Genomic DNA, 71907 nt, shown 5'->3' with positions numbered 1-71907 from the left:
TAGCTCTCTGTCACTTTCCATCACTCACTATACAGCCACTGAAAGAGCCTTTACTACTATTAAAATTCAGTTTTAATGCCAGCTATTGCACCAAAAAAGCTAGAAAGCTCCTAAAAATTAAAATGGAAATGAAACACACCCCAAAAACTTAACTGGATACTGGGTATCAGGAGGAAAAAAAAATTAACTGTCAACAAATATGTCCACAAAGCACTTTCCTACCACTCATCACAAGTCAAACTAGATAAATCTGGAGAACAAGCTTTAGAAGTCAAGTTGCTCCTATCAATTGCTTTTTAGAAGCAATTACATAAAAACAAGAAAATTCAAGAAACAAATTTAAGAAAAGGGTGGTGAAACACTGGAACAGGTTGCCCAGTGAGGCTGTGGATGCCCCCTACCTGGAAGCATTCAAGGCCAGGCCAGATGAGGTTCTGAACAACATGGTCTAGAGGGAAGTGACCCTGCCTATAGCATGGGGGTTGGAACTAGATGAGCTTGAAAGTCCCTTCCAATCCAAACCATTCTGTGATTCTACAATATCATGAAATATTTACACAGAAGCTAGATATTATGCATTAAGTGACTAAAAGGAGCTGAGAAGACCACTGTCTGCTTTTCATGCCCACACAGGCACAGAAAAGATGAATGAACTCATAACGTATCACCAAATTCAATGTGGCAGTAAGAACCTAGAAAACTCTAAATGAACAGACAAGCCTACATATTTTGCACAGCAATCTCCTAAATGTTTTAACAGAATGTCAGCCATCGTATTTCATTACTCTCATTTTGCTTTCAGCATCCAACATACCATATTTCATGGTGATACGGAGGATTTTGTTAAGAGTAAGTTCGCTTGATCAGTTACCTTTGTCTTTTCCATGTCAGATTGTAGCTGAAGTCAATAAATCTTTCTCAGCTAAAGAGAATATATTATTCAAATGCAGCATACGCTGCTAACACTGCATTTCTAGAACTGAATTGCAATCCCTTTGGAGTTAAAAACAAACCAACCAACCACAAGACACAAGAGAGGATACCAGAAGCATTAGTCTATCGCAGTTACTTCTTCCTTAGCAAGGAAATAAAAAGCAAAAGAAACTGCTAAATGAGAGTTGTATACATACATGTTAGCCAGGAACTCTTACACATTTATTTCCTGGAAGCAGCTCTGCTCTCACAGAGCAGGAGAATAAATGCTAGTAACCAGGCAATTACAGCCACTATTACTCCCCAACTGTCCAAGAAACAAGTTGTTCCTGACACACAGAATGACATAAAGGAAGATTAATCAAAGGAGTTTCCCCTTTGCAAAATGTTTGATTTTCTCTCTTATGATGTTTTGCCTTTGTCTCTCAAACATTTCTGTAATTACTGACATCTTCTTAGTGACCAAAAAAGCCAGACTAAAAGCTTTATCTAGTCAGGTAACAAACCCATACAAAACAACTGCAATTAGTCTTCTAAAGAGGAATTTATTTTGTTCCGGAAGAAATTCACACCACTCTTGGATTTAAGGGCCACAGTAAACTGTGATTAATCATTAGCTCACTGTCCAACACAAAATGCAAGCCAAAACAACCTCTCAGTATCTTTATCCCTGCAGCCATTGTCACGTACCACTTTCACTTCATGTCCTATTTCCTGAAGTGCACAAAGTCAGCAACCTACTTCCAGAGCTAAGAAAACTACGCTAGAAGATAAAACTGGATTGCAACTGTAGGGCACGATATACTAAAATGCTCAGATTATTCACCTTTGATATGAAGTACGTGATGACGTTTGAGAACAGTAAATAACAACGGCAATTGGCCACAGCACACAAAGTTACTTTCAGATATTAAATTTGAAATGCAATATCCCAGCTACACTTTGTTATTCAATCTATCTTTACAATTGCACTTTCCACGGTAACATTTCTTATAAATTTATAATCAAGCCTAAAGAAACCAAAGATTTCTCAAATCTTTGAGAATCTTGTTAAAACACAGCTTACCTCTGGGTAAAGATTGAACCTTTGTAAGGTGTTAATCACTAAAGGATATTCAGTTAGTCTGTCATTCATAATTGTACACAGTCCATTCCAAAATGATGGTGCTTCAATAATGATCTTGAAATAGGAATAATAAAGACCCTACAGGGAGAGAAGAATGATTACAAGGGGAGAAGAATGATTGTTTCTGATCTGCTTCACAGATCACCATGTACACGGTTCATTTTTAAAAGCAACTTTGTATTTCTAAGAAGCAGGACAAATTGACCCAAGACTTCCCAATTTACCAAATCCTCTCTATTAGTGTTACTGAAACAACGTGGGTTTCTTTCCATTTTGTTTCATGACACATCATAAGCTCTCATTTGTCTAGTTAACTATGCACTAGCATAATACTGCATAGTTCTCAAAATAAATAAAAACTGACAGAAGAAATACACATATGCAAACATTAATTAAAAATGACTTTCATACTCTTGCTATGCCACATTTTTAATCAAAGCTACTCCACAAGATATTTGCAGATTTGTACTTTAGGTTCTCCACAATTTCTTTAATTCCTATTTTAAGCAAACTGTGATGAGAAAAATTCACAATGATCAGCAGAGAGAAATGTGAAAGTGTAAGGTATGTTAGTTACAAGACAGAAAAACATTTTTCTTATCCAAAAGGTATTAAGAAATTAAGTAAAACCCATGATGACGAGATCATGAATTTTTCCAATCATTTCATCTTTTATTAGGAGATAATCTGACCATTTCTGTGCGAAAAGCCATTTCTCTTTCTAGTGTTGACAGGTGAGAAAAGTGACGATCACTTTCAAACAGAGTTGTTATGTGCCACCTGTTTAAATAAAAACAAAAAACAATGAAGATTCAATGAAGTTTTAGAACCTGTATGAAGTCATATATACCAAATAAGAGCTGGCAAGACATTTACTGAGACCCAAAGCCTGCTTATAAACTGCTATTTTACTCAGGTGTCATATCAACATTCTCTTCTGTTCAGATAATTTTAACTGGAAAAAAAAAACATGAATCCACAGACAACTCATTAAATGCTATTATGGAATTAGTTACAATATTCAAATGCATTTTAACAGAAGTGTAGACATTTAAAGACAAAAGTGCAATGCTATTCAAATTAGCAAGAATACATATTGGTAAATAAAATTCAAGTATCTGACTAATAAAAAGAAGCACAGACTAAAAACTGGTGGCACTACTATGATGCACATGTAAGCAGTGTTCATTTTTTCTATTACTTTTTAATTCAGATATCTGTGATTATATATAGAAATTATCAATGTTATTTAAGTAGGGATGAAACTACAACATTAAATGTAAAAAAAACAGGAGAAATGCAAATAACTGGAGGCAAAATTTGTCCAAGTGAAGCTTCCTCATTGGAAAGGATGGATTAAAGAAAAAAAGGCAAAGCATTGCACGCAATTCTCCTAGAAATTATCAAGAAACAGGCTACCAAAAATCAATAGGCTCTTCTTGAGCTAAGAAACAAAAATACAGTGGCAGAAATTGTTACTTTTTATCTCTACAAAAGCAGCTGGGTGAAAATCACTATAGAAGCCATTCTGTTCAACGTCTAGAATACAAAAATTAAAGGTGAGGCTTAGGATGGAACCTGAAACACAGTAATTACACGGACAAAAATTAGTTCAAAATCCATTTCTCTACATACAAAGAAACCATTGGCTAGACAAAGGTCAAAGAAAATATAACAAGACTGAAAAATTAAAGCAAATGTAAATAAGCAGAATGAAGGAGGAGGTTGAAAGGATTTACCTGGACCTTCAGAACCCACTCAGGTTAAAAAAAATCTGCTACAGGAAATGCAGCTGCTGAATGTGCATAGCTAAGCTACGATTCCTGTCAATCTCTTCCAACTCTGGATATTCTATGAGTCTAATAATTTACCAGCTGAAAAGCAGGCTTCACTCTTAGCTGAACAAGCTTAAGCAAGCTTTCAAATCAGCTTCATAAAAACAGAATTACGCATCTTAGAGGTGACAACTTGGTTTCGAGAGGAAAGATCTAAATATAAATTATCCAAATAGCTTGTCTAAATATAAGTCAAAATGACACTTTGAAGCATCACATTACCCTCAAACAGTAAATAGAATCTTACCAATGTAGAACTCCTGCAAAAGCAGCTGTAAAGGAAACAAAAGGTGTCAAGTTACTCAAATATTTAAATCGTGTTCTTTTAAATAATTACAGCACTACTTCAGAGGTGCTCAGAAGGTACTCAGCCTCCAGAGCAGCAGCAGAATAGCACATCTGAGTTAAATTTCATGGGCAGCTCTTTGAAAATCTGAAATCTTGCCAATGACATTCAGCAATACGCAGTGTTCCCACCTGCATCGTGCATCATTCAGTGTGATCCATCAGAATCTAAAATAGCCATTTCAGCTATGAAGAAACACGAGTGATAAGCACAGGTAAGTTACACATAGCGTATTTTGAACATTTTTAAGATGTCAAACCACGTCTAATTGAGACTTTAATTGCTAAACATGGTAAACACTGCCTGTAATAATGTTCCATTTGACCATTTTGAGACTATCTGCACTGTCACTTAGTTGCAGAATAAGGAGGTAATATGGAGGAACACTGGACATGAAAAACACGTGATAAAGTGGTGGATGAACATCACACGAGTCTGACATTCTGAGCACTACAAGATAGATCCAAAGAGATCAGAAATCACTCTACTTTGCATGAGCAGCATTCCCACTGCATCCAAAGTTCACAGTGCAAGAAAATCCAGCACGAGCAAGGAATAAATAACAGACATTAAGACAGAGGTACCTCTGTCTGGCACTCCTAGACTGAAGTGTCCTGGTTTACCAGCACAGGTTGGGGGATGACCTGCTGGAGGGGAGCTCTGTGGAAAGGGACCTGGGTGTCCTGGTGGACAACAGGTTGGCCATGAGCCAGCAGTGTGCCCTTGTGGCCAAAAAGGCCAATGGCTTACTGGGGTGCATTAAAAAGAGTGTGGCCACCAGGTCGAAGGAGGTGATCCTCCCCCTCTACTCTGCCCTGGTAAGACCTCATCTGGAGTACTGCGTCCAGTTCTGGGCTCCCCAGTACAAAAAAGACAGGGATCTCTTGGAAAGAGTCCAGCAGAGGGCCACGAAGATGGTGAAGGGCCTGGAGCATCTCTCCTATGAGGAAAGGCTGAGTGAACTGGTCTGTTCAGCCTGGAGAAAAGAAGACTGAGAGGGGACCTGATCCAGGTCTATAAATATCTAAGGTGTGGGGGGCAGAATGGCGAGGCCAGACTGTTTTCAGTGGTGAGTGGAGACAGGACAAGGGGAAACGGCCGGAAACTGCAGCATAGGAAGTTCCGCACAAATGTGCACAAGAACTTCTGTACAGTGAGGTGACGGAGCACTGGAACAGGCTGCCCAGGGAGGTGGTGGAGTCTCCTTCTCTGCAGATGTCCAAGACCTGCCTGGATGCCTACCTGTGCGACCTACTGTAGGGAACTGCTTTGGCAGGGGGGTTGGACTCGATGATCTCTGGAGGTCTCTTCCAACCCCTACAATTCTGTGATTCTGTGGTTGCTCTCTGTGCACACAGTGCCTCTCCACCATAGAAAGGACAGGCTGACAGGTGGCCTTTGGCCCAAGGCAACCTCTGTGGCTGAGAGTCCTGTTATCTACACGGCTCACATGGAGCAGGGGGCCGAGAGGTGCTGAGCCCGCGCCTCTCTCCAGGGTGCTGATCCCCACACTACAGCAGCAGCAGGCAGGAGGGCTGGGCACGGCACAGCACAAAGGGGAGCCTTACAGCAAGTACCTCCACGCTCACACTGCAGTCAGAGAGCTACTGAAGGCACATCTCAGTTGTTCACACGGTTAAGACTGCATGCTACACGTGTATGATGGTTTGTTTCTGGCAAGAAGCAGGAACAACAGGAAAAAAAGTCATCTGCAAGCACCAAAACTGATACGGACTGAATATACCCTTGGCACCCCAAGGCACACATTCCTCTAACACAGAGCCTGGAATTGCTCCTGCCGTCAGTGGCAGTGCTTGTTATTCTTGTCACTACATGTGACAATGCAACAGGCTATGCTCACAAACTTCAATTTTAGTGCTAAAGCTTTGTATACTGAGATAAGTGAATTGAAAATGGGTAAGACAGAAAAAAATGCTAAGATAAAAAAAATCTAAAAGGAAAAAATATATTTAAATACCTGCCTCCACAATCATAAAGGAAAACATTTACTTCAAGCTACATATTTTTACATACTAAGGTTACACCATACCACTTTTAGACTTTCTTAAAGAGCGCTTCAACTCCACTTCAGTTGTTTTCTCAAATAGAGGCATGGATATCCATTAAAAAATGAACAGCATAAGCTTTCTTTTAGATTTGTATCTTTTTTACATATACTTTCTAGGAAAAAAAAAATAAAACAACGAAGGATTTCTCAGTAGTCCTCAATAAGTGGAATTCAATGTCTTAAGCTTTCAGCACCTGTCTTCTTTTTTATGCTAAGAATATCCACATTAGTTCTCATGGAGAAGTTGTTAATTATTTTCTTCAGAAAGGCAGATGATACATGGAATTTCAGGTAAGCACATTAGCTGTAAGAGCAACACAGCAAACCACACTTGATGAACAAGCGTGTTTTGCAACTACTATGCAGAAACAGACAGAAGAGTCCCTTTTACTTATTACCCAGAATCACATTTGCAGACAGAAGAATAAGGCATCATTTCATTTCTCAGCAACAGTTTTAAGATTCCCAATAAAATCAGATGCTGAAATAAGTTTATGTATATACTCACACATACTCCAACTATTGAAAAAAACATCCATTTTGAAACAGATTACATGTTAAGTAAGTATGTGCAGTAGGAGTGCAATAAATGCACGTTAGCTGCTGGTACTGTTCATGACCTCAGAATTCACACAGTTCCAAATATGCCAAATACACAGTGTTTTCAGCTTACACATCCATTTATAAAGCAAATGATGTTTCAAAACACAAATGTCCACTTATTTCACAGAGAAAACACCGTATTCAAACATTATTCCTGTGAATGTTGCATTTGAAAATCAATCCAGTAAGTGTAAATACATTCAATCAGAGTGATTTTCTAAGAATATCAAACATCTTTATGAAACTTCCCACTATTACCCTTTTGTATGAATAAAAAGAAGACCTTTTACAGTCACTCAGCAATTCAAGTCATTGCTTAGATTTAAAGTCAATGCACAAAATTCATAGACTTGCATTACCAGTCCAAATCTACCCCTGTCAACAGATGGCATCCAAATGTACAATAAGCTAGTTTCTGATGGAAAGCACAGATCAATTCTCTTAAAATTACCATCCTTTGATCCCATTAATGTCTGGGAAGTGAAGGGAAACTAGAGTCCTAACATTAGAAAGGCATCTCAAACTACAGTGTACCTGAAGTTGCTGATGCCATTTTCTCTCTACGTAAGAATCATAAAAAGCAAAGCATATGATCAGATTTTTGCAGACTGAGGTTATTATGTAAAATCTGATAGTTCAGTCTTCCTGTGTTTATCTGTATCCTGTGTTTTCTGTTCTAAGGGCCAACGTGAAAGACATAAGAGATGCAATCAGGTTCTGAAAGTTGAATACTGAAGAAAGAAGCCATTCTTCAAAAGCTGTGATATACACAATTCGTTTACCAAGAGAACAATAAACACTAAGACACAGCAATACAAGAGGATACAAAACACAAGTTAAACTGATTAATACTGTCCACATTTCCAAAGGGACTACGGTTGGAATAAAGGACAACAGGTAACAACAAGAACCGTGTCAGCTTGAGCTGTTTCTGCCCCTTACTCAGGATTCTGAGATTCCACGCAATCAGAATTAGGCCTCAATTCAACAGACATTTAAAAAGTATGGCAAAAGCATTGTAGAACAATGTTCTTGAAAATGTGACAACTTTAACATGGCACCTATGTTAGACTTAGTCTTTAGAGGAAAAAAATAACACTCTATAACAACACTAGCTCTTTACAAAACCTGGACCTTGAAGTGAAAAAAAAAAAACAACAAATATTCAAATAGCACTAAACTTAGTATATTTACAGCCTTTACTACTGCAAATACCACGCTGCTATTCATAACAGACTCACTACTACTGGTCCATTAAAAGGAGCTATTTACAAATAGCTCCCTGAGGCATTCAGCTGGCTACCTGAGTTTTGCAGCCAAGTTCAAACTCCACAAATTATACAGCTCTCTACCTGATCTGGTCTCAAATTTCAAACAACTGAAAGCATTCTTCCTCTTCTGACCATCTGTTAAATGTTTCTGTGTCATACAAGTAAGTGTTAGTCTAGGAAATGCTGAATAAACAGAAGTTAGCAAAGCAATTCAGGAGCAGTTTATTCATCAATTAGTTTGTAAGCTAAGTGCTGCCTTTCTGCCATTCCTTTGCAAGGTAATTCATCAAGCTGAAGAAACTCCCTCTGGCAACAAAGACCACTGGCAGTGTCATCAATACTGCCAGCACCATTGGAATTCCTTGACAGTCTTTCAGAGAACAGATAACTCTGCATCTGTTAAATATGCCATTAATAACATTTGCTGACATCAGGAACGCATTTTTTATATAATTTTGCAAGCACTTTGGATGCTTTTTTCAAGATTTTGGCCATTAGCCATTTTGTCATTTACTCCCAAATATTCCCAGAGATAACATTTAAATCTACATCCCCTGCCAGCTTTAGGTTCTTCCAGCCTTGCAAAACAAGCTGGTCTGACTAATTACTTACCAACAGTTTTTTTTCTTCGTAATTAACGACCGCATAGGGGAGATCTATAAATCTCTCGTGAACCACCATTTTCAAGCAAATGTCTTGACACCACATCAACTGCTGTACAAACTTAGAAAAAAATGATGAAGGAAGGTATTTCCCTTCCCTTTTGCAGTGTAAGCCAGGTTATTTTTTTTTCTTTTCAACTCACACTTCTGGATATTTTTTGATACAACTTACAGCTGCAGAAAAAAAGAGAGGGCATTTCTCCCCAGCATATTCCTTCTACTTACCCAGGATGAAAGTGAGCCATATCTTGCTGTCAGCTCTTATAGTGGCGCCCATTCCATCATTAACAAACGCTGTCAAAAGAAACCAAGTATTTTAAGCATCGCTTGAGAACCAGCCTCTGCAAATCGGTTCAAACTTCGCAGCGTTAGAGTACTGCAAAAAAAAAAAAATCTCGACCAGACTTCAGAAGCGCCGCAAGAATTTCATACAGTGAGTATGAAATCGCTGTGCAAACATCACGGACAGCCTTCCCATCACAGGGAGACTATTCGGGAGAACACACGAACCACCGGGTTTTTAAATCCTGAGATAACTTTTACAAATTAACTGCTGAAAAGGGGAGTCGGGCGCATCCGCGATTCGCTCTCCCAGGTCAGACTTTCACAGCGCGAGCCACCCTCCATCCTTCCAACCCAGAGGCAAGCAGGCAACGCGGAGGCGCTCGGCACAGCCCGTCAGCGGGACCGCCGTACGGAGTTACTCACACGGACGGCCGGAGGCGTCGCGGCAGCAAAGCGCTCCTTCCCTCCCCTCGCCCCCACTCCCGCCGACCCCCGCGTGGATCTGCCCGCGCGAACACGCACAGGGCAGCGGCGCGGACTGCCGGAGCCCCCAGCGCCACGGCTCAGCCCCGCCCGGGGGCGGCGGTAGGGTTCCGGGAGGGCCCGCCGCCCCGCCTCACCTCGCAGCCGCTCTCCGTCGACGCGCGGCCGCCGGAGGGGCCCTGGGCCCGGCGCGTCCCGCAGCCCGCCGCCCGCCGGCGCCGGCCCCGCCCTGCCGCCCCGCCGACCGCCGCCCGCCCGCCGCGCGGCGCGGGCCCCGCCGGGAGAGCGCGTCGGGCCCCCGCGGCCGCTCCCGGGACCGGAGCCCGGCGACCACTGCCCGGGCTTGAGCGGCGGCGACTCTTTGTTCCCGCCTCCGGTCGGGACGACCATCTCCGCATAGTCCCCGACGGGGCCGGGAGCCGCGCCGGAGGGGAGGCGAGGGGGGGGGGTGGGCGGCGCTCCGCCGGGAGCTTCCCCCACCCCCGGGCAGGGCCTGGAGGCCGCGGGGCGGGGCCGCAGCCAGCGGGCTCCGCGCTCGGGGCCGAGGGGGGTGGCCGGGCGCTCCTCCGCCGCGCCGCTCCGCTCCCGCTCCGCCCGGCTGGCCACGTGGGGGCGGGGGCGGCGCTCGGCAGCAGGCGGTAACAGCTCTCCCCGCCCCGCGCGCACGCACGCGCCGCCCCGCAGCTCTGAGACGCTCCGTCCCTCCGCCCCACACCGCGCCGCTCTGCCTGCGGCCGCTGGAGCCCCCGGGCGGATCGCTGCCGGAAAGGCGGGGGAGCGCGGAGCTTCCCGCTCGCCTCGCCATAAAGGACCGCCTGCTCCGCGCGACCTGCCGTTTCCTACTCCTCTTGGTGTCGTTCTCTTGTTGCCTTTTTGTTGCCCGCAGCTGAACCGTAGTGGTTTCGCGGCCATCGCCTCAGTGAAATTCACATATTCCTCCGAAAAGATGAGAGATCTCTCTGGAACGCTTCACACCCTTAAATACCTGTCTTTTTAACTGCTGGAGGGTGGCTTGGCTGTGTACACACAAACCCAGACACACAAACCACCTCCTCCTCCCCCCCATCCTGTACTTTGAAAGTGGTTTTGTGCTGCCACGTGCTAGATACCCGCCAACAACCGAGTTTCCTTCCCTACAAGCAGGGCAGCTCCACAGGGCTCCCTCCAGCAAAGAAAGGCCACAAGCAGCATTAGCTCCTTCCAGAACACGGCTCAGAGTTCAAAGGTTAAAAACGCATTGAGAGGCACTGATCTGAAGTAATGCGGTGGGAATCAAGCACTGCTCTGCACTTGAGATCTAATTGAAGGCAGGCAATCACGTCTTTATTCAGAAACAAAACACTGTTGCAAGCCTGCAACGGCCATAAACAGGGGCTGACAGGCTGAAGATTATAAAGCCTCTGCATTTATAGCACGAGGTCAGCACTTCTATCAGGCAGCGCTCACTCAGAGATGGCAAGGTCTCATGCTGCTGCACTTGCAGCTTGTGCACTGGGCTGCTTGCCCGGCTAGGTAGCAGCCCTGGCCTCCGCTTCTCCAAGGTTTCTTCACAACGTTCTGAAGCAGTTTTCCTCTGTAAATCGCAGTCGCAATTAGTGCAGCTCCCACACAGGCAACCGGAACTGCTGTTTTCTTAAGGGTAATGAATAGACAGCAAATCTGCCTTTCCTCCCACCGGTGCTTTTCTGCTCGGCACACAACAGTGGTCGGACAGTGACTCATCCAACAGTGATATCCCAATTTAATTACCACTTTTTGACACTGTTGATTAAACAGAGAAAAATACACCTCTCCATTACTGCAGCCTCTCCTGTTGGATCCCTTTCACTCTTTCCAATCCTGTAATTTTTTTACCCTGCTCCTTCTTCCTTCACTGTCTTTTTATTTCCATCCATCTTCATGCTGTTCTTTGTCCCTTTTCCTGTTCATTTCCCTAGGGTTTATATGTCTATGGATACTTATGACACATTTCTTAGGAAAAATAATTATTTTACTCCTAGATATTTGGGGGGGGGGGGGGGGGGGAATTACAAACAGCAAATGTTAACATTCACCTCACAAAATGAGCAAGGCAAGGCTTGTGGGAAGAAATATCTTTCATAAAACAGACAAAATGGACAAAACAGGCAGTCTGTCAGACACATAGGCCCTTTTTCAGAGCAAGAAGTTTGCAGAGCATTGCCAGCCAGGTGAAGGAAGTTGTCCCACTGTGTTCTGTGGCCTCACCTCCAGCACTGTGTGTGGCTTGGGGTGCCACAAAATAAGACGGACATAAAACTGTTAGAGAGTATTCAAAGGAGGGCTATGAAGATGGGGAAGGTCTGGAGGGCAAGGTGATCCGCATGGGTCCCTTCCATCTTGAGATAGTCTATGATTCTATCACTCAAACACGAACTACTGTAACAGATTAATACTACAATAAACATTTATCTGCGTTCATTGTATACTAAATATAAATAAAAGCATAAAAAGAGCACTATGTGAACATTTGAAAGCTGCATACCATATCCCCAACTTCTTTCTAAGTGGCTAAAAGAGAAAAAGTTCCACAATCTGCTCGCGTCTCACGCAGCTTTATCATGGACTTAGTAACCAGAGGAGCTGGCTGAGTGGTTGAAATGTCCTGTCTTCAGATAGTTAAGGAGTTCTGCATTTAACTGGCATAGAAAAAGACTAATATGATCTGTTCTGCTGCAACCTATTTTTAAATTTTGCCAAAATCAATATAGTCAAGGAGCTCTTAGTAACATGAAGGGTTGAGATTGTTAAGGTTCAAATGATTGCTGTGGGATGGCAGGACTATTAAGATTAACTGGGCCTGCTCCAGCCTGCAGCAAATCGATTACCTTCAGGCTGTTTTCTGCTATTAAAACTCTTCAGGCAATTTATAGCAAAAGATACCACCCACAGAACATGATTACAAAGGCACTTACTACTAAACTAAACAACTCAATTTATGAAGTTATAAGAGCGCAAGAAAAAACATTACTTTCTTGAATGTCGAGGTGTCTGTTTCTAGCAACTATGAATTGCAAAAGAAAAACTTCCACATTACGTCAAATGAGCTGCAGTACACCTCTAAACGTAAAATGACACTTTATTCAATCTTTAAAAGACAGCAGTAACATGAAACAAACGCTGGTTTATATCATTGCAAGAGTTGCATCATTTTCTAGGAGGACTGTTTATTTCCAGCACCATTTTTCATATGAAGGAGCTCATTCCTAATCCTGCAGATCACAAAAAGATGAGTGATCCCAGTAAGCCAGCACATGTTATTTAGAACAAGAAGAGGGGGGGAAAAAAAAGAAAGAAATTTGATAGCTCCAAGTGAATCTGATTCCTCTTAACTCTTGGTGGTGCTGAAGAATACACTTGGCCATGAGAAAGACATCATCTTAATCAGTTTATCCTCACTTCTTTTGCCTACGAACAGCAAAATCTGCAAGATGTCATTCCACGCTTTCTCCTGTCCCAAAACAAAACACGTAGTGGACAACATTTGTGTTTCCACTAAGCTTTTCTTATTTACCCAACCTTTCCATGAAGGATCGCTGTAATGACCTTTCTAATTTCAAAATCCCACTTTTCAGCAGCCTTTAGATGCTAAGTTGGATCGCGTTTTGGATGCACTCCAAATAAAGATAACTCACAGTCAGTCCTCAAATAAAACACGCTGCCTTGACAGTTCCTACATATTCTCTGGCAGTATAAATTCCTTAGAACACTGAATGTGCAAACTGAGTGTTGCACACCTTTGCCACCACAGCTTACCCCCTTTTCCTCCACTCACTCTCATCCTGTACTGTTTCTTACCACCACTTATCTCACTCTCCCTCAAGTGAGACCTTCACTCTGCAGCTTTTTGTCAGTGCTGTTTCTCTCTCCCAAGGTGATTTGAATGAGAGTGCCAGTTGACAATTCTCTTTTATATTCGTAGTAACGTTTCTCCTATCGCTCTGCTTTGTTCCAGTGAGAGCATACTGTGCAGATTTTGCAGCAAGAGGAAGGTTAATCTGTCATTGTCAGCTACCACAGGACTTTGCTTCTATGGAGTTTTCCTTAAGCACCCACACTTTCACACATCCAGGAGCATACTCAGTAATAGCAGGACTGCAATGTAGCAAGTTAGAGCACTTCTGCCTCCCTTTGCTTGTTTTATTTAATCCAAGGTTAGCATGCAGTGACAGCATAACGTGTAAAGTACATCTCTTCAGCCAACAAATGTATGGCTGCAGCCTGGTTAGGAATACTCAACCTGGCATTGAACAGGCTATTCTGAGAACCAAAGGTGACACAGCTACAGCAGTGTGGAGCTCAAAGCCTCGGGTAAATAAATATCCAGGCAGTTACAGCATTTTGAGCTCTATAACATATGACCATGTGTGACAGTTATCAAGCCTTAGGCTTCAGTCATAGAACGGACAAATTCCTACTTAAGGAAAGCACTGAGAACAGAAGTCATTGAGACCTCTTCTTGTAAAGGCGAGTTCAAAGGGTAGGAGTCCTAGGAGTTTCCCAAGGCTAAAGGAGCAGAATTGCCTTCAGAATTTGTACATGCAGGAATCAGCAAACAAGCCAAAAAAACCAACCACACAACAAAACTAGCATGCAGCAGCAAACAAATCATAGCATGTACCTTGGGCCCTTTAACAATTCTTTGGGACCAATTCTCTTTCTGCAGAATACAAATACCTCCTTTAAATTAACTGCCTTAAGCATACATTGCATGTATCCTGAAGAGAGAAAAATGGGCTCCTAGTGAGTTAGCAATCTGATCTCTGCTTACTCATCTCTCTTAACTGTCTTCTCTAACCTTTAAAGTTGCAGTTGTGATTTTAACTGGAACATCTGTGCCTTTATGGCTAACTTCTCATGCAAGTGAAAGCTCATTTCTACCATAAACAAGTGAGAACAATTAACTCAGCTTCCTTCCCTGAAACAAAATCACGTTTTTAGAATACCACACTTTTTACTGCTTTCACTTAGTGCCACTGAGAGGAGAAAAGAATTGAAAAGAATTCAAGAAAAGAACTTTACCTTCTCTGTAATGATGCGATTTACACATTGCTTCCCAGTAAGTGGTAAACTGCACTTTTCCAAGATTTTATGGACGTTGCCCTGCGTTTAACAGTATACAAACAAATGTTAATTTTAAAAAACAGTGCAACTCTCTGAATTCAAGTATGCACATTAAAAAGGAAAACCACAGCTGCAAGCATTCAGTGTTACTGAAACATTCACTGCACTCAGAACATTATCTGAACTCACTTTCATGGCAGATTACAATGCTGTCAACTTGGGACAGTTCTAACTGAAGCCCCAGCTACAATGAGATATCTAATAAGATTCTCAGTGTACCACTCAGCGGCTCCTGAGTTTAGAAGTTCAATAATTTCCTCTTCTACTGCAGTGTGAGGATAAGTCACACATGGGACCTTATTGATGACATGTAAAGGTTAGAGAATGACATTGTGAACATAACATTACTCTGCCTCATTTTACAGCTTTCCAAATGAAGAACCCTTGCTGTACACTCCACGTTCTCACTGCGTGGCATTTGGCCACAGTAGGCAGTCATGCTAACTTGGCATAGATCAAGTGATTCATAGCCACAGCAACTGCATCTCATTATGCTCTATTTGCAGGGGAAAATTATAGGGCAAGTTATCTGAGGACCACAGAACTCACTATTAAAAGCAGAAGTGATGGATCCAGGTGACTCTAACATGAATTTACCAGCCATTGCACTTTTTTCTTTTTTTTTTTTCTTTCTATTTTGTGTGTGTGTGTGTGTATGTGTGGAGTTGGTGTGTATTTGGCACACCTCTAAGCAGCTGCTGCCAAAAGATGTGTCAGAGAAGACAGGGGAAGCAGCTTGAAGTGACTAGCAGGAGCTAAGCAATACCAGAACGAGATCATATGGACATGGACTGAGCCATCACTATATTTCATTGCAGGTGTCCTCTATGCAAAACTAAGGATGCAAACACCATTTATGGTGGAAATATGGGAAGCCATGCAACGGACTTAGAATTTTCTGAGTAACATGACAACAGTGATCTGGAAGTGCTCACAGAATAGCTTTTCAGTTAACAACTGGCAGAGCAGCCAGATGTGAGGAACAGTAGGGCTCTGACATATGTTGCCGTATCTGTCAGTAAACCTACACTGCTGAGGATTTAGTGGCAAATCTACTTTGGCAAGAGAGCAAGAGAAGCTTGTGGCCCACTGTTGAAACACTTACAGACAGCTGTTATCAGAAACGCTAATGGAGTTGAACCTTGCCTGTACAGATGTTAGCAAGTTTATTTATGTTTCCCTTTTGCTTACCCTGATATTCATGTCTGCGTGGATCTCATTATGTCTTTTACCTGCCCTGATAAATGAAGGCAGAGAAGAGGTAGATTAATTGTCTACAGCGATCGAAAGTGCTTGTGACAAGCTAACCAAATAGCAGAGCAGCCTAGAGGCAGGATGTTCCTACACAAGCACCCCTTATATGATAAACGAGACCATAACTTGGGAGTGTTGCTTTCTTTCTGCTTACAACTAAACAAGGGCATTCGCTGTGATAAGCTGAAGTGACTGATGTGATCAAGAACTGCATGACATCTGCTCTCTTGGTAAATCAGGTCATTTTGCCAGAGATTATCAAGATTAAATATATATATATGTATGTATGATGCAGAGGCTCCAAGCTCCTTAATGTACACCCACACAAAACTAAAAACATAACACAAAATGTATATACAGAAACTTTGACAGTCCCACATGGACAGCAGCAGTTTATTAGGTCTTCCTCATCTCCTTCCTCAACCTTAATTTCTTGATAGCACCGCAGGTAACGGTCCTGACTATTTGTGTGCATTCATTGCACTTCCTGAGACCTTGGTAATAACAGCTTGCTTTTTGTTCTCCATGTAGAGAGTTCCCTTACAGGCATCATGGCACTACACACTCTGTCATTCTGTCCTTCCTTGCTTTTCCACATTATCGCTCTCGTCTCTTGAGCTGCCATGAAACAGGTAGTGCTCCCTTCCAGTTTGAATACTTCTGTTTGTCTCTCCCTCTGTCCCAACGATTAGCTAGAAGTATTTCCCAGCTTATTTCTGAGGTCACAGTGCCCTCTACTGTCAACGGCATCGCCTGCATCACCTTGAGAGGGAAATAAATACCTAAATAAATCACAAAACAAACACAAGCCCAGAAGTACACCAATTGTTCAGACATAGTCACTAAGAAGCTATTTTTTCCCCCAGAATTAACAGATTAATTTCTGTTTCAAGATACTTCCATCTAGCCTTGGAGGCCAAATCTCAGTTGTTTTGCTGGACCAAAGCAGGCTGGCTGGGGCATATTTATTTGTTGCTGACCACAGCAGCAACAAGCCACTTTGTCAGGGTCACAGTTAATTTAAATTACACCAATGATCTATGCAGAGCTTGTCTCACGTCTCACTTGTGAATGTTGAGTAATTCTGCATAAGGAAATGCTGTACATGCAAAGTAAGAAGAATCAGGCCCATGTTTCAAATACAAACTGTAACTACCTCAGTCACAGATCTGTATAGCTCCTGGTGATCATCCTGGCTCTGCAGATAGAAATTACCCATTACAGAGACGTCCCTTACATACTCCTCACCTGTTTGTGTCCGCCTCCTCTGTCTCCCTTTTAGAAGTGATGTAGGATGCTGCAGAAAGCTTCACTCTCTTGTGGGCACTTGCTAGAGCTCCACACACAATCCTGTAAGTGGGACCATCATTGCCTTCCCGCCACCCCACCTTTCCCAAGTGACAACAGACTCCTTCCGACACTCCCTCCCTTCCCCATGTTCACACTACCCCCATCTACCTTCACTCCAGACACCCGCCCATTCCCCAGGAAATCTTGCTTTCTTATGATTTTAGCAGAGAGAAATTAAACAGAAGGAAGAAGCAATAGCCAAGAAAAAAATCCCTAGCCAGGCTTCTGAAGAAGCGTGCTGTAGATAGAACTGAAGGACTGTGGTTTGGAGGTGCAAAACATTTGTTTTTAAAATATACTATTTGTTCTGTATTCTAAGCATTGTAAAGCTTTGAAGAACAATTAGTAGTGCTCAGCCAGCAGCAGCTGGCTTACTATTTCACCAAGCAGGTGCAACCACTCCAGCTCCTGGAGGCACCACAGCTTGTTTCCTGGTAGGGGATATTGGAGATGATTACCCATAGCTTGACACGTAGGAGTTCAGAGGATCTTCCTTGATGAGAGAGTGCACTGGTTGGTATATGTTGATGTATACAATGATGATGGACTAAATCCTGAGTATGGTACAGCACTCATTTTCTCACATTAGTGTGATAGGAAAATGTGCTCACTAAGCAATCCACTTTTGAGTGTACACATATTCATATATCTATATATGTACACAGATGGGTTTGTGCACACATTCTCATGTCTATAAAATACTAAAAGTCAAACAGCGCTATTGGGCAAGTAAAGCATATTTCAAATGATGCAGATATAGTTTATTTAGCCATTTTGCCATGCAACTTCCACGTGGTAAAATCCCAAATAATTTCACTGATACTGAGCAGAGCCAAGGCTCTACTGCAGAGAAGCCTTGGACCATCTTGCAATCTTGGGTTTCTCTGATTAAATCCTTCACTGGAAGGATGCTTGTGAAATTGCCACTCAGTGAATGGAAGAAAAAATGCGAAAGAGCAGAAGAGTGTGCTGGAATGAATACTTAGTGCAGTTTTCTGGGACAAGAACTCACTGAAGGGTCGTGCAGGGGAGAAGAGAAATGCAAAATGGCAATCAAGGAGAGGCGATGAAATTTTAAAAGATGCTTTTCCTTTAGAAAAGTTTCTTTTTCCCTATCTGCTGAAGCAATACCTGAAAAAATTCTACCCAATTTACAGCAGGAAGAGCCTCATTGCCCAGTAACTCATAGATTCCCTGTGCCAAGTGTAAAGTAACTTCACGTTTACATGCCACAAGCAGAAGTGCATTCTGCAAGCAGCGTGAAACCTCCACGATTGCAGCTGCTATTACAAAACTTATTGCTAGCAGTATTAGAAAAGTTGCAGAAGGAAGAATACAGAATAAACTGTTGCTTTACTGTAAAATGATTTAAAACAAAAAAAAAACTCCTACATTTTAGTGAAAGCAATCATCATCACTGCACAGCTGTGGGAAAAGCAAGCATCACACTGGGGTGTGTGAGAAGGAGTTTCATATCTCATTCATGAAGTCATCTATTGACTCCAGTTAGTACTTGTAAGATCTTAGTTAAAGGAATGTGTCTGATAGTGAGCGCTGCACTTCAGGAAAGATGTAAACCCACGAAGGATAGGGATTTTTCCTCATAATCTCCTTTATCCCTTACTGTCATTCTTGTTTTACATCAGTCACAGTAGTTGCAAAGCAGATTCCTCCCCTCCAAACATATACACAGAGCAGAAAAACCCTTGATGTCTATACAAGAAGGACGTGAAAAATAGCCCAGAGAAGAGCAATCAGTGGCAATGCAATATCAGTTTTCAGAAAAGGCAAAAGGTTGATGCAAGAAGAGACAGAAGCACTGGATATGGAGTGAAGGGCTAAAATTACGCTCATGGACACGTCAGACATTAGGGCTGATTTCTAGTGAAAGAATAGTTGAGCATCAGGCTCTTTAAAGGACCTGTGGAATCTCTATTATTAGAGGCTCTTAAGAACAAATAAGATAACCATCTTTTAGAGGTGGTTTAATTATGAACTGGTCCTGTCTTGAGCCTAAGAGATGATCCTCTGAAGATCCTTTCCTGCCCCACTTTTTATTATTATATACCAGCTAATCCTCCAGTGAGCCTTTATAAAAAAAAAAAAAATCATCCCACGTATCCCCTGACCCAGCTGTGAGCTACAGACCACCCAGATCCTCCATACCAAAGAAAACACTAATTTTACTCTGAGCTGCCATTTCATAGCTGTTTGTCAGGGGGGCTCTATGTAACTCAGGGAGAATCACTCATCTGCAGAAAATGCATGACAGTCCCTTCAAACTTTGCCAACACCTGAAAAGAAATTTAAAAAGGAAAATAATTCCAGATGGAACAGATCTGGACCAAACCTGCAACATTTGTTTGGGAAAGCAGGAGAAGAAAGAGGAAACACTGAGTTTGGAAAATGCTATTATTACACACCTGACTTTCTCTATGCCGTCTGTCACAGAGGTAGTTTGCAAGTGAAGAGCATGATCTCAAAGGAGAGATCGTGGTAGCAGGGAAGAGAAATGGGACAATAACTGGTTAAGTAGCACTGAGAATAGGAACCACCTATGTGAAACAAGAGTGGAAAATGTCAGGCAGTGAATGAGAAAGAAAGTGAAAACGTCAGAGAACAAAGAAGGGAAGAGAAGAAAAGTCATCTGGAAAGTAACCTTAAATGTGCAAATGCAACAGAGGCCTAATCCACAAAGATCTGACTGTTTTCGTGTGTTTTTAAAGGACTGCTGTGGGAGGAAAAGAAACCTGGTTCTAGAACCTGGATCCCCTGGTATGCTGCTGAGATCCTCACATTTCTGAAGCGGTGCATAAAATCTCAGTCAAAATTTTCATCTCATTCAGGGGATTGAGAAGGTATCCTTCATAAGTACGTTCTCTACCACAGGATACAACAAATGTTTCTTTCTCCCAGAGCTACACCCATTCTATTTCCCACATGCGAAGGAAATCTTTCACACAATAGATTTTTGCTGCCTTCTTCAAATAAGTCTGGAAATCTCTTCACCCTGAAGGCTTCCACTGATTGATCCTAAAGGACTCATGGAGACCATAGTGTTGGTCTTTCTTCCACACTGTCGTATGAAAAAGGAGAGCTGCTGTCCCCTGATGCGTGAAGAAGAGGAATGAGCCTAAAGAAAGCAAAGGAGTCCACACCAACAGACACCTTACAAGAAGAAAGACTGCAACTACATTTCAAGTTCTTACATTTCTCCCATTCAAAGCTCTATCTCACAAAACATGGACGGGTTTCTGCCCTTTCTCTTCTCTTCAAAGATGCCCTGTCCTAATCCCTATAATTTTATCACTTTTCCTGCAGTTTAGTCCTCCTGTTTCTGATCAATCCTAAATACAGCTTGGAAGAGCAAAGAAGAATTCAGACTCCATGATCCACCAAGCACCTTCTCAGATCCGGCAGGGCTTTGGCAGACATACACTTAGGACTTCAATATTTCCTTTAGAAGGAGCTGCATTTCCTCTTAAATAAGGAGGTTCAGCTGAATTAAAAATCATAAAGATCAAATATGAAGATGCACCTTTAAGCTCATGATTTTTACTCAGTTAACTATGGAAATATGTACATACAGAGACACAAACTATATTTGATACTGCACACAGAATCACAGAATGGTCCAGGTTGGAAGGGACCTCAAGGATCATGAATCTCCAACCCCCTGCCACATGCAGGGCCACCAATCTCCCCGTTTAATACCAGGCCAGGCTGCTTGGGACTTCATCCAGTCTGGCCTTGAACACCTCCAAGGGCATCCACAACCTCTCTGGGCAACTTGTTCCAGCACTGCCTGAATATAACAAATGATTCTTCACTATTTAGCTAATTTCAACCTAATTCAACAGTCACGCTGCATGGTAGCAAGGTGTGTTTTTGCATCCAGATGGCTCTTGTATTAAAAACCATTTAGAGACATGCGAAAAGTGGAAGGAAAAAGAGGATAGAAGTGAAGACCACTGTAGGAGAACAATTCGCATCGTCTCTGTAGAGCTCGCTGTCACCCTGTTTACTGAGACTCAGAGTGAAGGCCTGCAAATGTATGTAAATGATTTCCACTAAAAGAAAACATACATATGCATCTTTATGCAATCTGTGGAGTTTTGCCAGGAGTAGGGCGTTAGATGTGGCACACTTACCCAGTTCAGCAGCAGCAGGTCCTGTATGGCCGTCCAGCTACACAGCTCTGGTGCAGAAAGCAAGCGTGAAGTGGGTGCAGACATCTGCCTTAAGCCTTGCATGGCTTCCTGAGCATTGTAAATTGCCTTATGTTTAAATGAAAATCAAGCTGTGTGTTGTCTGCTCGGCATGGTGTTGGGTACATGTTCCAAAGGGATTTAAAGATAGCTTTGTTAAGATATGGGCTGGTGTACTTGTTTTGTCTACTGGGAGGAAAGTGAAACTAGGGCATGACATGAGCCGACCATTTTCTCTTATTTGGATAGTGCTTATTACAGACAACTAGTATTTACTGAAAATACATACGAATAACAGTAAGTAAATAGACAAGTACATCACCATACATAACTCACAAAGACATTACAGCTTGTAACTGGCTGTTTCCCAGCCAACAGCAAGACGAGAAAGAGAAGGAGAGGGAGAAAGAAAAACAAGGGGGAAAAAAAAGGAGAGAGGAAAATAAGAAGAAGATGAAAGAAGAAAAAAATAAAGAAAAAAAAAGGAGGAGAGAAAAAGGAGAAAAGCAAACTAGAGAAAAGCTCGCTCAGCTGAAGAAAAAGGAAAAGCTGGCTGGTACAGATCAGCATTTTTTCATTCACCTTCTGGATTTTACACTTGATGACCTGGTAGAAAATCCAAGAGGCAAAAAAGGAAAAAGATTTGCTATCCTAAAACACCCTGAAGCAGTAAAATAAAACTTTGCAGCAGTGACAGCATCGTTTCCAGGGGAAGGGCGGCAGCTTGGAGGCAGAGGATGGAGGCCAGCAGGAACGAGGCGTTTGGGGAATTCCAAATGGGGGCACGTGGAAAATTTAGCAAATACAGTCTTCTTTCCCCCCCCCCCCCCTCCTTATTTCTCTCCTTTCCTGCCGACCCCCCGGTGCCACCAAGGACCGTTCCCAGGCCGGGCCACCAGGATGCACTGCCCACAAACTGCCGCCTGCAGCCAGCAGAGGGCACAGAAAGCCTGCCCAAAGCCTGCAATCCAGAAGCACGCAATATCCCGAGTGCGAAGGGATCCACAAGGACCGTCGCGTCCAACCCCTGGCTCCACGCAGGACCACCCAAAACTCAAACCCGACGTCTGAAAACATTGTCCAAACGCTTCTTAAACTCCGGCAGCCGGGGGCTGTGACCGCCCGTGACTGGGGAGCCTGCTCTATGCTCAACAAAAGAAGTCTGAAAAGAAGTTGAAAAGCTGTGGTTTTCCCAGTGGCCTTTTGCTTTCAGCTGCACCCAGGTCCAGGGCGAGCATTTAGATTAGAAACAAAGGTGGGATTTGTTCTTGTGTCTATGTAGCTATGTAGCAGGTTGAGTATTAGGGAGAAAAGAAACCTGCCAGCACCCACCAGGAATGGTGAAGCTGATTGCTCCCCTCCTGCAGCATGCATACATACATACTGTACTAATTAGTATACTAATGTAATGACCAGATATTTGAATGAAGAAGTGGGACTTCAGACCCTGTCTGGCCAGGAAGCTCCCTGACAAGCAAGTTTCTTAAAAGAAAAAACTCAATTCCCAGGAACCAGATTTTCATTGAGACCAAACGATTTTCAGATTGAAATAAAAATAATGATGAAATAAAAAGAGGAGAAAATATATATATATATATATCCCAGGTACAACAAATACTGTTTTAGTGGGTGATAACATGTTTTTATGCTTCTTTCTGAAATTCTTAAATTGAGCGATAACTAACCTGAGGATACAAACAAATATCCTGGGTGAATGCATTTGTTGCAGGTTTATCAGACATGCACGGCTCCATGGCTTTTCTTGTTCCTTAAAACCAGCCTTTTGTACTCTTCCAAAGTCAATTTTTGCTTTTTCAATTCATTGTGAATTTATTTTCCCCTAATTATTCAGTCCATCAGCCAAAAAACCATCCTCAAACCCACTTCTGAAGACTCGAAAGTTGAGCTGTGCAAAGAGTGACACTGACAAAAAGTCATTTTGCCATTGTCATTTATTTTGGCTGCGTAGCTGGAATAAATTACATTAGAAATAAATGTATTTGCTGGCATAGCAACAACAGCAGAAGTTATTCTGCAATTCCAGTTCCGAATATTAAAAAGAAATTTAAAAAAAATCATCAAGACCTAACAAGAATCATAATAGCGTTTAGGATGCTATTATCCTAATTTTGGAGCAGTTTTATTTCACATCTTCACACAGCACCCCATCACATTTTGGGTCTCCAGGGCATGTTTTTAAGCAAGCAAAGAAAAAAGTGAAATATTACAATATTCAAGTCAAATTGCAGCAGAAAAGCACTGGGTCTCCTGGAGGTTGAAAAAGACGCCCTAATGCTGAAGTGAAATGTTTTAGTTTCAAAATTAGATTTAGGGGATTGCAGCCACCCCATGCTCAGATTTAAAACGAGTTTTGCGCCTACAGCTCTGCATCTGGGTGAGCAAATTGAAACAGCTCGTTTTAAAACGTTTTGCAGATGAAAAATAAGGCAATTCAGCAAAAAATAGCTGAGATCACACTTGCAGCTTATGAACGAGCTCCATGCTCCTCTCCTTTCCGTTGCAGATACAGAGCTCTGATAGAACGTTTTATGCCTCAACTTTATCAGGTTTTGAAATCATTGCTTTCTTCACTAGCATAAGAGCAGACCATCACATCACATTTTTGTAACTGCTTGCATTTTTATTAAACTTGCCATTTCCTCACCGGCTCAGGATGCTTCTTTTAAGTGCTGCCCTTCAAAGCAACTTCACACGGAGCAAACTGTGTTAAGGCGTTTGTTAATGCAACAGCAGTGAGGCGTGGAACGAAACAAAAAGTGAAGCCATTATTCATTTTCAGATTATTTATGTCATATTCAATGGTGGGGGAAACGTTGCAGAGCTCCGCTTCTTTTCTCAGTTTTACTCCCACAGCCCGGTACACTTATTAATTCTTATGGCTTTCATTATTTAAATGAAGATGATATACAGTGCTCCGTTTCCTTTTCTGGGGTCCTTTTTGTCTTCTCTAGTTTCTCCATCTGGATGCACGCTCAGCCACGGTCATGAATCACAGATAAAGCCGAAAAATCCTTTTGGTGTCATTCTGCATCTGAATCACTGGTTCAGCTTCAGCCACGCAAATTACTTTATGTGGACCTGCTCCAGAACCAATGAGTAAAATAACCACTAGCAGGGCACCGTAACGTGAAAATTAGGAGAAACACTCGTTCTGCCTTGTTTGGATATATTCTATGTGTGATTTTTAGTGTGTTCTTGAATTGGCATCTGGTATGGCTGAAATTTGGATGCCTGGTCTGTTTTTCCTTCAGGTTACACACTTCTGGAAACCTTCTTCTTGAGCTAGCGTTGTCTTCTTTAACCTTACTGCAGTTCTGTTTACGATCATACTGCATGTGTGATTTTGTTACATGTTATTTTACGTGGCTTACAGTTTCTCGTGTGATTCTAGGTTCTAAAATGTCTCCATGGTCTCCTGTTATCATACCGTACAAATGGAGTGCAAAGTTTTACGCTTGGCACATAGAGCAATTCATCTCAAAATTACATGTCATTTGCTTAATTTGGTATTTCTATTTACACTAACTCTAAATACCCACTTGGATCTTATGATCAGCTTCCAATTTATTTCTGCTGTAACATCCAGACAGTTGCTATTTATGCCCTCCTAGTTTTTCCAGCGTGTTCATTCTGGCGAGCACATCCATCTCACCACAGCTGCATTGTGGATTCACATTTCCAGAATAATACAAGCGTTAAAAATATTTCAAGTCGCAACATTTTGAAGGTCAGGTTTGTGGACATGCTACTATTTGGGAAAAAAATGGCTTTACCAAAGTTTTTCTAAAGTTTGCACTTACAAATAATTATCAGCCATATCCCTCACAGCTTTCCGCTAGGATCTTAAACAGAGGTCCAAACGTACAGATAGAAGGCTGAAGCAGGAGAGGAACTTGAACATCAGAGATCTCAGCTCCTCCATCATTAAGGGAACCTGGAGTGGCTCCAGGCAGACAAGACACCCAAACACCATCTGGTCTGTTTGTATGTTTATGAACGGGGGTGGGACCAACCAGTCCCAAGCCTGCTACCTGTATGCTGCCTATGGAGAGAAAAATGTGTTGTTTTTGCTGTGGGAGAAAGCTGGATGTAACAAGCAGCAGCAGCAGCTGAGGAACAGGGCTGGAGGCAGCCCACGCTGGCTGTGCTAAGGGCTCGCTCATCCTGTTCTCCTCCACTTAATTCTGCATTCCGGCTTCTCCCAGCTCCTTTTGAGGCAAGACAACTCCAGCCCATCTACTTGGGATGGGAGATGTCAGTTTTGCCTATGCGGTTGGGATGGCAGCTGTACCTTTGAGACAAGTACACAGACTCTTCTTCTGCTTTGCATAAGGAGAACTAAGCTTCTGAGAGAAGGATCCACAAAGGAAACAGGTTCCGATCCACATAAACAGAAGAGAGATTCACCCTTGCAGCTTAGATAAGCGCTCTTATTATTAAGGTAGCAAAGGAAAAGGAAGCATCCATGCATTCAGCCAAGCTTGTTGAAACATTAGGAGAACAAAGAGAGCAAAAGAAGCTTTAGAATTCTGTTTCAGGGAAGGATGATAAAACTTTTAGGTTGGTCTCTAAATTAAAAACAAAACAAAAAAAATACTTCCAAAATAGCAAACCCCATAGGTAACACTTTCAAAAGAGGACAGAGGGATTTAGGAGCACGGTTCTTGCTAAAATTAGTGGGAGCTGCACACTTATTTTCCCTCGGGGCTTTGAAATCTCAGCCTACAATGTTCCTTATTAGTCTTCTCCCTCATCAGGCATGTAACATGGAAAATACTTCCCTGTGACTTAAAACACAAGTAGTTGTCTGTCCAGAACTACTGGAAAACACAAGTTGTCTTAAGTGCTAGGTAAGCCATGTGGTGCATGCTAACTCATTTAAGAACAACTGAAAGATGTGTAAAGCCTTGTAAAGAAAATTAGGGGGCACAAGCGTTGGAGTTTTATATGTGCATACAAAAATGCAGGATGTTCCCAGAGCTTTGTAAAACGAAAGAGCAAAGAAGGCCAAAGTCTTTAACCATCTGAAACAATCTAATCATCCTCTGGCAATGGACTGTTTGGGGTGACTGTGATAACTGAAAATGGGAGTGATTAAATAAAGTCAGGCTGATAAATCTCCTGAGTACTGCTAACTTATTTGTAGTATCACCGAAGATGAGCAGCATGACTGGTGCCTTGAGTGGAAAAGCTATGAAAAGGGAAGTAAATGGAAGGCTGCCATTCCAAAGCCGTGGGTAAGCATTCAAATATAATCAATGCAAATTTTACAAGCATAAATTTGCATCAAGATAAAAATTAGTTCTTCTTTTGGCTGCCCTGTCTATGAGAGAGCATAGGCATAAACTGTATTAAGTTTGTAAGCGACTGCGTATCAACCATGACTTTAAGATAGGAAGTGAAAGTAAAAAACTGTTCTCTCCCACGTGCAGCTTTCTCACTGGAGAACAACAGTGAAGACAAACAGATTGCCTCATGAAACAAACAAAAAATGGCAGAACAGAAGGAGGAATGGTTTTCAGTAGGAAGACCCCTGACAAAAGGTGGCCCAATTCCAGTAGCTACTGCTAAGCATAGGCTAATTGTTTAAGAATCACAGCTCATCCCAGTTCTGTAGTAACTCAAAAAGTGGATTCTGTTGATAACATATCCCCAAGTTATTTAGTATTTCACAGTTAAAATTATGGTATGTTCTGTCCATAAAGTCTGACTGGAAGGCAGTGTGGGGTGTAAGTAGGTCCTGAAATCCCACAGTTTCATATTATTGCTTTCAGGACATTTTAAGATGCCTTGAGGCAGAGACCCAGGTGAAAACTACAAGAGCAATTCTCGTTTGAGCTGACATAAGAATGAATAAATTGCCTCTGAAAGAGTAGGTAAAAGACTTTTGACACAGATAGACAAAGGGATTCATAGCAATGTAGAAGAAATTGTAGGAACAACTGACTAGAAGATAAGCATCTACATAGAGAAAAGCTGCAGCTCTTCAAGAAACTGTTACTGTTATCTGTGGAGGTAAACACCATAAATTATAGATTCAGTGGCAGTCATTTGCCCTTCTTTAATGCATCTTGCTACTTGAAGTCCCCTCACAACACCTGGCTGAAATAAGGCAGACAAAGTGCTGAGTCCCCTACCTGTCTGAGGGACAGTGCTTCCTATCTGCACTGTTTTTGCTAACCATCTTTCTCCAAAAACAGGAGAACGCACAGTTTTGAAGACTGGTATCAAGCCATGGAAACCTTGACCTGAAATGAGGACACGGATGCCTCTCAGAAATAACTACTCTATTCCTGGTAGGCTTTGCAATGACAACAAAAACAAGTTGAAGTCAACTAGTAGATCAGAATAATTTAACATGGTTACTCTATTTTTAATTCAATAATAGGAAATGATCAACTAATTTAGCGTAGTCTCTGTAATCAAGACTGTTTTTAAACCTAAAAGGAAAAAAAAAAAATCACCAGTTTTTGCTAGGTCTGTTTGCAAAGGCATTTTTTATTAACAGAGCTAAAAATGCTGCAGTGGAGAATTACCACTGTCTGCACTGGGCTGAGCGAGTTACCGTGCTACTCTCAAAAATAAATAAATAAAAATAAATAAACAAACCCAGCAATGACAAAAAATACCCCTCTGGCAAGCATCCCCACAGAATGGTTTTTAGACCCTTTAGTCATTACTGTGGAGATCAAGGAGCAGTTACTGCGGTTTTCTTAAAGGTCTCTAAAAGCCTCATTGACCAACGCTGATATCCATGCCTGGCTTTAATAAGGATCTTAGGTGTTAGACAACTGCCAGGCTCAAGTTCTTCACTGTATTCAATCCTCTTGTTTTCTTCTTGACAATAGTAAATAAAGGCTCCACCAAGTTGTCACATGGACAAATTGACTCTACGAAACACGAGGAGTGTCCAGTTACAAAGCCAGTGAAATACTTAAGCATTCATTTAACTGTAATCAGTTAAGCCTACTGACTTCAGCAAGATCTTTGGCAGAACTGTACCTTAAACAAGAACACCATCCCTGTTTCTGACCCAGGAAAAGCACCAATGCACGTGTTCAACACTGCATGTAAGCAAAAAGCCCCCTAGCCAGAGGTTAAGCAAAAGACTTTTATAGCACTGAATATCCATGAGAACAGATGCTTTTTAGCTACCAAGAAGTCATAAAAATACGACACAGACAAGACATCATACGCAGTTACCAACTCAATGAGCTGTTCTCATTTGCAAATATTCCAAAAGGAAAATGGATACATCTGGCTTACCTCAGGCTGTTCTCTCCTTCCTTACATTCAGACAGAAACCAAATTAAGGCAGCGCTACAGCTGTTCATTAGGACCTCACAGCTCTTCTACCATGTCAGGTTTCCCTGTAAGTCAACAACTCCTGTGAACTAGCTGCAAAAAAAGGCTCTACAGCTGATCTCAATTTGAGGATAAAACTGAACTGCAGGTGTGTAATGGAAACCTTTGGAGCAACACAAGGTTTTTTGTTAGAACCTCTTTAAGGTATGGCTCTTGCAAAAAGCTTGAAGGCACCTCTTTGGTTGTCTTAAGACTAGATAGGCTCTACTTGCACCCTTCTCCAGTAATGTATGCTCAACCCGTTCCTAAAGACTTCTATTTCCTTATCTACTCTAGGCAGTATGGTGTTTCATTATCCCTCTTCTTTGAATATCTTAGATATCTCAAGTGGCCCTCCCATGCTTTAGTAGGTTATGTAAATAGAAATAAAATGCTACTGAATAAAAGCCTATTTAAAACCTGTGGTAGATATGGAGAATTCCTTCCTTCCTTCTTTACATTCTACGTACATTGAAGACTTTATCACATCTCTCCGTTGTTCTAACTTTTCCAGGCTAAACAGACCAAATTCTTTTCAATTTTCTTCTCAGAGAGTGTTTTCTAGGTCTCTGTCTATTGGGAATCCTGGGATCCCCATATTTCAACTATTTAGTTGTACTCCAGTGGCTAAAATAGCAATTTCTCTGAATGTAAAGACAGGGCCCTTTGAAAGAACTATTTCTATAACGATATGCAAACTACAGCTATAGTTAACTACTGTACAGCAGTCCTCCATGTGTTGGATTTAGGATTGAGACAAACTTTTGCAACCTTCTGTGTGAAAAATCTGTTGTTTGTTCCACTGCACTTAGTGTCACAGTTAGAGGGAAAAGAACAGAGGCAGAAGGCTTTGGCTAAATAAGAATGATATATCAAAACACCCAATATTTTAATGAAAGAAACTGAATATCCACACATTTGCACTTCTGTACAATTTGGTGATATATATATATATATAATTTTAAGCTGTTTACAAATAACATTTAATGCTTCAAATATTACATAATGTTGATATTATATTTCTAGCAGAAATAAATATATTGCACTTAAAAAGAAACTTTTCATTAGATGTTGCTTCATAGTTTATGTCCATAACTTCTTTTTCCATAAAAAGATTTCCCCCTCCCCACCCCGTACACACAAACACACACTTCAGTACATGGTGAATGTGCTCACGCAACGCATCATAAGCAACAAAGTCAACACAGCAAACAGCAGAACTGTGGTACATTCTGTTAAAGAGATTACATCCAGTTTTTACCTTCCTTACTTTTAAAACAAATCTTTCCTCAATGTTTCTGAAGGTACAATTGGAAAAAAAAAAAAAAAGAAAAAAAAAGTTGTTTAAATGTGCTAAAGGTAAAATACAGCAAACTGTATTTTTTGTCCTTAAAGTATTATAAGAAGTTAATTCAAAGTTTATTTAAATCGCTGCTTAGTTTCTTTTAGGAAGATAAAGGAAAAGAAGTTGTTATGTTATAAACTAAAGACTATATTTGGGGACAGTTTATCACAGAGTCAATACATAAACCCTCTGGCCAGCAAGTAAATAGTACAGAAACCACATCTTCTGCAGCAGAAAGCACTCTGTAAGGAACGGTGAGAAAAACATCTCAGCAAAATGAAACACTATCTTGCAGTGAGTGAACATCACCCCTCTGCAGATGATGAGCATAAAGCTCTGAGGCCAAGGCTTCCTTCCAGATAAGGAGCCCAAAACGTTACACTGATCTCACCGTCTCCCTACCCCTTATCCGGGAAGGAATTACCACAGCTTCATTACCTTCCAGTTTTGGAAAGCTCCCCATGTTTTTGCAATATTGATATTTCTGTTTCTTTATGGCATCCACGTGCATACAGAGGATGCAGCATATAATCAAGTTGCCAGCCCAAGCTTTTTTCAATGTAGAAGAGATTCGTTTTCAAATACCGATTAATGTTTGTTGGATGCTGGAAGCTGCACCACCTTCACACGAATACCTGTTTGTACAGTGTCACAACCTTCAGGTGCACACTGCATGTGTGCATCCTTTATCCAAGAATGAAGCCTTCTGGGGAAAATTTTTCCATTGCATTTTTTAGGCTGCACTACGATGATGTTAGGTATCATAGAGCACACTATAGCTGAGCTCATAAAGAAGCATTTCCATTATAAACTGCACCTTTATCCACTTAGTGTGTGCCTGTTTGCCTGTTTCTATCTGGAGAGTACTGTGAAACCAGCAGGACTGAATTTTTATCTTTTAGAGTTCCTCAGGCCACGTAAACCAGCACCACAAAACAAACAGCCAAATTTCTAGCTCCAAAACTAGAAGAAAAAAAATATGTATAGAACATGTTTATGTCAGTTCTGTTAGTCTTGGGATGCTTTTGTTGGATAAAAGACCTAAGGCTGTTAACTGTCTTTGGATAAAAGGGTAATCCAGAAAACACCCAAAAGTACTTTTAACACTTTGGAAGGTAATCTTATCATGCTTTATGAAAAGCACATTCAGGCATGTTCTCTCCACCCTTCTTCAATAAAACAATAATAAAGAAAAGAACCACTAAGCAGCACCAGTTTGCTCAGCCAAGATAGCTCGTAAAGGTGAAGAGCACTTCTCATGGGATATAAAACGTGAATTATATTGGAAAATAAACTCTAGATTACATTTGGCATTCCTAGAACATCTACCAGCAACAGATGTTCTATCCTGAAAGTGATAGAATTGTGACAGCAGTACAGCAGTTCCTTCAATAAATTACTGAGTTATTTTGAAAGTAGTGCAATTTGAAGCAAAACTATTTTCTTCTTTAACCAGTTAATGACACATTTACATTAATGCTTTTTTCAGTTATGCACTCAGTGCTGAAGCTGACTAATAGCTGTTTTTCAGTCTGTTCTGCAAAGTTCCTGTATTGCTCCTATCATAACCACCATCCATGCAGACAGACTTTGTTTTTAGGAGAGAATGTAAATATGAATGAAATCCTGTCTTGCTTACAGCCAAGAAATTTCTCACTAAAGAGGAGCAGGAATTTCATGGTGGAATCACTCACCCTGGAAACAATCTCATGGAAGGGTGAGAAGAAATTAGGTGGAGAGAAGGTCCTGAGCCTTGATCTGACTGGGAAAATCAGGCTGTGGATTTGACAGATAATTCTGCAGAAGCCTTTCTTGGTCATCTCCAAAGTAAACCTCATCACAGAAAATTTGGAAGGTGTTGGCCTTGCCCAGTTTTTATACAGGGGAAGTCTACTGCCATCTTTTTCAGGTATGCAACACATTTTACTTACACCAAATGAAAGACAAATGCTTTTCATTATTTTTGTAAATGATGTCAAAATCGGGTTTCATTCCTTCAAGAAGAACCTGGAGCATTTTCTCTGAAGCAGAACCAGGGGAATTTTTACATGCCAAATATTGGTGTTTTTAGAACTGAGATTGGAGAAGGGCTAAAAATTGTACGGTTTATTTCTCCAAATTTGACTCACAAAGGAAGGACAGGTCAACATATGGGCAGTCTTTAGATAACTTCAACAGCTTGCCTAAGCCAACTTACCTGTTGCAAACTTATTTCTGAAGCCATGAGAAAGCTGCCTTCCTCCTACTTGACCCCTTTCTAGCATGAGTATCAGGATTAAAGCTACTGGTTTGATTTCTGGACCTAACCGTATTCACTGCAGCTTCAGATAAGTTAATGGAGCTGCAAAAGGAAATAGATATGAGAAACAGAACTTCCCCACAGGCTGTAAAGAACTTCACCACAGGACCTTCGTACAGCTGTGTGCTTTTTTTTGTTTGTTTTTTTAAACAGAAGTCAAGCAGTTGAAGAAGAGACATTAAAGTTTCCTTCCAAATCTCCCCTGAAATTTTTATGCCTGTAGAATTGGATATTTACTTAAGGAGGTATTTTCTTGCAGCACTCTTCTAGTATAATCTAGATTTTTTTCAGTGTCATGTAATTTCATGAAAAATAGTATTATTATGTTAGAACAGGCCATGAGCACGCTCAACCTTGCAACGTGCACTTTCCAGATGAATCTATAGCAAAATTTAATGTTTAGATATATCAAGACAATTTGGTCACTGTCTGATTCTAAGCCACTTAAAAACTGCAGAGGTTGGCTCATGTTTTTACAGACCTGCTTGTAGTAGTGCTAAACCCAGAGACTGCAAATAGAGGTTTGGTTTCACTCACGTGCAGAGCACAAAAGTTGCCAATTTTTCCCAGGTCATTTTTTATTAGCATGCCCAACAATGAGTAAAGGGAAAATTAGGATGATACAGCAAATGACTAAGGGGATTGTAATGGCCAATTTGCGAGATCCTAAATTCAACTACTGGAAAATACATAGATGGTCCTTATCTTTCAATGTATGCACTGGCCTAAGCTGGGAAAAGTCTGGGATGTTGTTACTGCTGTCTGTGACCAGGATGGTATGATGAGGCACTGGGACAACAACAGAAGCTGGTGACCTGCCCTGCACTTCACTCAGTGGACTGCACTATACTTCTCATTTTATGTCACCAACATCCACTGGTCAAGAGTAGAGGAGAATAGTGCCAAAATGTCTTTCTATCTGTTCCAGCTCTACACTAATCTTTTATTATGTAAGATTGAATTGCAAGTCCTTTTTTTACTAATAGATGTTACCACTACAACTTGGATGCAACAACACACAGAAAGTCTGTGTTGACTTATTTACAGGCAGAAAACCAGCATCACACCAGTTCCCTTTTCAGCAGTGCAAAGGATTCATGCTAGCTCTCTGCAGAGGTCATTTTTTCCTATGAATCCACGGATCTTCTGTTGCATCAAACACAACGTACTAGAAAAAGCGGGCAGTATTTTCAGTGAGAACTCTTCTCACTAACTAAAATAAGGCAGATGTGAATAAAAAAAATTATAGGCAAACCTCGTCAATGATATTTTCCCAAGGAAACTGGGACTTGAAAAACTCAAAAGTACAACTCTTGTGTCTTGGCCAAACAGCTTGTCTAGCAACACCTATGACCAAGAAAACAGAATAAGCAGAAAGACACTCCACGATATTATTTTTGTATGAATCTACTGATTATTGATCTAGAGTCTAGATATAGACTGATCTAACCTGAAATACTGCTAAATAATGGTACTCATTTGCAGCTGGACATATGGCAAGCACAGCAGCAAACAGTAGCTTTGGCTTAAAAATTTAGTGTCTTGAGTTTCTAAGTTTAAAAGCAACAGATTTTCTAAAACTCAGTGTTTTCCTTCATCATATCTTATTGGACTGCTAAATTGCTCCTCCTAGGATATGAGAGAAGCAGAACAGAATGCATCATTACTGCTTCCGGCCTGTAACACAGTTCTTCTCAGAACTGTGAAGTGTTTTGTGAAAGAAACAAAGAAAGATCAAAGAAAGAAATAAATACTTGCTAATGATTTTCTCTATGAGATTATAGTAGCAATTATAAAATACTGCTCTTGGTGAATAAAAGCCAGACTTTTAAAAAGGACAGTGGCCTTTCTCCACTTTGTCCCATTCCTATTCCCATAGCCTAAAACATGCTCAAAGTTACAGGGATACATTTTTCTGTTTAGATGCTCATTAGTCACAAGAAGAGGTGAGGATGAATAAGAGTATTGCCTTTTTCAGAATCCTTCTAGCATACAGAAAAAGACTTACACACAATTAATTTGTACACTGCTGCATAAACATAGTCTCTTTCCACGAGGCTTAACGAACCTTTGGAACAACCTGCACATGACCAGAAATCCTGGGAACTCTGGGATCTGTTTTGACTGTGTTACACATAGGTCTGTGAGCAGCTCCAAGCTGCGTGCTCTCTTCTTGTGATCCCTCAATGGAGGAATCAATCTCCACAAAGCATTTTCTTAGCTGGTTTGAGTTCAGCAGTCTCCCACCGCAGGCCTTTTGAGAAGGTCCCTTATATTTTTTCATACCAAGCTTGCACATTTAAAATCTTATGCTTCTGTCATCTTACATCAGTCATACAAACGGTGTCATGACTGCGGAGGAGTGACGCAGTCCCTGGATGGCTGCATAAGGACCCTGCTGAAAGTAATGGTGGTACCTTGGCATGTGGAAAGAAGGGAAAGTGGGGCCAGTACCTTGCATGGAGCTGGCTATCGCAGAGGGCGTTAGAGGCATTCCCAAGCGGCTGTAGGGAGGCAAGGATCCTTGGATTGGATGAGGAATAGGCGTAGCAATGGATGCAGTGCTGGTACCCAGGGCACTCAAAGACTGGGGATGCTGAAATCCAGGAAAACTGGTTGACGAGGATACCCAGGAACTGAGGGACAGGTTATCAGATGTTGTAAAAGCTGATCCTGCAAATGAAGAGAAAGAACGCCTGGCGTTTGTACTGCAATATACAAAGCTGGTAGAAGAGCAAAAAGAGGAAGATAATTTTTCACAGTAAGGCTTTATGAGTTGCCACTGGAAATACTCCCCAAATTCTTCTATCTATTCACCGCATCTTTCTTTACGTAGTAATTTGCCATTTAGTCTCCTTTATCCCTAACCTTAGACAAACTCCTGTTACAGGAAGCTGGTTGCAGTTGGCTTGAACAGCAAAATCATTTTTACCCATTGGACATTTTTGGTATGAAACGCCTTGCAATGGCAGGAACAAACACTGATGCACCTTCTGCAACGTAGAATCACCCTGCATCAGATCCCTGTGTTAAAACATGCTTGTGGTTTTTACAACAGACCTTCAGTAGAACTGATTAAATTCTTCTGAAATCTCAGTCTGGTAAAGCATAAGAAAATATCATTTGCATTACAAGTTATTGGGTTTTGTTTTGCTAGTTTCATTGGCTCTTTTTTTTTTTCATTTAGCACCAGGAAAGCATGTCAGCATGCTTTCAACAGCATGTCAAGATGCAGATCTTTCCACTCAAATTTAGGTTTTCCAAAAAGCTCTAAAGTGTCAAAACATTCTTCTTATTTTTCCAACTGTGTATAGTGCTCTACGGAACAGCAGCAATACTGAATTATATTGAGATGCTGTTTTTTAGTACATAAAAATATGATAAACTTATTCCCAAGATAAATATGTACTTTTAATCCAGTGACTGTGGTTTCTTTGATATTTTTTCCATCTGAAGAGTTCCAAAAATTTCTGTTTACACAAGTTTTCTCCCTCTAAATCTTTTTCTCCAAAAGTGGCAGAATCTTATTTATTTTGACAGGTTTTTTTGTTGTTTTGTTGGGTTTTTGGGGGGGGGGGGGGGGAAGGAAAATCAATGGATAGTTTGTGTTGGTAATTATACACAGTCATTTTCAAGTAGTCTGATGAAGATATTGCCCCTCACTTCTGCTGTTCTTCTCAGCATCTGGTTATCATCAGATGCCTGGCTTCTAGAGATGGGGGGATAAAACAAAATCCTATAAATACACTCTTAATTTTATTCCTGTTCAAACAAAAGTTCAACTTCTGTCCCTTCTGTATTTCATTTCTTGTCCAACCGCGTCCATTGAGAAAATGTTTCTTACTTTAAAAATAAATGTACTGGCAATTCTATTTATTTTTTTTTTTTTTCCATAACATAATTTCAAGCCAGTAATGCAAAATGTCCAGAGAAGAATTTTTGCAGTTGTTATTACAGGTATTAGTTTCATAAATCTGGTTTTTAGAAGACAGGTTCATCTGAACAATAAAATAAAGAAATATAAAGACATCCATTTTTTTTTAAGATGCCTTAAGCAGTCATGGTCATGTACTCAAAATCGTGGCAAAGAACAACAGAAAGAAAAGACATAATACTATGATAATAATACATAAATGTAATCAGAGAGAGATTCTCAAATCAGAAAGAGTGCTGCTTTTGATTAATTCCTTCTCTGCCTAATGGAACGAGTGAAACGGCGCAGTAAGAGGAAGCAGAAATGGTGTCCATTCAGCAATAGGAATGGACTTGAACCAGATCCTGAACCCACCACAGAACCAAATCCTAACTGCTGGGAAATCAGGATCCAGAGCCAAACTGTACAGATAACAACACGCTCACAGGCCAGAGCAAAACCCATTAGAAATCAAGGAGTATCGGAGCATTATTGCGCTAGTGGGAAAGCTGGCTGTAAATCCGGATTTCAGCACAAGTTGTACATCTGGCTCTGGTTCAGGTGGCTGCCATCAACCCTGAGTGTGAATGCTGGAGGACAGGCACCCAGACACCGCGCACTGAGGAGTTTTAATTTGATTTATTTCATGTCTGTTAATTCCTTTGGAAACAGACTTTCTGTGATAAACATACTACTGAAGGCTCGCCATTTCTATCTTTAGGCAGCTGAAATGGGCTGAGATGAGGAGGCTCCGGATGAGTGTTGAAGTAATTAGAAATATATCGCAGTGATAAACTTTCTTCTTTCTACACAGAACCAAGTATATGATTACTTCTCCTGAGAAACATCCAGAAATGCCCATTTCTCCTCCAACTACAATGGTCCCCAATTGCAATTTAGTATTCCAAGAAGTCTCACACGTCACATCTGCTGTTACCAAATAAATGTTTTCCAATAATCCTACACTGAGATCCTTACACACATCACCCAGCAGCACGCATGTATTTAGCTGTCAGTTCTCACGTGTCTGGAAGGACACACCTCCATTTTGTGTGTTTTAAACTGCATCAGAAGAAATAAAAGTGTCTGAGGAGTTTCAGTGAAATAATTATTTCTCTATATATCTTGGAGGACTTTTTATTTTTTAAAGATACCAGACCTAAACACAGAGTGAATGCAGCACAAGTTAATTGTTTGTAAAGGCAGCGCGTGTAACTGTTCTGGTTGCCCCAGAGAGTTGGGTCCCAGCATATGGCTCCCACATTAGAGAAAAGTTGGTTGCCATAACTCGTCATCTTCCTCACATACATGTCCTGTTGCAAGCAAATGCAGAAGTGTGCCCTGCATATATTTTACAAAAAATACATTTTAATAACTTGTTCTATCCTCCTGTTACACCTTCCTCCACCATTCTCTTCAGAATGGTTCTGACTGCCAGCACTCACTCTAATACTCACCTTTCTGACTCTGTCAGTCTCAAAGAAATACATCAGCCCGGGGAGAAACATAGATCTTGGAGGGAAGGTGCCTTGCTCTGCACTTTTGTCAAGTGAAAAATGTATGCTGTTCTCAACAATAAGTGTCCTAGGATCTAAGGAGACATAACACAAGGTAGTCCCCCAGAAGAATTTGCAAGGATGGCATCGTACCAGCTAAGGAGTTACTCTAGGAACTCCATAATCTATGGAACTACTCTCAGAATAGATGTGTGTGAACACACCCAACTAATCACATTTTGTTGAAGAGCGAGTTGTAGTTAAAAATAAGTGTGTTTTCCCTGCACAAGTCTAAATAGTTTATGCCCAGAAATAATGCTCTTATCTTAGCAACGCTGTATGAAGTTAGAGGACAAGACAAGGGCACTGCCAGTCAGAAGGCAAATAGAACTGCCTTACCTCAAGTGGCTGTTGCATATCAGACAGGTCACAAAGTCAACATGCAAAGCACACTGTAGCACAAGTTTATGCTAGTCAGCAGTATGGATCTTTTTCCAGTGGCAAATTATGGCAGATGTGATTTGTCCCCACAAAGTAACCCCACAAAGAACAATTTCGTGTTACTACTACTTTTGTGACTGCTAAAGCAGACAAACCTGAAGTACTTGAGGTGAAATGCACAAGTAGTAAGGACACACTTTAGAAACTACTAGACAAATAATTAAACGTCAGTTCACCAGGCAGCTATGGACTTCTTTCCCTGTAGAAGCAAAGCAAGCTAACCACAGGCTGGTTGAATGTGATCTGAACCAAAACCTTTGCTGGCAGCAAAGGGCACATCTGCATGGTACTTTACAGCTGATGCTGAGACACAGCTTTCAAGTTCTACAAAAGGGTGGTTATCTGAGATTGCACTCAGCACCACAGCAATGAAGTTGTCTGTTTTTCAGCTCTCTTGAAATGGAAACAGCAGTAATTTTCTTCTGATGGCAGTTTAGATACATACACATTTCTAGAGCTGTCTCCTCAGTGAGCCACCCACTCCAGTCCATAGGCATATCAAATGTCCAACAGAGCAATACAGGAATAAGTATTCTTCTTTGTGGATTTGTAGCAGAGACAGACACCAAAGAAATGCTTCAGAGTACCACAGCACTGGCCGTGATCCTGCTTTTCTTAAGCACAGTTTACCTCATGAGCAGATTTTCCTACCTCTGCTTTGCGTTGCCTGGCTGTCATCTCCCAGATCATCTTCTCCACCATAGGTTCGAATTGGGGATCGGGCATAGGAATGCTTTTGGATAAGGCTCTCCACACTTTCTCTGTGAAAGGAAACAACATACTACATCAATAACATCCTAAACAGCTTCTTATCTGTTTCACAGGATAACCCAAGTCGTCAGCCTCTGTTTGGCAGCAGCAGTTTAACCCTTGGAATATGAAAATAGTTGGGTTAAAAACAGTGAACATGCTGCCTTTTTCCTGCCCAAATCACACCTTTCTCACACAAGCTCTCCAAAGTAATTTACCAAAAAGGTTACCTCACAGCACGTTGCTGGAAACACCATACTTGGCCTGTGGTGTTTTAACATTGGTGATCACCTCTTAGTGCATGGTGCTGCTTCTTCAGCAGCCAAACTAGTGTAAATTTCTTGCTACAGTACCTGAGGAAGGTCTCAGACAGCAAATACAAGACCAGAACTCCTTACCAGTGTGAAAATGCAAGCAATAAAACCTGTGCCCTGGAGTTGTTAATGCTCAGTGACCAGTCCAGGTTCAGACACACGACTCAGTTCCTTTCAAACAAATTTCTGTGACACATGTAGCCACTTCATCTGGCATCCTCTGTTTTCCTGAAATTAGGGGCAGGAGAATGATCTATCCAGAGACAGCTAACCTCTTAACATGTCCTCTCCACACCAGGGCTCAGGCCAATTTGCAGCAGGAAGTCTGCAGACACTACAGATCTCGTGCAGCATCTATTCTGGGAGGGTAGAAGTGTCTGCCAGGCTCATGCCTTGCCAATGGCACAACGCACTGAATTCACCCACACAATTTTTTAAATAGAAGGAAGGCATATCTGCCTGATAAGCCATAGCAGTCTGTAGGGAAGATCCAACCACATACCCAGCGTGTTTCCGTGTAAGTAGGTGGCATTCTACCAAAGATGAATCTAACCTAGGCACATTTTCAAAACGTGTCTGACTTCTGTTCCCATTTAAGAAATTTAAGCAGTGACAGCTGCTTAAAACTGCAGCTCCACGAAGATTCTGTCGAGCTCACCGTTTGTGTGTTCGCATTTCTTAACGCCCTTCGCTATGAGAGAGTGGCTGTTGCAGAAATTCCAAGAAAAAACATTTTCTAAGTAACAGGGTAAATCACAACGGCACATGTTTTCCTCTCCTGCAAAAAGCCCATTATAGTCATTTTGTCCTTGGTCTATCACTGGTATCATTACTTATGCTAGTCTCCTCGGAAAAAAATATAAATAAAAAGTGGATCTTATCAAAATGATTTACTTGTGTCAGGACTGGAAGGGGACTGAAAGCAATGGCAGTTCCTACATGGAGGATGATATAATTAAATTACTGCCTTTTAAGTGATTGAAAACAGTAGGCATATCGGGGCTATCTCAAAGAAGACTTTACAAAGAAAAAGACAGATGGTATTGTTTACATTATGTACCAAATGCCTCTTGATTTTTTTTTTCCAGTACAATGTGAAGTGCAACAAATTTTACTTAACTAAACAGACTATCTCAAATGAATACAGAATTAACAAATAACAAATTAGACCAGTGTTTTCTAATTGATTTAGATACCGGTCTATATATTCAGAACCAAATAATTACTAATCTCTAAAGGTCTGAAAAATAACTGTAATTCGGGTGATTGCCTGTATTGTCTCTATTGACTGCATTTCTAGTAAGGGTCTGCTTATAACGACAGGCATTCCCGCAATATTCGGATGCAATGGAAAGACTACATACTCTAGTTCAAGTGCAGTGGGCCGAGTTCATCTCTAACCTCATTGGATCAGTTGGGGGATAAATTCACCCCAATAAATTTATGTTTGAATTACTTGCGGGGATTTAGAGTTAAATCAAATGCCCATGATTATTACAGACTAAATTTTTTCCAGATGGGTCTGTATGCAAGACAGAGTATTCTATTATTCTATAGGGTTGTCTTCTTTTAAAGGAAAGAGATGACTTCTTAGTGAACCCTGTACCTGTAAAGTCTGAAAACAAAGAAGTATAAGGTTTGTTTGTTTATTTGTTTTTAATGTTGTAATGTTGCAGGTAATATGCTAAAATTTTAGAAGATTAATCTCACTTATTGGCACAAAAGGCCAGGTTTTTTTGGCAGAAGAAATGGTTTGAACATATTGGATAAGGGAAAGAAATTCACTTTGCAAAAGCAGTTCCTTTAGTGCACCTGGGACTTAAAGCTCAACATTTAATGCACTTATCTAGCCTAACTATGCTGGTGATTTAAGGTGTAACTTCATCACACCTAGTAATTTTTCATTTTGGACGTTGAAGCTTTGATTTATATCATGGGTGCATGAGACTCACACCAGGATTTAGATACCTGGCCCCCACAGCCTTCAAGTGGACATTCTCCTTTTTGCACACACACCTGCTGCATTTACAACTCTACACAGACCTGACAAAATACAAAACCATAAGCAGGAGAACACCCAGGCATGGAAAAGGAAACAAAGAGAAGCAAGAAGCGGTGCATTTTTTCCACACGTGGAGCTTATCTCTGAGTTCTCCAATCTAGCAAAACAAGAGCTGAAATCTGCACTCAGGTTTTCCCCATCTGGCACAAGTGACCTAACGACCAAATCAAGGGATAACCTTTGCTTCTCTGTGTGTTCCAAAGGAAAGAGGTGGTGACATTTGCACGAGGCTCGACTATTTCACGCTCAGAGACCACCACTCAGAGGTCAAGTCTTCCCAGAAGAGAAAATGGTTGGAACTCATCTAATCTGAGGAAACATGCAAAGTTTCCCACAGAGGTTGGAAAGAGAAGATTAAACTCTTCAACTCATTTCAAACAGAGGTACTACTTGCTCTGAAGTAGATGTGTAAGAGAAAGCTAAACTTATACAGCAGGCTTTAAGTGGCTGTGAAATCTTGTTCAGAATGGACACAAAAAAAGAATATGATGCCCTATAGAGTGGGCCAATAAAATAAACATTTTTTCTGAAGTCTCAAAATGTAATTGTAATAATAATATGAAAAGACTCATTTATTTAAACCTATGGCTTTACAGTTCCCTATGCAACATCTTCATATATTGCTATCTTCCTGAAGAGGAAAGTGATTTCCAGTTGCTCCATATTTTTTTTTTACCTGGGCTATTCAATTTGTGACCTCTCATTATCTAATACTTAGATCTAACAATTTGCATCTTTTAATGCAACTTAAAATGCTCCAGTTTCTTTTATGAGCAATAATCCTGACATCTGAGGAACCAAAACCTATCAGCAGGATACCAGAAGGATGTGTTCTTTCTGTCAAACCCTTTTGTGTGACCTACCAACAATTTTCATTCTTCCAGAATTCTCCTCAACTCACAGTTCCTTCATGAATACTCAGAGGAGGTAATAAACAATACACAGGCATGATATATTACTGTGATTTTAGCTACATTACATGTGCAATTGGATAACAGCAGATGACGAGCTGGAGAAGAGCAAGTTAGGAGCTGAAGGTGAAGGAAAAAAAAAAATCACGTGCCAAATGGAGAGGAAAAAAACAAGCACTTATTGGCTACCACACCCTCCAAGGTAATACTAAGGCATGATAAAAGTAAGAAGAGGTAATAAGGAAAAGGAGTTCAGGCTGATCCAGATGATCTGCTTTCTGACAGAAGCACACCTTGAGCCTGGTCCTTTTAACAAGCCTGTGCTGTTTAGAAACAAAGCAAGAAAGAAACCAGTGAGTCCTGGACCAGAAATCTAAGGAAGTAAAGGACTGGGAGAAATGATCAGTTTGCATGGTTGTAAGGTACATAGGCAGGATACTCTATGCCTTGTAAATACATGCCGAGTCTTTGCCTACATTTACTTAGCATTGCACTTTACAGAGCACTCTGAAAGGGTCAGAAGTGGAGACGAAGACCTTGAACTGCCTGGTGAATAATTCACTAACACTTCACACATTAAACCCAAGATCTTGCCATGGTACTGGATACTCACAGAGACTGCAGGAAGCATACCTGGGGGACAGCTGAGAAGCAAGGGCCTGTATAAGGGTGCTCGATCTCCAATGCTGTCAAATCCAGATCAAAGTAGTTCTCTCTGGAGCCCGTAAAGCACAGATCACATTGAGCAGGATCTTTAATCAAGATGAAAGAACACTGCTTCTCTGTAGATGGAAGCAGGTGTTTATTTGGTGCTTTTTTAATATCATTTTTTTCTGTTGCTTTTACTGTTACTCTGTTTCAGCTGTGCCTTCACAACAGCCTGCTAATTACCGTGACCCTGATCCTGAGGTGCGTGATCATGAGCTCTGCTGTTACCAGTGAGGGCTCACTTGGCCACAGCGCCCCATAAACACAACACCCCCCATAAACACTTGCAACACGCGCCCGAAGCTATGGATTTTCCTCAGTTTGGCACAGAGAGCACCAAGGAGATGGAGACAGGAAGTCTACCTTTTCCTTTTGGGATGAGGAGGCTAAGGGCAATATATTTGGTTTTGGCAGAAGGTGTTAGAAAATCTAATCCAGAAGGAGTTTGCTGGAGCCAGGCCAGGGTCGGTATCCATCTTAAATCTATATCATGGATTCAGAGAGGATGGAGTTGATATAATATTCAGGTACCATTCCACCACAAGCCAGGTTCAAAACCTACTGAAAACAAAATGCAAAAGTGATAAAGAGCATGCGGTAGATCCAGGGACTCCAGACTCATATCCTCTTCAGAAGTCATTTTCTCAGTTATGTAGGGCAACAAATTTCAGAGCAGAGTACAGCAACCTGTTAGCATTTTCTCTATATGCCCTTACTATCCAAGTGATAGGTAAGCAAAATATAAGGATATCCTCAGAATCCACTCCCTATTCCTGCTGTCGTGGTTTTTGTCTTTTTCTTGAGGAGAAAAGCAATGCTAAAGAAAATCTTTAAAAAATGAAATAAGAAAACCTGACAACTATGTTTTGCTTGGCCATTCCATTCAACGCAAAGAAAAATACAGAGCAGGATATAAAGTGTATGAATTATCAGTTTGCGGCCTGAATGACTTCTTTCGTTCTGCATTTCAAAGGTTTCCTTTTTTTTGTAGCTGCCAGTTAGTGTGTTTGGAAGAAAGCCCAGATAACAGAAGACATCAGAAGTGAGGTGAGGTGAAGACAGATGGGATAAATGGGCTGAGAAGGCATAAAAATAAACTTGTCGGAAGTCGCACTGTAGTAGACTTCTTTTTTTAAGGGAAAATATGACTAATTTGTCCAAGATGCAAGTGCTAAAAACAAGCCCTAAAAAAATAAACAAAACAGAAAGAAGAAAAAAAAAAAGAGGAAAACAGCAGGAGGAGCAAATACATTTCTGTAACAGCAGCTAGGAGTGAACAATAAAAACTGTCAGAAGCACTGTTCAGTTATCACTCAGCCTTCATGTTTCCACGGCTTATAGCTGCTACCTTATGCATGTACGAACAGACAGACACAGACTGATCTGCTTGTTCCACTGGTAGATTAATATTGCAGGTTGACCTTAGAGCCTAACTCAGCTCCAATAGGGTATGGACCAAATCCTCAACCAGAACAGAGCAGCACTGTTACATCATTTGTGTCAGCTGAGCCAACTCTAACCAGCTGAGAACCAGAGCTCATCAAACTACATTGGCTCACATGAACTGAAGTATAATTTGGCCCAAAACGTAGCACAGAAGCACCATACATTTTCACTGAAAGTCAAAACTATCAGGCAAGTGTTGGATGAAAGCAATTCCACAAGAATATATGCAATTTTAAAAAAGAAGTGAAAGGAAAATTAAGTTATGGAACACCTACTTCTAGATGATTTAAGGAGAAAGAATGAGTACATCACCAAGTGGTACTGGCATCCTCACAGTAAACATCTGATTAGCAATGACAGTTATGGAATAGCTGTAACATGGAGGTGATTTAGCTTGGCTGAAGCCATGACATGGGAAAAGTAATAACTGAAGGAGGAACATGAGGATATTAAGTATACCCACTCTACATCTCTCAGCTGAAAAAAAATGAGTAAGTCTTTATACAGGGAATGAAAAAAAAAAAGGAGAACTTATTTTTTTTCTCCTGTTTGCCAAAAAGCATAACCACTACAAATGCATATCAAAGGTCTTTCTTTGTATCTTTTTCTCTGCAAAATACGTTTCATACAATGGCCTGGGTTGAAGAGGACCACAATGAGCATCTAGTTTCAACCCCTCCCTGCTGTGTGCAGGGTCGCCAACCACTAGACAGAATGGTGACAAAATATGGTGACAACAACAGATAAGCAGCCCCACAAAGCTCCATTTCACCCAGTGAGTTCTATCAGTTCTTTGTGACTGTCAGGCAGAGGATGCAAGGTAAAGGCAGAGCAGCACCGTGACACACAGGTCTGGGGAAATCTCCTGGAAAATCTTCCCTGAGATAGAAATGGTGGATGTGATTTGACATCATCCCACTTGCTTAGCATGCACTGCTAAGCGGAAAACACTAGCAAATTAAAATATTTTATGCAACTTTGCACAAGAAGGAGATAACAGAAAAGCAGGCCTAACTAGAAAATAAGCTAATGCTTAAAATCTTGGGAACTGAAGAGGTTTTAGCTAGCAAGGAAGGGTTTATGCTGGAGAAAAGGAAGAGTTGACTGCTAGCAGGAAGTAGAGTTGGAGGAATCAAATTTGAAGAGAATGTTTCAGGTTTCAGCTATTCCAGGTGCCTAAATGTAGGCAGGTAATGCTCACTACGTATCCTAAGCCATTCAGGCCTCCTGCAAGGTCTGGAAAGGTGAATACAGAAGCTACAGATAATCAATCCAGCCCCTTGCAGCAGCAGTTGCTGGAATAACCTCAGCACATCTGCAACAGTATGAGTCACCAGGCGTTTAGGTACTGCTGCACCCAGTGTCTCTCCCTAAGCTCAGAACATCACTTCTCCCCACATCAACAACAGCTATGGGAAAGCCCTACTCGAGCACGGACAGAGGGTATGCATTTCTGGCAGCAAGCTGGGGTCTTTCCTCTAAGCTAGCAGAAACCAATGGGAGCAGGGAGGAAGGTAGCCTCCATAGGGTGAACAAGGAAGGGATGGGAGCAGAGACAGCTGCTGACAGCACATGAAGTACACGGTTTGACTGCTACTTCAGTGAGACACTACCTGTATCTGGGCATTAGCATCCATTTCACTTGCAGCCTGGTAGGGCAGTACAATGTATCTCCACGTTTCAGACATGAAGCTCCTCAGGGGGAAATTCAGAATCTGATTACTGTGCAAATCTAGCTGGTATGCTGGGTTGTGGCTCTCTTACTTCCCCTAGCCCGCAGTCCTTGCTTTCTCTGCCTAGAAATCGCTTGGTTGTGCAGCCAGACTTTCCCATTATCTCCTTAAAGCAAGTCTCTATCTCCCAGAAAGGCTTGTACGTATGGGTATACTCCCTTAGTTGCCTTTAACAGTCTCAAGTTCACAACCTGAACTTGCCTATCACATGCTGGAGAAAATAGCCCAGCAGCATTCAAGTCATAATTATGCTGTGTCAATTCTTGTTTGATCATTAGGTTACAATTCAGTAGTTCAGGCAACTCACGCTCTTCAAACGATCACTCATTTCACTGGACTGTTTGCATGACACTTCACTCTAATAGTTTTAGCTATTTATTTATTTTTGAAAGGCCACCTTTATCATAACTCAGAAGACAAACTCTGAATCTATTCTGTTTGAATTTTGTTTTTGCCTCTTTTATGAGCTTGGCAGTTTTACTTTAGCAGAAGCATAAAGATATTCCCTTAAAACTTAACCGCAGAGTGAACTGCCCATAAAACTTGCATTACTTTTTGGTTTATTTGTTTTTGTTGTTGTTGCTTGGTTTTGTTTTTGAATTATTATTATTAAACACAGGTTGCCATTAAAAAAGATTTCTCATCATCTGCATTACTGCGCTTGGCATTTTGTAGTCAACACCACAGAACATCAAGTTACACAGTCTGGTAACTGAAGCTAAATGTTTGGTTTTTCAATCACAACCACTGCAGAAGCCTTCTTTATAATAGGAAAAAACAAATAAATACCACATAAAAAGATCAAAAGGTGAGTCAGAACTTATCTAAATCTCAGTAGCCATAGATAAAGCCTGTCCTGTTGCCATAAGTAGATTACCACAAGTAACGTATGGAAAGAGTTGATTGTGGAAGGAAGGAATCTCACATCCTACTGAAAATTCAATATATACCAAGTGAACAGTGAAAAGCTTTTACAGATAGCCATGAGTACTAGCAAATGGTTGTAAGGCAGTTAGACAACAACAAAAGAAAATGTAGGAACTTGAATAGCTTTGCATTTGTAGAGCTCCATTACCATTTTGCAAACCTGACTACTTTTACATATATTATAACTCCAACACATATAATGCAAACAAATTTAATCCTAAAGGCATTTGCAGCTTGAATTTCCTACACAGAGATCGTAAATCTAGAATGGGAAGCTTGAAATCGTTAAAGTCACATATTTATAAGATCATATTCAATTAGGTTAAAAAAGTGCAATTTCTGTCATCATGTCATAAAAAGATGTGTTTTTCTCTCAGATCTACTATAAAGAAAAGCTCCCTATATTGTTACAGATAGGGGCTGTTTTCAATCAGTTACAAGGAGCAATCCAATTACCGGATGGTTTAGTGCAGTAACTGACTCCAGACTAATTTAATTTCTTTAGGTCTCTAAAGATCAATTGATCTGATTTGTTTCCCTCCCCAAAGGCTGTTTAGGAAAAAGCAGGCTTAAATACCTGGAAATGAAATACAAAGCTCTGTACACTTTCATACTACTTAGGTCATTCTGAAAAGCTGGAACTTGTGGTAAATTAGTGCTCTCTTGGCCCTAACATCACAGGCAGCTTTACAGGAAACCGTTAAGATCACCGCACAGCATTGCAGATTATGCATGCACACGCTGTATGCAAGCTGTCTTAGGAAGAATTGCATGCAAGACAGGTTCACAGCTTCTAGGTCAAGAGCTGGGCAAATGTGCAGTTGCACTACAGTCCTTCCCCTGGCACAGATACACATGGTACGTGTCTAAAGTATTTCTTATCACACGGCCGTCTTACCAAACGTACCACATTTCCAGCTCGACTGAGGGAGAGTCACACTGCTCTGTCCTGTGCATCCCCTGCATCTTGTAATGCTCACCTCATTGGACATAAGCCCGGAAACCCTTCCTGTGTCATACCTCGCATTGCTATCTCTCCCGCTTCACATCACGTTTATTTAAGTAATATTGCTGGTGCTAAGATGAAAGCTGTAGAACAGTGAGCACTTTGAAAATGACATTCTTATGTGCCTGATTATTTAATGCTGGAAATGAATAAAACCTTTGGTATGTCTGGACTGTATCTAATAACTTAGGAAATCAATCTCCTATTAGCTAGCCCCCTTGTGTATCACACATTTACTGTCATATTACTTGATAAACAGTGCAGCAGATCTTTTTTCTTAAACACCACTGTGCCCTAACCAGAGCTAAATGCTTCCATTTAAGTGAAAATAAGATCGTATCCAAACCTAGACCCTCAAATGCAGAGTTTTAATGGTATTTCAATACTTTTCCACGGTCTGTTTTTGTATTTATTGTAGGTTTCACATTTGGATACCTTATCTTTCATGGCAACGTTCATGCCTGGGCTAGGCTGCCTGTCTCAGGCTCTATTCTTATCAATAAACAAAAGGGCACTGTGGTTTATGCTCAGCATTTCTGACTTCGTGCCATGTGCTGTTATAATAAAATGTCCTCTGGAAAAATTCCCTTCATACCCAGCACCACGATGGTCAGTTCATCAGCACAGAGGTAACTCAGTTTTTCTTCCCGCTTATCTATCTATTCAGACTCTCTCAGCTCTTGCAAAGCTGTGTCATTAGATGTTGCCTGTCTGTAAAGCAAAGAAACTGAAATGTCAGGATCAAGCTCTCTTCTCTTCCTACAGGTCCTTTCTTGACTATTTCCTGCATTCCTGCCTGAGCTTTGCACATTGTTTGTTTTCTAGTGCTCTGCCCAGAAACCAGGCTATGCTATTTTAGTTAAATTTATGTTACTTTTCTCCATTTTCATCTAAAAGTCCTTCACCTAGAAAGAAATTTTTAACAGCTTTGCAAGCATGCACTATTATTCACATGCTTCTTTTTTTCTCAGAATTACTGTTCTTTCACCCAGCAACTTAGCAGATCACTAATGATCCAGTAGGAGTAAGGTATAAGTTATATCAACACTTTCCAGCCATAGATTTGTTTGGATTTATGCACTTTTGCTGTAGGGAGATTTTCTAGCTATATGCTCAATAAAGTCATATTCCTTCTTGTCCCCTATGTGCACCCATGGAAAATGAATCACAGATACATCTGGATATCCCCAAATAGGAGCCTGGAGGGTTTTGGCCTCTCAAAGTTTACTTTCATGATCATATAGGAAAATTTGGATGTGCTACATCCATCTCCATCAAGTTCTCTTCCAGCCTAAAGGACACAGGCTGCTAAATTTACTTCATTTGCCAAAACGTTCGACACGATATCATAAAAATGTGAAGCACTGGAGAGCTACCAAGAGATCGGAGTTTATTTCCTACTCAGCTGTGGGCTAATGCTTCTGTCCCTATAGCAGCAGTTGCTTATAATGATCTGTACACACAAAACTCCACAGTTTGCAGATAAAGCTTTCCCCTGATGAAGCCTGCAGTACAATTTTGGTGAAACAAAAATGGCATCTTTGTCGTCAGAGTGGGAGTTATGGGATTTGTCCTGATGGCAATAATTGCTGACTTCAGTGTCTGGGACTGCTGAAGTGTATTTTGGGAAGCTCCCCCTCTCTTTTCCACTGTGTGAAGCAGTGAGGAGCTATAAAGATGTTTTTCACAGGACCACTGCCCTTGTTTCCCAGTGACCCAATTCACAGCCCTCAATAGGATTAAATGGCATGATAAGAAAAAAGCTTTTCATTCTGAAGTTTTAAAACTGACTGTCTCCCCCTTCAAGAAGCCCCATCAGGAAGATGAATATATTGGCCCCAACTGGAACAGATGTCAAAACTCAGCACAGCTCTTTCTTCGTAAAGTTTGTAAGTATTTTTAAAGGAGGTGCAGGAGGCTTACCATATGCAACAAGATAACTTTAAAATGCACAGCTTCTCAGGAGTTGAAAGGATGCTTTTCCTACAAACTCTCCCTTCTCTTTATCTTATCTGCATGGAAAGTAAACAGAAAGTCCCCATTACCTCTCGATATCAGTGAGTCTGGAAGAGTCGCGGAATCCTTTGGCAAAAGGGTTGCTGTCAATTTTCAACTTGGTTATCTGGAAACACAGAAAAAAGCAACGCAACATGAAAACAGTGCTAAAGTATGGCAGTGTACAAAGTGTTTGCCTATCCATTCTCCTGGCCTCACCACTACTTGTATCCATGTTCTTTATGTGTGTGCACAACTCTTGAGGTGCTGCAAAGCCATGTGTATAATTCATACGAGAGCAGAAAGACCAAAGGGTACAGCAGGCTCAGACTTTGCATTACCCGGAGCAGGAGTAACCCACCCACATGAGGCATTATTGCTTCCAGACAACACAAATCAGGTAGCTTTTATCCATGAGAAAGCACAGCACCCTGCGAGCATCTGAGCCTCTCCAGTGGAGCTGCACATCAGCTATGTCCAAACCGAGGGTAGCTGCCTGCAGACTTCAGCCCCATTTTTTTTCCTATTTTTTTTTTTTAACTTCATGCAAATATTCTCAGCCAGATTTACCTCCCATCACACAGGGGCAGTTTAGTTGGTTTTGCATGGAAAGATGGAAGGGAAGGGAAGGGAAGGGAAGGGAAGGGAAGGGAAGGGAAGGGAAGGGAAGGGAAGGGAAGGGAAGGGAAGGGAAGGGAAGGGAAGGGAAGGGAAGGGAAGGGAAGGGAAGGGAAGGGAAGGGAAGGGAAGGGAAGGGAAGGGAAGGGAAGGGAAGGGAAGGGAAGGGAAGGGAAGGGAAGGGAAGGGAAGGGAAGGGAAGGGAAGGGAAGGGAAGGGAAGAGAAGGGTTAAAATAGTAACCCCATTAAAATAGTTAGTCCTAGAAAGCCAGATCTCTTGAAAGAAAAACTCCCCTCCCATCTTTAAATGCAGCCCTACAACTCTGAACACTTAATCAGCCTTTACTTTTGCCAGAGCAACCACAGACCAGGACACCCTGTGGCACCAGGGATGCACTGAAATTTGCAGTGAAACTTCCTTGGAAGAGATGGGGGCTTCCACTGTGTTTCTGGGAACAGGAAAACACACCGTTGCCTTAGCAGTTTTCTAGCTGTTCAGTTAAAAAAAGTTTGGTGAGTAGCACTTGAGAGAAGGACAAGGGGAAATGGCAGAACAAGGGGAAATGGTTTGAAGTCGAGGGAGGGAAGATTTAGGTTGGATGTCAGGGGGAATTTCTTCACAGAGAGAGTGGTGAGGTGCTGGAACAGCTGCCCAGAGAGGCTGTGATGCCCCGTCCATCCCTGGAGGTGTTCAAGGCCAGGTTGGATGGGGCCCTGGGCAGCCTGGTCTGGTATTAAATGTGGAGGTTGGTGGCCCTGAGTGTGGCAGGGGGTTGGAGATTCATGATCCTTGAGGTCCCTTCCAACCCTGGCCATTCTGTGATTCTGTGACAATCAAAACAATATTTGGATTTACCATTTATGCTAAACAGCAAGTGGGAGTTATAGTTTTTCTTGGAGCAGAGGGACAACATGTGGTCTGACCTGAAGGGCAGCAATTGCCACCAACTTCAGCTACAATTAATGAAAATCAACACTGCCTACTGAGCAGTGGTTTCAGCCCGACTTTCCTCAAAAAAAAAGACCAACCCCCAAACCCTGTGTCACAGAAGCTCCATTTTTTTTAAAGAATGGCCCTACAGACTCAAAAAGGAAAGGGTTCTTTTCCAAATCCTTAGACAATCACGTTGCCATCAAGCCCACGGTTGTCCACTGGAGGCTGGTCAAATGGCACAGGACCTCAGCGTTGGCTGAGGTTTTGGGGCTGTTCTGCCTTGCAAACACTCTCAGGGACAACTATCCTCAGCACTAGCTTTGCAACAGCTCAGCAAGCCAGGTGCAGTGTCATCCACCTCCTGAGAAGCCTATGTGCCAGATTTGCAGCAATGCTGGGAAGAGCAGCAGGTTGCTGCCTCACGTATGGGGAACATTTTAGTGGCAGGACTTGAAAGCTACCTTGCAAAAAGACAAGCTCTAACTAGTTCGATTGACTTAGATCACTGGCACGCTGAGCCAAGTGTACTGCAGAATCCTGAGGATTTCTATTCATCTCTTGAGTGTATTTTCACCAATCATACTTCCATTTTCCCAATATTAAAAATTTGGTATGACATCACAAGAGAAACTTTTTGTATTCACCAAAGCCAGATGAGACTCGCAATCATTTATGGCCATATTTTTCCTGAGAGACTGTCTCACAAACAATCAGAGAACATCTGCTAGAAAGCATTTTAAAATGAAATTTGACCTACAATTCAACTCTGTGGCAGTGGTTTGACTGTTTAAATAAATGCATGCCCTTTAAATCTTAAATTATGAGATAGTTTGTTGAAAGTGTAATGTATTTAGCTTTTATCTAATAACCTCCAGAAATGTAATCAGCCCCTCCTTAAAACAGTTCTGAAAGAAATGGCAAAAATGAAAAAAGGCTCCATTTTCATTAGTCATAAATAAAATGACAGCATCAACCTCTAGGGGTTCCGGAGATGTTCCATTGAGAAATTTTCCAGGACTCGTTGCATGTTCTTTGGGAAGGTTAGTTTGGAAACATCTCTTACATAAATATCGATGGTAAACATAAATCTATCCTATAGAAATAAATGCAGGTTTAGCTAGCTTAGTGCCTCCTGTGTTCTACTAGTTTGTACAGACAGTTAAAAGGAAAAAATCTACCCAAATGTTCAAACTATATGTTTTTTGAGATTGTCGTGTGCTGAACCTGAGTCTACAGTCAACACATCAGATGTTGGAGCCTTAAAGCTGGATGTGGGGTCTGTCACAGGAACTAACTGCTGCATCCACAGCTTATTTGAACCCTCGTGCTGTAGCTTCATTTTGTCCACGGCATTTGGAAATGAGTTAGTATTTCTTTATATTAAGAAGCGCAGACTTCTTTAAGAAAACAGTAGGTTCTTTGACTCCAGGATGCTGCCTGCCCACATGTTTGGACAGTACTTCTTAAATTTTTCTTAACTTGGGGGAATTAGAGATGGAAAGGGTTCTCTTTTTGAAATGCAGAAGACATTCATCCTCTTAAATACATTTTGAATCGCACTGAAGCCAACGACATGTTTCTACTGACTTAAATATTAAAGCTCTACCCACTGTTAAGTAAAGCCTCTGCTTTCCAATTGTTTATATACTTCCTAAAATTACTCATTAGCAATCCATTGTTTTGATCTCCTCCATTTTGTATACATTATTCACTGGCATGCAAATTGAAATTCAAACATCTGGATGTAATCTGGGCAGCCTCTGAAAAGTGTATCTCTGGGTGATTTCCTTTAGATTTGAGCCTTAAAGCTTCATCAGTCAACTTTTTAAACCCATGAAATCGTGACGTGCAAACCAGCGTATTGCGCAGCATGAAAGCTCATGGCATGAAAGATCACTTTGAATAAAAATGGTTCCTTAATGAACTATAATTAGAAAAGGACAGAATGATAATATGCAAACTGCCTTGTATAGAAAGAAAGGAATAAAAATGAAAGCTCCTTTCAAGTCATCTTCATTCCCGTGAATAATCCTTACGTCCCTTTGAAGTTAGCAGAACTATCTGTGTACATAAGGATGACTTCTGAATATGAATGAAGCCAGCCAAAGCCACTGTTAGAATGGAAAGGTAGGTTCTATCAGAAACTTTCCTAGACGAGACTGGGGAAAAAGGGAATTTTTAGCAGGGTGGCATTTAACTGTATCTGTGCAAATTAGCAACTGTACTCACCAATTGATTCTGGTAGGCTGTGACAGCAGTAAAAACTGTCTCTGGAAAGATAAATGTCCTGAACTCTTCGGATTTCAGATTTAACAAAGAAGCCGTGTGATCTTTCTTCTTAATGATGTGGACTCTTGGCTGGTACTTGTGCATGGAGTTTAAAATGATCTGCAAGAAAGAGTTACATGACACTGCCCTGAGAGGAAGATTAACAAGACCCTTGAAGACTATAATGAAGCTGTAGAAGAAGTTGAAGAGGTGGTTTCCTCTGCCTCCCATGTTACTGGTAAGCGTCCATTTTTGGAACATGAGTACCTATTCCTACAGATGAAATGTGTTACCTACCCGATCTTATTGCTTGTATGGGACCTAGTTTGCAGGTTTCACCTGCAAATGTGGGTATTTTATTCTTGAAAGTGTATGACCAAGCCCTAACGTCTACAAAATCATGCAGGTGCTGACTGTAGAAAGCCAAGAATCACCCCCCCAAAAAATAAAAACCACCATTGCCAGCACAAACTGTCTGACCAAAAAATAAAACTTCCCAGATCTTCATACTGTAGCAAGCCTTTAAAGCAACCTACATGATAGATATTCTTCACCATAAACTACCAAGAAGGGAAACTAGTACAGAAACCCCAAATGACCAAGTTTTTCCATTTTGTCTCATTAATTCTTGTTTGTGGGCCCCCGAAATAATTCTAAACTTAATGTACCAACAAACCAATTCCAATGTTCACTGGCGTCAAACAGCGATTCCCATTTGCTTGAATTACCATGGGATGGAGGCCTTTTTGGCTGCCTCTAACCACAGCATTACAATATAAGAATTAAATACAGAGTTCGGCTTGCACCAGTCCTTGTTTTGGATATAATCACAGTCACAAGACTAAATTGGCAAAGGAGTGGGTGGTTCTATTTTACAGGGGCCATAACTACACTGCAGCCAGCTCTGTACATCTGGAATAGCTAATGTGCATTCCTTGGGAAGCGTTAACTTCAGCTGAAACACAGCAGAAGCAGGGCAGTACTTTGTGCTAGCTCAGTAAATAGGAAAGGTTGCATGTCCTCGTTTTTCCTCTGGGGCCAAATATTGCTATGACATGCACTGTGACTGCAGGGGTCACACAGGCTGCACTCAGTGGAGACTGCACAAAGGTACCACCTTAAAGCATCATTGGATGTCATGGGAACAACCTGGAGCAGCTGGCTGCATTGAGTGCTTACTGGTTATTCAGCATGAGCACAGGCCCCCGGCCATCCCATCTGCCCCGATGCTGACACTTCAGGTGTGGAGGTGGCCAGAACAGGTCCTTTTAGGATTAGCAGGGGTCAGATGGACCTTGTGGGCAACTGGCTCCCACCGACGGCAGGCCAGTCACCAGAGGCAATCTGGATGCCAGCTGCAAAATCCTTCGAATCTGAGAACTGTGCTGGGAATCCACCTTCCACATTAGCTCAGGAAGAGTTGCTGGGCAAGGTTTGCTTTTTAAAAGCCTATAGGTTCCTAACTTCTGCCAGGTTAACTTTAAGAAACGCCCGGGCGTAACCGCCTGTGGCTGTTCTGAAATCCCAGCTTTCACAGTTGCCTGTGTTCACACCTCCATGTTTGCTTCTGCAAACATTCATCTGTTTAAGTTTTGCTATCATAAATGCCAGAAAAGCAATTATGATAATGTATACACTCATGATTCACCTCACCATAAACCAGAAATAATGCCACCACAACTGAGTGCAGCCAAAAGTCCCAGGAAAAAACAGCCAGTGTGAAAACCATCACCAGAAATCCAAAAAATGTCGTGCTCATCAGTGTATCACAAGCAGAAAGAAAGAGGAATTACTTGCTCCGCTGCAGAAATCCAGAGGCGAGAGCCACTTCCTTTCTCTGGTAAGGATATCTGCAAGTGTTTCCATGGTGCAAACTGTATGTCATGCACACAGAGATAAGACTTCTGCTTGATGCTTGGGGAGAAAATGTACATAGCTGTGGGGTTATGTGTGCTGCTGAAGATACACAGCAGCAACGCTTGCCAACTCCAGAAGTCTCAGAATAAGAGAAAACAAACAAATGGTAAAGCAAACAAATGCCTCTCTTTTCTTCAGATTCCTTTTCAGGAAACTGAAGCACTCTACAAATAAAACACCGCAATTACCTTCACAACCAAAACTGTCTTCTGGATGATGGAGAAAGCAAGCCGCTAGAACAAACTGAAATTAGGCTGGTTCTAACTGCTGTACCCGTAACTAGTATTTAAAGACAGGCTTTAGGTCATTAAAGCTTCCTCAGGAAGTGACACGCCTCATCAAACGTAATTAACGTTATAGCAGGACAATTAAAAAGATCTCATCAGCAAAGCACAACTCTTTCAAACAGAAAGGCAAATTTTAAAGAGGCATTTCCATTCCTCCCTTGTCTTGGACCTCAGCAGCCACATTTGCCATGCCACAGCAAACATCCTTTAAAGGCTTCAGAGGAAGAATTTGCTCCTTCATTCTATAGAGCATCCAGACATGACATTTACACAGCTTCATAAGGCAGCACATAAAACCTGACACCCTCATTTGGAACATAAAACACGGCAAAACACTAAAAAGGGAGTGCTCCACGATAGCATAATATCTGTCACACAAATCTCAACACAGGATCAAGCCTTCCAGGCTTATTCTTAACCAAATGTGCAAAACTTTTCCATTAACTTCGAAAGCCTTCCACCTCCGCCACTTGGGAAGTGAACCAGCGGCCACACCTCACCCGCTGCAGGCCATGTTCCCCCGCTGCCTGCCTGCACAACACTGACATCTTGCTCTGTTATGTGTCCCTATTCCCGACAGCTTCGCAGACCGACTTCTTTTTTATACTCATCTGGGCTTCTGGGAACTGCACCGCTCCTAACTAGTGTGCGATACACTGCTTCAAGCCCTTTATTAGAGGCACACATGGCCCCTGTTATGATGAAAAATGCTTCTTTTTAAATGCGCACATATACTGCTCTATCATCACTCGGTGAAAGAGCCCACAAATCTTCAGCCTTGCCCTTCTACAGGCTATGAAATAAGAGGGGGGAAAAAAAGACAGCCTCTGCTAGTCCCTCTGCTAGGAAGGGAGCAGTGCTGGGAACTGGATTCAAGAAAAATATATCCACACACAGAGCTTAACAAAGAACAACACATAGGCATCTAGCTGAGCGTTTTTTTAAAGAAATTATTTTTTGGTTGCTTGTTTCTAGGAGGATTTTTAAATGCAAATGATTGTGATTCAATTTTTAGGTCTTGAAATGATCACAAGTCTTCTCTCAGATGAGAATTGTTAGCACCAAGTGCAGCTCCGGCAATTGGCTACCACCTCAGCCAGCCCGCAAAAGCAACAAGCAGCACTTTGTGGGGGCCTTGCTGACACCATGGACACCCCTGTTGCTCTGCTTTACCAGTCAGTTACCTCCTAGCACGTGTCAGAGCTCAAAATGAGCCCCCTCATCCTGACACCTCGTTTACTGACCCTGCATTTAGACTCTTTCCTTTTAACTCCCCCATTCTCAGCCCATAAGCCCATCCACTGGTTTCCAGCTAGGTCTCGTGACACCAGGCTGGTACCAACAAGACCAAATTTCTTTTGGGGCCAGTTTTGTCCAGAGTGACAAGTGAATGCTGTGGTACGCTGACTTTCAGGCATCCCACAGTTATCTCAAGAGCTGTTGAGGCACATTTCATAATCCCATATTCCTTCTTGTGGTGTCTTTTCTGCTAACTCCACGCCCAACTTGTGTTGAGTCTGGAGGTAAAAGAGTTCCTGTGGATGAACCCAACCCTAAGAGATGGCCTGCAATGAGAGGCATCTTCCAAGCACACAGGGACAAGCCTGTAAGCCAGTGTGGGTGGCTAAGCCTGCTGCCAAGTCTCAGCAAGGCAAAGGCAGGAGCACAGCACAAAGCTCAGTCCTCCCTTCTCTCCCTCACTGAAATGCTCAGCTCCACCCCAGGTGTTTCCCCATCCCCAATGGATGCGGTGGCAGAGCGCTGTTTCTCCGGGTCCTTTCCCCAAAAAGGGTTACTCACGTGGCCATGCTGATCCAGCTCGTTGTTCGTGAGCTTCACCTTCTCAAACGACACCATCTGCTTCAGCAACTGCTCACCTGTGAACGGGGAATCGGGGTGCACGTACAGCCTGAAAGACACAGGGAAGAGGCCTCCGCATGAAAACTCGACTCAAATAGGTACCATCTCCATAGGAAAATCCAAAGCAAGATTTTGCTTTCAAGATGTGGCATGGTTTCACAGCAGTAGGTTTCCTGAGAGCTCTGGGCAATACAGATCTGCTAGTACAGCAAGAAGCACGCAATCTGCCCAAATGAATGAATGCCATTAATGAAAGGCAGCAAAGCAGATGCCTGAAGTTGTTTAGTTCACAGGAACTTAATGAAGAATTCTGTGACCAAGTGCTAGATTGCTCCCTGGCCGTAGCTATTATTTTATCCAGTTATCTAAAATGGAGACATTAACTAACGGTCACTGTTGCTTCTTTTCCCAAATGAAAAATTGATCGTCTTTCCCCACAGCTGTACTAACAAGCACTTAAAATAACAATGACTGCAGCTCCAAGAGAAAAAACACAGTGTCATTAGAGAGATAATGGGGGAATGCAGATAAAAATGCATTTTTCTTTATATGTAACATTAAGCCGTGATAATGATTTTAACCTGCATTCGATCACACGTTGGCTGTGGTGACGTGTGTTTATAAGAGGTTGAGGGCTGCGGTCCAGGACAGTGGTCTGACATGAAAGAAATTAATTGCAACTCTGTAATTAACAGCCCACAACCTAGGAAATTAAGCAGAAGAAAAGGAAGTAAGGAAGACATGTAGATAGAATGATATATACATTATGACTAGACGCAGTGCAAGTGCCGGCCTATTTAAAAACAATGATTTTATACGAATAATACGTTGATAAAAATGATTTAACTTGAAAGTGCTTTTGAGATAGCCAATTAAGGGCTGAATTAGAGCTTCAGCCAGTGCAAACCAGGCTGGTTCTGCTGCTGTCGGTGCGTGTTATCACTTGCAGAGGGCCTGGCTCTCTACAGACAGTGTTTTTGGCCACACCAAGAGATTCCCTCTATCATGCAGGGCTGAGATGCTGGCCAACAGAGAGAATTTGTTTGCTTTTTTTTTTTTTTTTTCATTGAGCCATGATTCTAGTTAAGCAAAAGGAGAATAGAAAACCCTCAAAACGATGAGGCTTAGCTGCTTGAGGAACCATGCAGGTCCCTAATCAGCAAACAGCTGAGCTAAAGCCCCCTGAGGCAGCGCTCTGCTGCTCTGAGGGGAAAGAGATATGATCGTGGGCTCGCTGTTTTGCCAACAGAATCCACAAGGCACAGTCCTGCTGGTGAAACTGAAGCTTTACTGGCACGGCTCGCTCCAGGCGGGCAGGATGTTTTCCTTCTCTTGATCCACAGCACCGCTCGACTGGTGCAGCTGCACCCATGGGAGGGATGCTGTGCCAGCGAGCCCAACACACAGGGTCCTCCCTGCTCCCAGCTGTAGAGCAAAGCTCGTGAGGACATAACAGTGCGCCTGAAAACCTAAGATCTTTTATGAAAATCCACTTTGCTTTCCTGTATAAAACAGTCAAAACGTGAATTTTTGAAGCCTCAAATTACAGAAGGCAAAGAAAAAACAATCCTGACCATATCGCTTCCAGCCCCTGCATCTTTGCAGCCAGTCTCATGATTTTTTTTTGGAGCCTGACTCCTAATTTTGCATGTCTGGATAGCTAATGCTGTTTACTGTGATCACAGAGCATCAGGCTCAGCAAGGTTTGGCTAATTGGGACCAAAAAGCCAAACTATTTCAAATATGCACTTGGGGAGCGAGTCAGGATTGTTGTGTGCCTACAAGCCGAGCACCATTGTTTTATGCCATACACAGTTAATGGCTGGCACAGCACTCATGCTGTGAACGAGTTAGCAACGAGCTCGCAAGGAAGAAGCAGAAGGATTGGCACCCCAATAGTGGTTAGGCACACGTGTAATAAACCTGGCTCTTCCATGCTGATGCACCGCATGCCTCCAATCCCGCTGCACGCGTGGCTCCACCTGGCTGACCGCACCTCCCTGCACGCTTCTCCTGCAGCCCGACCCTGCAGCAGAGGGCTCACAGCTAAATGCATTGCCCTCTGAGGCAGGGAATGCTGATGCGGGTGGATTAGAGAAATAAACGCGCGCATTCCTGCGCTGCACACAAAACAACCCCAGAGCTGCGTGAGCTCTGCTGCCCACGGCCGGATGCGGGGATCGCTCGCCCGAGCTCACTGCAGCTTCAGGAGCCTTATTTGGTTGTGAATTTGCTCCACGGTGTTTCGTGATACAGCCCAGGTTTGGGTACGGTTTCCTTCTCGCATAGTTGGGAGTGCTGCAGTGCTCTGCTTCTGTTTAGCTTAGCAGCTGTTCTGGTCCTACAAGCCCTAAAGCTTCTACACATGTTGCTTTTAATTACATCTGTGACCCAAACAGATAATTTTCAAAGTACAATGCCTTTAAAAAATTTCCTCCGTAAGCATGCAAACACTACAATTCCATTAAATAAATGATGATGGGCAGCTTACTGCAACCAAATAAAATACGTAGATGGAAGTGTGTGTGGTGGGGGGGGATGAGAGAAAAGAACTTTATAAGTGAAAGAAAGGGGATGAAAAAGAAGAGGGGCAAACAAATGTACATGCTGAAACTTATGAAACTGATGATTCTTTCTCAAAGCCTCAGCAATGTGGAAGAACAAACATGAAGTATCACACAGGAATTCTATTTCCAGATAGCAGCCTAGCAGATTGACAAAGGACTCTCTGAAAAGTAGTTGTATTCAAGTGATCGTTGCAGCACAAACTTGTCTGACAGCAGGAAGGCAGGGATATTACTGCTTCTTGCAGCAAGTTCCCTGAAGGGCTCATCTTTCAGAGGGAATCACAGCGTACTGTTCAGTTCTGAGGAAGGCTGGCTTAGCGCTGAAAGTTAGTTTTATAATAAGAAAGAGCAGAGCAACTCACAGGTTTGATTCTGCAGAGCCTTTCAGGTAGGCATAAGGGGAGTCCTGAGCAATCCTCAGGTTGCAGTGGTACCCACACAGATACGGGACCTGCTCAGGTGAGGGGGGACACAGCCGTGTGCCTGGGGGTGTGAGAGAGTGCTGCTGGCAGGGCTACTCTTATCACAGCAGGAGCAGATCCATTCAGGATGGGAATGGTGCTGCTTTCTGCTTGAGCAGGATGGAGGCCTCCTACCTCAAAAGTGGTACCAGCACTCTGCCAGCAGCATCGGTAATGCAAACAGCAGCATGCTCCACCTCTTGCCAAGCTTTCCTTACCGAATAATTTAAAGAGCAGAAAGTGCATGTACATGGCACCGTGCATACAAAGGAGAAGGAAACTGTGTCTGCCATCAGCCTGTTGGCTGAACAGCCCGAAAAAGAAGTGAGATGTGCAGCAGAGGTACACGTTTGTACAGAGGAGCACTGACCCAACAGGAACCTTACAGAGCTGCCACCAGACAGTGGTAATTAATGTTAAATTCCAGCAAGGTTTGACCCCAGCCCTATAGCGGCTAGCAGGAAAGGAGTTGCTCATTATTTCAAAGGATCGGTCTCTTATCTTATACTCTTGTGAATATTTCCCCATTGAGCCAGTTCATGTGTGCATCAGCAGCCTATGTAAGGGTACCCCAAAAGCAAATGCTAAAGGGAGAAGCCTGCCCTGAAACTATTTCTGTCCTTCCCCTATTTTTTCTTTTGATGCTGACTCCTTTGGAGCAGGACCCATGTATTTTCCGTGGGGTTTGATCAGTGCCCATTACAATACCCCAGCTGAAGCCCTCTGACGCCAACCACGCTGCAGGAAGGAGCTTTTGGCCACAAAAACAAAGCTGCCATAACTCCTGGGTTACTGCTTTAATAACAGCTTCTCCCTGCACGCCTCCTGCGTACTTCCCCGAGCCGCCTTCAGAGACAAGCAGTCAGCAGGATTTCAGCGGAGCTGCTCCAACAAGGAAATCTCTCAGCCTTCGGTCCCCAAACCCATCCAAACAAAGCGCTGCCACTCCTTCCTTCACTCCTAACGTCTCTCTCTCTAATAAGCAAGATCTCAGCCCCGGGCTAAGGCACCTGGCGCTGCCCTCGATGCCTGCATGGAGCCAGGCATTGCCCCCGTACAGCCACAGCTCTAGCTGAGCAGCGCCGGTCGCGTTGTGATCCCGTGCCGTGCAGGGGATGTGCCACAGAACTGCTGCACTCTGCCTGGAACGGCGGCTTCCCCGTGCAGGGAGGAGTCATATTTATCAACAGCAGTAAGGGAATGCTCACGGAGATTCGTTTCCTACAGCATTTTGCTTCTGTACGGAAGAGGTGTTGGTGTGGAGAAAACAGCTTCGTTTGTCGGTGGGTTTGTTTTTGTTTTTGTCCCCTAAAGTCTCAAGGTCTGCCACAGATCCTCAATAAGAAACCCTCTGTGCCATAGGACTGACCCACGCTTCGCTTGTTCCATAAGGGACAACTAAAGGCAAGAGTGGTCAGTAAGCACTGGACACGTTTTTAAGAAATAATGTGATGCCAAACATAAGCAGTGCTGCACTGTAACGTGGCATCGCCGCCGGATTTGGATAGCGTTAAATTACAAGGTCAGACATAGCGGGGAGGGCAGAACAAACCCAGGGACAAAGCAATGGGTTTCTGAAATTTTTTTCTGATCTGAATTGAGGTAAACTTCATTTAAAAATACATATAGGCATAAAAGAGCCTTCAGCCAGCAGCTTCCTTTAGAAACGCACGCAAATACGCAAGAGCTTTTGGCCAAACCCCGTTCAGCTTCGAACACTGGGTATAAATCAGCCCTCAAGCAAAGATCTGAGGCCCCACTCTGCACCACAGAAATTAATCAGAGTTCTGAGATCGAGTTTGTCGGGCACGGACTCGAGCTCTCAGAGCGCTGTTTGCAAACGGCATCAAAGATTAACAGCAGGTATTTCAGGAAGGAGGGGGAGGGAGGGGGGAATGAATAAATAAAGGGAAGAGAAGGGGAGAAATCCAGCTGCAGAGCCCACAAACCTTGCTGGGAGCGGAGGGTCAGCTTTCCCAGCTACCAGCCAGGAGGAGCGGTGGTAGGCATATCTGTATCTCTTATTGTCCACCGGAACGATATCCATTAGCACGATGTACTTGGCTTCAGGATCCACCCCCGAGAAAGAAACCCTGATCGTGGGAAACATCCTCCTGCAAGAGAGGAAAGCAGGAAATAAATATGGGACAGGGGACAGAATGAAGCGCTTCAGAAAAGCTGCTACGAAGGAAATTTCTATTCAAATCTCATAGAAAAAAATAAAATAAAATGAAAGCATCTACCAATATTGCTACAGCGTGACAGAAATTGCATCCTGTGCACCTCTGCAATATGCACAGAAGTGCTGCTTGAAGTTCAAACGATTTCTTTAAAGCAAAAGGAGAAATGGCAAAAGTGAAAAAGTAAAGGAGACCACGATTATTGCCTGGTTATTAACAGCACACTGTGCTTCCAGAAAATCGTAGCGCCAAAGAAATACTGATTCAAATCTATTTTTAATGAGATACATGCTGGAGCTAGAGCAGTAACGCAGCACTTAATTCAGCAAACATGCTCGCTGATCTTAGATGCATTCCTACAGTATTTCTGAGAGGCGTTTTGAGAATTCAGCTCTCCCTTCGGCATTAACATTTTGACAAATTTCACAGTTTTTTCAGTGTAAGCTTTTTGCCGTAGACCAGAAACAGCTTTAAACAACTTTCGACATATATATATTTTTAAATGAGCTTCAAATTCCAGGTTTTATATATCCGTTGGGGTTATTTTTTTAACAGACACTGGTGCGGAGCCGTTCCTTAGAGAACCAGTCAGCAAACTCCGTTCCGAACGAGTCGCTTCGGGACCAACCCCGAGCAGATGCTCGGCTCCCCCGCGCAGCCAAACCAACACGAAAACCTCCCTGGAAAAACGGTTTGAGGCGACAGCAAAGCCTGGAGTCCTTCTGCGTACTATTTACAAACGAGAGCGGGGATAATCCCCGCTTTCCGTGCCATGTCCGTGCCGGCACAGCCCCGCACTCACAGCCGGGAGCCCGGCGCAGCTGCGTGCGGGCAGCTCCGGGCACAACCAAAGCTCCACCGCACCGCACGGCTCTCCCTTTGCGCACCCCGCAGCGCAGCGCGCGCTGCTCTCACTCCTATTCGCGCTGCGCTCCCGGGTCACAGCCGGGAGCTGGGACTTTTTTCATCTTTATTTCCCCCCCCATCCCCTTTATTTTTCAAATTTCTCTCTTTTGCTTCTTTTTATCACTGCAACTCTTCCCCTTCCCTCCCCCCCGGGCGCTGCTGTCGGGCCGCCGCCAGCCGTACCTGCCGGACTTGGTGATGATCATCTCCGTGCCCAGCTCGTGAAACTTGTCCCACAGCTCCTTGGTCTCCAGGCTGCAGGAGATTTTGGCCATCTCCTCGCTGGGGATGATGGGGGTGGTGGGGATGAGGGGCTCGGTACACAGGGCCGAGGGGCTGCCGCTGAAGTCCCCGTGGGGCTCCAGGCCGGACAGATCGCTCAGAGGCTGCGCGCAGGAGGACTTCTCAACGAATTGCTCTGCGGGGTTCGGGGGAAAGGAGACAGTGAGGGGACGTTGAGCCGGGCTGGCTGCCGGCAAAAAAGAGCTTTCCAAAAAGGAGGCATTTCTCGCTCGGTCGGGCCCCTCCTTCCAGCGCTCCCGCAGAGCCGCGCTGCTCCTCCGGCTGGTGATTTGAGCTAGAATATGGGGAGGCTGGCTCCAGCCCTTCATCCACCCCAAAAAAGGGGAAGGATGCCCGGAGCCGACCCCGGCTGTGGGGCGCGACGGCTGAGGGCGGCCCCGGAGTGAGACTGGAAAGGGGATTTCCCCCAAATCTCCGGGTAATAGAAGCCGGGGTACAGACAGTCGTTTTGCTTAGATTTCTAAGTGAATGGCGTGGGGAAATGGGTTAAAAAAGTTTGAAAAACGATAAAGCGAACGTTTCTAAAAATAAAATAAAATAATAGTAATCATAAAGAGAGAGAGAGAGAGAGAGAGAAAGAGAGAGAGAAATAGCCAAGCTTAGCCCGCTTAAATGTTCCCAACAGGAGCACTGTGGCACAGCCGGCCTGCACCGTGCCTCAGCAAAGAAATAAAGTTCGCGATGGATCCCCGGAATACCCGGGCGGGGGACTCGGGGGGAACGCACAGAGAGCGGCCCTTCCCGGCCCCCAGCCCAACGTTCACGTCGGGCAGTGGCCCTGCGAGCGCGATGCTGATTTCTTGTAGAGCTCTGCGCTCTCTTGGATACGCGCAAGGGACGCAAAGCGCACAGATCGGAGAGGGGGGTGCAGGCGTCTTTTTGATATCCGTCAGGAACGGGAATGCGGGCGATCGCAGAGAAGCCAAATCGCTCACCCGAAAGTCACCCGGAATCGCCAGAAACACCCCTAACTCCCGGCCCGGATGCCGCAGGCTGACGCTGCCGCTCGGAGCCCGCAGCTAGCGCTGGGAGCGAGGGGCTTTGAGGGCTGCGGGCAGTTTTGTCCTTCCCTGTGTACCCCGGGGCTTCTTTTCTTTGACTTTGAGAACCATGGGTCATTCGCTTTGCATATTTAAGCGCTTTATGTCGCAGCAGAAGACGGAAACGCTGCTACCTCGGAGTGTGAGATTATTCTACGAATAGCGAAACCCGAGAAAGAAAAACAGCGGAATGGAACACGGAGGGACCCACGAAAGGGGTTGTGCTCCGAGCAGCCTCTCCCGAAAGCGACGAAAAAAAGACAGAAGCGGCTTTGGCGGAGCGGTTCTCCGCGGGGAGCCTGGAAGAGGCAAAGCCGGGCCGGAGCGTGGGCCGGGTCCCGTTCACCCACCGCCCCGCCGCCCACCTGCGCTCGCCGCCCGCCCACCCGCTCTCACCCAGCGGCTTGATGGTGCTCTCGGCGGCCTCCTTGTCCTTGGAGCTGCCGCTCGACATCAGGGCGGCGATGGAGAAGGCGTTGGCCCGCGACGAGAGCTGCGGCTTCGGGGGCGGTGTGTACTCCATGGCGAGCCCCGCCGGGGCGGCTCGACTCCGCTATTCTCCGCTCTGTCCTGTCCCGTCCCGTCCCGTCCCGTCCCGTCCCGTCCCGTCGCAGCGGCTCTCTGCAGCCGGGCCCGCGCTCTCCCCCGCCTTAACGCGCGGCCGCCGAGATGCTATCGGCCGGCGGCCAATCGGCGGCGGGACACGTCAAGGGCCCCGGGCTCGGCGCGGCCGCGGAGGAGGGGGCGGAGGCGGGAGGAGGAGGAGGATGGAGCAGGAGGAGGATGCGGGAGGAGGAGGAGAAGGAGGAGGAGGAGGGGTGGGCAGGGGGCGGCCGTCCCCGCGCTCTTTCCGCGGGCGCTGAGCTCCCCCGGGCCGCCCCGCTCTCGGCGTCGGTTTTCCCGTAGCGGAATCCCCCGTGCTTTGTGCCGGTCCCGCGGAGTCCCAGCGCGGCCCCAGCCCCGCACCGAGTGCTGCTGGTGGAGCGCGCAGAGCGAGGAGATCCAGGAGAGTCACAGCTGAGGGCTGCTCTGGGGCGGCGATGGGAACGGACTCGTGCTCCCTTCAGCTCTCAGAGTCACAGAGACACAGAACCACAGGACGTCCCGAGTTGGAAGGGGCCCACAAGGACCGTGGAGCCCAAATCCCAGCTCTGCACAGCACCACAGCACCATGTGAGCACTTGTCCGTAAATAAAGAAGCGGGAATGTAACTGAAGTTCCTCGAATAAAATAAACAGAACGGCTTTGCTCCCCGAAACGAGTCAAGGGCAGGCGCGAATTTGTAGCTAAGTTCCACCTTCTAAACTCAAAACGGGGTCCGGGAGAGCTGCAGGGGCAGCAGCGCGCTGCTGGGATCGCTCAAGAGCATCCGCGGAGCTGCCTTTGCATCAGCAGAGCTCCCTCAATGCATATATATACACTACGTGACAAATGCGTATTCAATACAAAAATAAAATTTTATATATATATATATATATATATATGTACAGAGGAGATCTCGCTTTGCCTCGTAGGAGATCCGGCAGCTCTTTGGGCTTCCACTCTCACGGATGGGGCGAACGTAGAGCCCAGCAGCGGCACTGCCGCCCGGCCGCTCCTCTCCGTCCAGGGCAGCGGGGCAATAAAGCGCCCGGCCCGGCGGGGGCTGCCATGCAGGTGCGGCACTGTTCGTGGCTCACGGTGCGGGTCTGACCCGGCCCTACCCGTGCCTTCCTGAGGAGCCGGAACCGGGACCCCGCCGGTACAACGTGCGGAGTGTGCAGAGTGGGGCTTCGTTTTGTTTCAAACGGGGTCCTTCCCCGAGAGAGGGAGAGAGAGAGAGAAAGCAGATCTGCGAGCTGGGCAGGGTTTCTCTCCGTCCGGCGAGAACCTTTAAATTCTCGGTTTTGATGAGGATGAGGGAACGAGGCCCGTCTGGCCCCCCACTCCCCGGGGCAACGAATGGGGGGCCGGCTCCGGCCGCCCCACCCGGGCCTGGCGGAGACGCGCGTGGAGCGGGGCCGCGAGCTGGGATCGCCGGGGCTTGGGATGTCGGGCTTGGGGTGCCCGCTGCCCCCCGATCCCCGGGGATGTCACCGCTCTTTGTCGCTGCCCCCCTCGGCAGCACCGCTTCGCCCGAGCGGGACGGAGCGTTTCGCCTTCTGCGAACCCGTTTGAACGAAATCCGTCAGTGCTGCAAAGCACACGAAACGAGCACCGCAGCTCTTTCTGAGTAGCACACCCAGAGGTTTGCCGTTGGCGTCCCTCTGGCACGGCAGAGCCATTTCATTATACTTCCCCCCGAGATTTAAAAACACTTCCATCTCCTCCCCCCACCCCCAATTACACGAAGACCCCTCGCTGCCTTTTGCCGTGGAAAACACGGCCGCCACCAAGAGAGGCGGCCGATTCGGTATCTCCCCGATGCAAATCCATGCTGGGAAGAGAAAGGCTCTATTAATACCCGAGGGCTGGCAATGAGATTAGAGCCCAATTGCGGGCGGATAATGTGCTAAAAGCTTTCCCGTTCCGTGTAACTCCCCGACGAAAATTATTCGCACATCGCAGGCGGCGGACGGAAGCGGCTTTGTATGCGCGGAGCGGGCACGGGGACACACACACACACACACACACACGCACGCACACACGCACGCACACACGCACACCCGAGGTCTCCCAGGCGGGAGGACCCCGTCAAAACGCTCCTCACCCCGACCCCGACCCACGCAACAGACCCGCTCCCTGGTCAGCCCTCGCTCCTAACGAGACAGACGACACTTTCTCAAAGAGTTTAACCTCCGTCCGTGTGCAGCTCCCGTCGATTTCAGGTCGGGTTGAAGCAATCTCCGCGCACCGAACGGACGCGCACCCGGCGTTGCCCTCGCAGCGTTCCGCCGCCGTAACCCGGAGCAGCAGCGGCCGGCTCGAGGGGAACGGGCACCCTCGTTTAATTCAATTCGTGATCGCTTCGCGTTGTGACAGCCGCCAGGAACGGCTGCAAACCCTTTATCCCGGCCCGGGCTCGGCAGCACCCACGCTGCGCCCGCGGGATCCGCATTTCCCCCGGCCCCGCACCGCTCCCGCCCCGCCCGGCGAAGGGCTCCAAAAGAACTCAATGCACCGCATTTTATGTGCGCCGTCCCAGCTGTTTCGGGGGCAGGGAGCGGGCTTTAGTGTTCTCTGGGAGGATGGTCGCGTGATTTGTTTGTACAAAATAAAGCGTTTTCCATTTCTTGACACACACACACACAAAAAAAAAGCATTGAGAAATGTCCTTCAAAATCACGAAACGTGGCTCGCTCACTTAGCGGATGAGAACAGAATTCAAATGGGAATAAAATTCAACGTGAAGAAAACAAACAAACAAAACCACAACTATATATGTAACTATAGCTACATCTATCTGTCCATCTACGGATATATCCGTCTGTTCATCCGTATGCACATAGCTGCGCCCTACAGCCGAGCTCGCCCGGCGATGCTCCCTCTCTTAGTTACGTTCCGCGCAGCCCGAGGGTCCCCGCACACTGAAACCGCCCCTTCACCCCATCGTTTTCCTGCAAAACAAACAGCGCTCCTGCATTTCAGAGCTCATCTTAAAGACGTAAAAAAGGGGCAGCTCCCGCTACCCCGGCCGTGGCTCGATCCTGCGGCGGAGCTGGGGCGAGCCGGCACCGGGCTGCTGCGCGCTGCAGAGGGACGCGGGGCTGCCCGAGCGATGCTCCAACGCTCCCAGCAACGACCGGTTCTTTGGGCTCGTTCTTCTTTTCTGCTAACAGCAACAGGCATTTGTTGGGAAACTTGGGAATTATCTTTTTCAAGCTATTGGCTATTTCGTATTTTCATAGTGCCAGATTTTCGTCCTTTCGTATTTTCATAGCTTCGTATCTTTGCATTTAATTTTAAACTTAAGAATTATCTAATAAACACTTTAAAACTGTATTACCTGATGGGCATATAAAAATTTTGTTTACTTTGTATTTAATTTTTTTAAATAAATTGTATATTTAAAATACATTAACAAGCAACACGTTGCCAATTAAAAGCATCCAGATTGGTGCCATCTCAAGGAGCACAACGCAAACACAAGGAGTGTTTTCTCAGAACACGCTCAGAACAGAGCTCAGAACCACTCTTGTGATGGTCCCACGCACACTCAGACAAGAGGCAGTTTTTCTCCCCTGGCTTCTGCAGGCCATGGATTGGTTGGTGAATGTCAGTGCTGAGAGCGACGGCGATACGAAAATAGGAATAGCGGGAAGTGTGGGGAAGGACAGAAACCTCAAGAACTAAGAAAAACAGCATCTGGCCAATGCTAAGACTTTTTTTTTCTTTTTTTTTCTTTCTTTTTTTTTTTCTCTTCTAAATAGAAGCGTCTCTGGTTTTAGGTCTTCAGCTCGCGAGGTGCTGGGTGTTGCTTACTTCATCCAGATTTATGGCTCCTCAACACTTCTTTTGCTGTGTCCCAAGTTCCGTCCCAAAATATCTGAAGCTGAGAACCTAAAATTAGAGCCTGCCTCTGAAACTGCTGACCCCTGCACATTTTCCCTCTGCAAACGCACAGCAGCAGGAGCACACCCAAAGACAACGGGTTTTGCTTCAAGAGCTGGCAGTAGAAGAAATTAAGAAAAGGCTATCGGCCACTTCTTGAAAACTTTCTGGTTTTTGCACAGTGATGCACTGTGCTCACTTTGTGTCCCGGATCTCATCTGGGAGAGGCAAAAGAAAATGTTTGTCAGTTTCCAAAATATAAAGAGCGAGAAAGAATAGAGATGCAGGGAGCAGCCCCATCTGCTGCCCGAAGCACCACTGCAGCCCCAGCACAGAGGGCACAGCCAGAGCATGGCCAGGCACAGCTGGTGTGGTTCCACGTGGGGACACGAGGAGAGCATTCCTGCAGCACAGAGAGAGGCAGCACAGTATGGGGAGCTGCAATGGGGTGTTCTGGCATGCAAATGATTTTGTTTAAAGTGTGCAGTGCTAAGGCCTGCTGTTTCAAAAGTATTCAGGATTAGGGCTTGGAAAACATATTTCAGTACCCATAGCATACTGCTGATTTATCTGGCTGAGCTTGTTGGGTGAAACAGGGCTTATTTAGAATAAGCTGGTCGTAAATAATGCTAGGGGAAAGCAGTTCCCAAGTTTGTGCAGCTCTCTGCGCAAGCTCTGCTGGCAGCTTGGCACCCGCACCGTTTTCATTTCAACGGTGTGAAGACAAGTGTACAAGCTGTGTGCTTCCTGCCCCGGCTGCCAGCCCTGCAACACAGCCCAGCCTGCTCCCATTGCTTCCATCAGAGCACGGAAACCAGCCCACCTGGAACCACAGCTGTAACACATTCCCAAAAGCCACTCTGGTCACTGCTGGCGTGCAGAGGTGAAAATCCAGCCCTGCTCACATTAACAGTTTGCTTAGTGTGGATAGAGGAGGAACACAAACCACTGGTCCAATGGGTTTTTTGAGACTTGGTGGTGGTAACGCAATATTTGTGGTCTGTACGAAAGCTCTTAGCAAGAACGAAAATGAGACTTCTGGGTGACGTTGAAACTAACACAACAATTACAATGGTTTATATGTAGTATACATATGAATGTGGGTTTTGTGAAGGAGGGATGTGTGTAGCCTTGTGGTGCCTGAACTTGTTAGTTGGAAGTCTGTCTTATCAGTGAGGAAGCACTGGCCTCAAGTCTCCTCATGGAATGTAAACTGAGGCTTGGTTTTTGATGAGATACAGAGAGATTTGCCACATTTGACAAAATTGTGACTGATGTTGCATTTATGTAATACATGAATGAAGCAAAAGTAACTTGGTGGGTAGAATCATGGCTCACTAGACATAACCAATGCATACAACCATAATTTATAGCAGCGTATGTAAGTTGGATATTTTAGGGATCAAATCAATAGGAAGTATAAAGATGTGAAAACAGCTCTTTTCCGCCAAAATAAAGAGATCATTTATCACAAATCAGAGATATGAGAGAAATCAGCACTGCTAGACTCACTTTGGGACGCTGTTGAGCAGGGATGGCACTGCATTATCTGCCCAGCACTCTGTTTTAGAACTGTGGAGCAGAAGGAATTCCTCCCATGCAAGGCAATATCAGAGACAAAGACCATCCCTGCACCCTTATTGATATCCCTGCCTCCAAGCAAACTGCAAGCATTCCTGTGTTCTCATATCACCTGTCCCAGCCAAATCCCAGAGCACAGAGCTGGTGGTCAGCAGCAGCAAGAGCAGCCCTGACCTC

General features: G+C 43.5%; 2 protein-coding genes across 4 annotated transcripts in view; both read right to left on the bottom strand.

Moving 5' to 3' along the window:
- Positions 1 to 10019, bottom strand: part of DPY19L1 (dpy-19 like C-mannosyltransferase 1) — a 48690-nt gene extending 38671 nt beyond the window's left edge. The window contains exons 1-5 of one of the 2 annotated variants that reach the window (XM_048950761.1): positions 9750 to 10019; positions 9070 to 9138; positions 4142 to 4166; positions 2752 to 2839; positions 2000 to 2137 (exon numbers count right to left, since the gene is read on the bottom strand). In XM_048950761.1, the coding sequence (XP_048806718.1) occupies positions 2000 to 2137; positions 2752 to 2839; positions 4142 to 4166; positions 9070 to 9138; positions 9750 to 10002 (573 nt within the window). In that variant the 5' untranslated portion in view covers positions 10003 to 10019. Of the gene's footprint in view, positions 1 to 1999; positions 2138 to 2751; positions 2840 to 4141; positions 4167 to 9069; positions 9139 to 9552; positions 9604 to 9749 lie in introns of those variants that run through there. The other variant, XM_048950762.1, reaches the window with a different exon arrangement.
- Positions 10020 to 32169: 22150 nt separating this feature from the next.
- Positions 32170 to 68624, bottom strand: TBX20 (T-box transcription factor 20). 2 transcript variants are annotated; one of them, XM_048950796.1, is made up of 8 exons: positions 66076 to 68624; positions 64520 to 64754; positions 63200 to 63364; positions 58163 to 58271; positions 54120 to 54278; positions 50388 to 50464; positions 39137 to 39246; positions 32170 to 35248 (listed from the first exon to the last, which is right to left on the bottom strand). In XM_048950796.1, exons 1-8 carry the CDS (start codon positions 66200 to 66202, stop codon positions 34908 to 34910), a joined length of 1323 nt encoding a protein of 440 aa, XP_048806753.1. In that variant the 5' UTR covers positions 66203 to 68624; the 3' UTR covers positions 32170 to 34907. The 2 variants fall into 2 exon arrangements, with proteins under 2 accessions (XP_048806753.1, XP_048806752.1); XM_048950795.1 differs by having other exon boundaries at positions 64520 to 65160; positions 66076 to 66191.
- Positions 68625 to 71907: the final 3283 nt, after the last annotated feature.

This window comes from Lagopus muta, chromosome 7 (genome assembly GCF_023343835.1).
Source record: "Lagopus muta isolate bLagMut1 chromosome 7, bLagMut1 primary, whole genome shotgun sequence".
NCBI classification, from domain to species: Eukaryota; Metazoa; Chordata; class Aves; order Galliformes; family Phasianidae; genus Lagopus; species Lagopus muta.
Note: the sequence above shows the minus strand (reverse complement) of the source record. Positions and strands in the feature narration are given on the sequence as shown.

What these genes read in the sequence shown, in the direction of transcription:
- TBX20 (XM_048950795.1), bottom strand. Translation starts at nt 64,947, where the DNA reads ATGAAGGGCTGGAGCCAGCCTCCCCATATTCTAGCTCAAATCACCAGC. An exon ending in ATCATCACCAAGTCCGGCAG is followed by an intron (nt 63,365 to 64,519) that starts GTACGGCTGGCG and finishes CCTCTCTTGCAG; the next exon opens with GAGGATGTTTCCCACGATCA. An exon ending in GACCCTCCGCTCCCAGCAAG is followed by an intron (nt 58,272 to 63,199) that starts GTTTGTGGGCTC and finishes TGTGTCTTTCAG; the next exon opens with GCTGTACGTGCACCCCGATT.